General features: G+C 47.6%; 3 protein-coding genes and 1 long non-coding RNA gene across 27 annotated transcripts in view; 3 read left to right on the forward strand and 1 right to left on the reverse strand.

The window, feature by feature from the left end:
• Positions 1–30254: 30254 nt before the first annotated feature.
• On the forward strand, positions 30255–40184 carry GLOD5 (glyoxalase domain containing 5). The gene is given in 6 exon segments (XM_032619155.1): positions 30255–30317; positions 35050–35187; positions 38418–38431; positions 38433–38534; positions 38536–38566; positions 39848–40184. Coding segments are annotated over 6 exon segments (477 nt in total). The 3' UTR covers positions 39977–40184.
• LOC116747308 lies at positions 38947–47078 on the reverse strand. The gene is made up of 3 exons (XR_004347983.1): positions 47002–47078; positions 40688–40785; positions 38947–39004 (listed from the first exon to the last, which is right to left on the reverse strand). It is a non-coding gene; the product is annotated as an uncharacterized LOC116747308 (long non-coding RNA).
• On the forward strand, positions 45647–52569 carry GATA1 (GATA binding protein 1). Of its 2 annotated transcripts, none has more exons than XM_032619153.1 (6): positions 45647–45766; positions 49558–49796; positions 50294–50671; positions 50779–50924; positions 51458–51583; positions 52018–52536. In XM_032619153.1, exons 2-6 carry the CDS (start codon positions 49577–49579, stop codon positions 52387–52389), a joined length of 1242 nt encoding a protein of 413 aa, XP_032475044.1. In that variant the 5' UTR covers positions 45647–45766; positions 49558–49576; the 3' UTR covers positions 52390–52536. The 2 variants fall into 2 exon arrangements, with proteins under 2 accessions (XP_032475044.1, XP_032475043.1); XM_032619152.1 differs by lacking the exon at positions 45647–45766 and adding an exon at positions 48928–48977 and having other exon boundaries at positions 52018–52569.
• A 6193-nt stretch (positions 52570–58762) lies between these two features.
• The window catches only part of HDAC6 (histone deacetylase 6), a 19730-nt gene continuing 7411 nt past the window's right edge, over positions 58763–71081 (forward strand). Inside the window, exons 1-17 of one of the 23 annotated variants that reach the window (XM_032619760.1) lie at positions 59449–59605; positions 60620–60766; positions 60869–60997; positions 61133–61221; positions 63357–63441; positions 63530–63570; positions 64530–64626; positions 64773–65466; positions 65592–65626; positions 65862–65966; positions 66091–66159; positions 69714–69840; positions 69937–70002; positions 70094–70153; positions 70232–70321; positions 70840–70946; positions 71036–71081. The exon at positions 71036–71081 is cut by the window's right edge and continues 22 nt beyond it. In XM_032619760.1, the coding sequence (XP_032475651.1) occupies positions 65893–65966; positions 66091–66159; positions 69714–69840; positions 69937–70002; positions 70094–70153; positions 70232–70321; positions 70840–70946; positions 71036–71081 (639 nt within the window). In that variant the 5' untranslated portion in view covers positions 59449–59605; positions 60620–60766; positions 60869–60997; ... (5 more) ...; positions 65592–65626; positions 65862–65892. Of the gene's footprint in view, positions 59606–60131; positions 60253–60307; positions 60785–60868; positions 60998–61132; positions 61222–63356; positions 63442–63529; positions 64255–64529; positions 64627–64772; positions 65967–66090; positions 66160–69713; positions 69841–69936; positions 70003–70093; positions 70154–70231; positions 70322–70839; positions 70947–71035 lie in introns of those variants that run through there. The other 22 variants (XR_004348064.1, XM_032619746.1, XM_032619740.1 and 19 more) reach the window with 22 other exon arrangements.

Consider the following 71081-nt stretch of genomic DNA (forward strand, 5'->3'; position numbering starts at 1 on the left):
AGAAACCCACACACCACAACGAAGAGTAGCCCCTGCTCACCGCAACTAGAGAAAGCCCACGTGCAGCAACGAAGACCCAATGCAGCCAAAAATAATAAATAAATAAATAAATAAGAAATCACAGACCTCAAATCCTGCAACGTAAGCCTAAAAACAGTTCAGAGACCTCACGTGCAGGGTAGTACACCCAGAAATAGATTAGTGTTCTCACACCAGCACATATACTAACAAACATGTGAGAGTCCTCAAAGCCTGGTACATACACTCATAAAGAGTTCAGATATATCACTTGCTGGAATTCACTTCTAAACAGATCAGAAACTTCACAATATATACCCACAAATCCATCATGGCCCTCCCTCCCCGGGACATACACACACAAAGAGCTCAGACACCTCACTCTGGGACATTCACCACCAAGCAGATGAGAGACTTCAAATCCTGGAATATAAAACAAACAGACCAGAACATCCACAACCCCGAAAAAATTCGTGAGCAGACATCACATACTGGAACATAGGAATGAACAGAGAAGGGACTTCATACCATGAAACACAACCACAGAGAGGTCACAAACCTTACACTCTCTGGACATACACACCCTAAGAGATCTAAGACTTCATATGCTATGGTATGTACCCCAAAACAAATCAGAAATCTCAAATCTTGGGAAATAATCCTCCTAGCAGATCAGAGAACTCACAGCGTGAGATGTACACCCATTAAAAAGTAGAGAGGGCTTCCCTGGTGGCGCAGTGGTTGAGAGTCCCCCTGCCAATGCAGGGGACACGGGTTCGTGCCCCGGTCCGGGAAGATCCCACATGCCGCGGAGCGGCTGGGCCCGTGAGCCATTGACGCTGAGCCTGCGCGTCCGGAGCCTGTGCTCCGCAACAGGAGAGGCCACAACAGTGAGAGGCCCGCGTACCGCAAAAAAAAAAAAAAAAAAAAAAAAGTAAAGAAACACACAAATGATCAGAGACCTTAAATCCTGGGAATTAGGCCCACAATGAGATCTGAGACCTTACATCCTGGGATATGTACCCTAAAACAGATTAGAAATCTCACCCCTGGACAAACATACCCAAACAGATCAGAGACCTCACATCCTGGGACAAATGCCTACAAACAGCTGGGGTTCTTACATCCTGGGACATAAATGCACAATCAGATCAGGCCTTACACCCTTGATAAACACACACAAACAATCAGAGACCCCCATTCTGTGATGTACACCCACAAAGAGATTAGGAACCTCACAACCTGGGACATACATACATAATATACCAGAGAACTCAAATCCTGCAGTATCCACCAAAAACAGATCAGAGACCCCACATACTGGGGAAAACATTCAGAAATGAAGCAGAGTCCTCTCAAATTGGAATATATCACTCAAAAGAGAGGAGACAGCTCATATCCTGGGAATACACCTACAAATAAATTAGGGGCCTCACATCACAGGACATACACCCTTACACAGGTGAGAGACCTTACCTCTCTCATTGGGGAAATACATTGAGGAATAGATGACAGCCTCACGTCAAGGGATATACACCCCTGAAAAGATAAGAGACATCACATGATGGGACATATACTTGCGAACAAGTTGGCAGTGTCAAACTCTAGGAATTAAACCCATAAATCAGCAACCTTACACCCAAGGACTCACAACCACAAATAGGTCAAAGACAACATTTTTTTACACACACCCATGTAAGAGACCTCACATATAGGAACATACAATGACCAACAGTCACAGACCTCACATCCTGGAACATACAATGACAAAAAAGGTCATAACCATCAAAAGGTCATAAACCAGTAAATAATCCCCCAAACTGATCAGAGACCTCACACCATGGGACCTATACCCAAAAAGACCTCATAAGCCTCACACACTGAGACATAACCCACAAGAAAAAGAAACCTTACAACCAGGTTCATTCAACCCACAAACATATCAGAGGACTTACATTTTTGACATACACCCATGAACAATACCTCACATACTGGTAATTATAGTGACAAGAAGATCACAGATCTCAGATCCCGGGACCTATATGCACAAACAAATCAGTGACCTCTCACTCTGCGACAGACATCCACAAACATATCAGAGCTCTCCCATTCTGGTGAATATACCCACAAATAGATCAAGACCTCACAACTGAGACCTACACACACAAAGAGATTGGAGACCTCACATCCTGGGATATTGCAGAAACAACACAGATACCTAAAATTCCAAGACATAAAGCCACAAACACAACACAGACATCACACCTCGGAATTATAACCATAAGAGATGAAAGACTTCAAACTCTTGATACGGCTATGAAAAGATCAGAGACCTTACATACAGAGACTTATATGGACAAACAGATCAGGGGCTTTCTTACTGTGGGACATACACCCAGAAACAGATCAGAGTCCTCATGCTCTGGGAAATACACCCACCAACAGACCTTGACATACACCAAGGAAGACAGACTTACATAGTAGTGTACAGCAACAAAACAGATCAGAGACCTTACATTCTAGGAAATATACCACCCAACAGACCAGAGACCTCACACCTTGGGATATATACCAACAAGGAGCTCAGAGACTTTTCACCATGGGACACACATGCCCAAAGAGGTCAGACACCTACATCATAGGTCATACAGCCACAAACATACTTGAGAACTCCCCAAAAAAAAACACAGGTCAGAGACCTCATTCCCTGGGACATATGAACACAAAAGTATCAGAGAGCTCATATCCTTGACATATACCCATGAAGAGAGACCTCACATACTGAGACATATACAGGGACAGAGAGATCTGAGACCTCATTCTGGGACATATACCCAGAAATAGATGACAGATTTCACATTGTGGGACATACACCCACAAAGAGTTCAAGGAACTTACATACGGGGAACTATACCCACAAACACTTTAGAGACCTCACACCCACACCCACAAACACAGCAGAGACCTCACACTCTGGGACATACACCCTCAGATAGAATAGTCCTCATATCCTGCAACACACACTTAACCAACAGATCAGAGTACTTATACCCCCAGAAAACCACAACTAAAAAAGCTCAGAAATATAACAACCAGGGAAATATATCCACAAAGAGCTCAGAGACCTCATATCTTGGGACATATACCACAAACAGATCAGAGAGCTCACACACAGGCACATATACCCACAAAGAGATCAGAGCTCTAACATCCAAGGGCATAAACCCCAAAAACAGATCAGAGACTTTATACATTTGACATACACCCAAGAAGAGAGATCTCACATCCTGTGACATACAATGACAAACAGATCAGAGGTCTCATACCCTGAGATATATACCCTCAAGCAGATCAGAAACCTTATACCATTGGACATACACCCACAACAGAGCAAAAACCTCATGCCCTGGACATATACATCCAAATAGATCAGAGAACTCACATCCTGGAATATACACCCACAACCAAATCAGAAATCTCTCATCCTGGGAAACAAACACCCAAACAGATCAGAGAGACATCATAACCTGAGACACACACTCAAAGAGCTCAGATACCTCACACCCTGGTATATATGCCCGTGAACAGAGACGTCATATACTGCAACATTCAGTCACAGTCATGTCCGGGATCCCACACATTTGGGACGTACATCCACAAACAGCATAGGAACCTTATAACACCCATAAACCGTTTAGAGAGCTGAAGCCCTAGGACACAGATTCCCCCTGCCCTCAAAATCAGTAATATCAATATCTGGACACAGACCCTCAAACACCACAGAAACTTCATATCCAGGAACTCAGTGGCCCAAACAGCTCTGACACCCAGTGCCCTGGATGCAGCCTCTAGTCACCTTGGTGATATCGCTTTCTAGGACATAAAAATCCATATAACTCAAAGAAGAAACAAAACCTGTACACAGTCCTTCAAAGAGTTCAAGGCTGTGAAACCTGAGACACAGACTCCCAAACACCTCAGTGCCCTCATATCCAGAACAGACTGCTAGAGGGCTCAGAGACTTCAAATCCTGGACCCAAGTACAAAGTATTTTAGAGACGTCATACCCTGGGATTAAGGATCCCAAATAGTTATGATCACATTCTAGACATGAACAGAAAAACAGCCCAGAACTCCCTTAATTTTGGACGTAGATCCTCAAATAGTTCAGAGATCTAAAACACAGGGAGAGAACCCAAAGAGATCAGAGACCTAAAAATGTGAAACACAGAATGCTTAAAACATGCAGATATGGATACAGGTTACAAAAAACTCAGGAAACTGGAACCCTGAACAGAGACTCTCAAAGAGCTCAGAAACACCACAAATTACCCCAAAATTTAGCAGCTTAAAACAATGGTAAACATTAATTATCTCACACAGTTTTGGGGAGTCAGGAACTCAGAGCAGCTTAGCTGCATCATTCTGGCTTTGGTCTCTTGGGCTACAGTCATCTGAAGGCTGGAGTGGGGCCAGAAGCTCCACTTCCATGTTGGATCACTCACATGGCTGGTGAGTTAGTGCTGGCTTTTGGCTGAGGTGCTTCAGTTCTGTGGTACAGGTGTCTCCCCAAGGGGCTGCTTGAGTGTCCTCACAACATGGTGGCTGGCTTCCACTAGAGCAAGAGATCCAAGAAAGAGCAAGGCAGAAGCCAAAATGCCTTTTAAACTTCCCTCTAAGTAAACACTGCTTTGCTGCATCCACAAATTGGTAAATTTTATTATCATTTTCATTTCATTCAAACTATTTTTAAAATTTCTCTTCAGGCTTCTTTGACTCACTGAGCCTCTGCACCCTCCCCCTCAGCCCCTGCCTCTTGAATAAATGCACAAACCTGTCTCTCTTATAACCAGACTTACAGTTTTCACAAAAGGAACAATGTTTTTTCCTCACTGTGTACCCTTGCCTCATGGTATACAGCCTATTATGTCTGTTCTCAAGAGAACAGCTGAAGTAAAATTGTGGATTTCGTAGAGATGGAGACACAATTCTGGAGAGTGTCTACTCTTTCTTGAACCCAACATACATTTATAGTAAATGATATGTGCACGTTACTCCTACGTTCCAACTGAGACAATCTCAGACCCACACTGCCCCTGGCCAGAGATGGCACTTACCTGGATTGCATCCCTCCCCTGACCCCTGAATTCTGCTTTCAGAAGTCAGGGGACTGTAGGTGCGTGGATTGTACATTGTCCTATTGACTCAGAGAAGTCTTGTAAAACTTCAGCAAATTAAGGTTTAGAAAGATGATCAAAAAATTAGACTCTCCTACCATCCAACCAGGACTTGGGGGTTCCAGACTCTGAAATAAGGTCTACCAGGCTCCAAAACCTATGTGTACTGGGTGTGAACTGGTAGTACTAGGTGTGAACAAGGCCTGAGGGGAGATGGACCCCAACATCCATATGAGCAATGTCCATCCTGAGAGACAGGGGTCTCCACTCTGGGGCTGATGTCAGGAGACACAACAAATACCTCCCTATAATACGATCTCCACAAAGAGTGTCAAAGGAGACCCTGTGACCTCCAGAACAAAGGGCAAGACAGGTTCTGAAGGAAGCCGACCACCTATACTTCATGATCCAGACGAGGAAGCTGGGCTTGCTATGAATCCATGTGAAGGAGTTCACAACCAATCACGTGACCCCCACCTCTCACTGCCTTTATGAAATGGCCAGGGATGGTGGGGGTGCCACAAACACCTCATGTCTGGATTTTGGTACATGATGAGGTCACTCATTCCTGACACAGCACCCCAAAAAGCTCACAGCTTTCAAACATTGGGGCAGAGACCCTGAGACAGACCAGAGACTTCCCATCCTGAGACACAGATCCAAACATCTCTCAGAGAACACAAACCTCAGAAAAAGACCCCTAACTGCTCAAACACGTCACACCCTAGTCCCCAGGGAATATGTGGCAATATCTAGGCACAGTTTTGGTTGTCAAGGCTGGGGGGGCAGAGGTGCTATTGGCATCTAGTGAGTGGAGATCAGGGGTGATGCTTGTCAGTGCTCTTTAGCCAAAGACCCCCACCACCAGGAACATACCTGTAGTTAAACAAGTTGGGCTTATTACTCATTGCAGTGAAGAAGAACGTGGGGAACCATGGGACATCTTGGTAAGAGGGTGTTCAAAAGAACGGATCACAGAATCTGGGCTTCAGTTGAGTGGTTTGGGGGAGGGTCTAAGGAAGTGGGGGCTCACTCTAGATTGGAGGCTGTCAGAAAGTGAGGGAAATTTTGATTGGGTATCTCAGTAAACCTTTAAATCTATGGGGAGGGAAGACTAGAGTAAGGATAAAGCTGAAACTGATAGAGGAGTAGCAGTCACTCATTTTAAACAAAAGAGGGGAATATTTGGTATCTTGTGGGTGGCAGAGCGAACTTGTTTTTGTCTGTGCTTAGATAACATTATAAAGTGGCTTTGCTTTGTCTCATTTTAGCATGGTCTCAGAATAACCTTGTCTGAGGTTAGTATTCTGTGAGATTGTTTATGTCTAAGAAGAGAATAACATAGCTGTGAGTGCCAGGATAACTTCTGAATGTTGGGGGCTGCTCCCTCTCTCTCTCCCTCCTTTCCTTTCTTTCTCATGCTAAACATCTGTTATGGGTTGAATTTTGTCCCCTCAAAATTCACATGTCGAAGTCCTAATCCCTAGGACCTCAGAACGTGATCTTATTTGGAAATAGGGTCATTGCAGATGTAAGACGAGGTCATACCGGAGTGGGGTGAGCCCCTAATGCAGTATGACTGGTGTCTTTATAAAAAGGGAAATTTGGGCACAGAGACACACACAGGGAGAACACCATGTGAAGATTAAGGCAGAGATCAGAGTGATGCAGCAAAAGCCAAGGAATATCAGACTGCCAGCAAACCACCAGAAGCTAGGAGAAAGGCATGGAACAGATTCTCAGCCCTCAGAAGGAACCAACGCGACTGACGCCTTGATCTCGGACTTCCAGCCTTCAGAACTGTGAGAAAATAAATTTCTGTTGTTTGAGATACCTAGTTTGCGGTACTATTTTTTACAGCAGCCCTAGCAAATGAATACAACATCCTACAATGCCCTCCGTAAAGAATTTTCCAATTCAAAATGTCAGTAGTGCGTGGTGATCATTTTGTAATGTATAGAAATATCAAATCATTGTGCTGTACACCTGGAACTAACATAGTGTTGTAGGTCAATTATACTTCAATTTAAAAATGTATTATTTAACCGCTTATTCTTTTTTTTTAGTGTATTCGTCTTTTTTTGTTGTTTTTAAGTTTAACGGTTGTTTTAATTCTGCTTTTAATAACAGAAATCTATTCACACTGGCTTAAAACACAGAGGTTTTTTCTTATTCTTTCACACATTTTAGTTAGTTTTTTAATTTAATTTTTTATTTTATATTGGAGTACAGTTGATTTACAATGTTGTGTTAGTTTCAGGTGTACAGCAAAGTGATTCAGTTATACATATACATATAACCATTCTTTTTCAGATTCTTTTCCCATATAGGTTATTACAGAATACTGAGAAGAGTTCCCTGTGCTATACATATCCACTTATTCTTGATTTGGGGAAAATTCATCTAGAATACCATAATCCAAACATTCATGGTCTGAGTTTTCACTTACATAATAAATTTCAGCAATATCCAAAAAAGAAAAACGCAAAATTGTCAATAGTGCAGAGGTTGAGAAACCCTGCCTTAGATACAGAACCTGAAAGTACTTACTAACCTCAGAATCTCTGATAAAGACCAATAAAAAGTAACTGAGAGTACACACAGCTTTGGACATAGACCCCCAAAGTGCTCAAAGACTTCACACCCTGAATACAGAAGCCTAAACAGCTCAGAGAAGACATGCCCTCAAGAGACCCCTAACAAGTCAAAGACAACATTCTCTGAGGCAGAAACCACCAAGAAGATGAAAAACCTAGCATCTAGAAGCAGACACCAAATGCTCAGAGATATCATAGCATGGGACACAGATCCCAAGAGAGCTCTGGGTCTAAAGAGCTCAGATAGTTCACACCTTGGACACACACCAAATAGGTGAACAACACCTCATGAACAATAGTATCATTCATTTCCTGCTTTTAAAATTGTATTATGGTTATGTAAGTTCTTTACATTAGGGGAAGCTGGGCAAAGGGTATACAAGAACTCTGCACTATTTTTGCAATTTTTCTCTAAGTCTAAAATGATTTTAAAATAAATTTTTAAAGAAAAAAAATCAAAGAACATAAAAGGGAATTTATAAAACTTAAATACATCGTTCCACAAGCTCAGAAAACAATATTAAGCCCCTTTAGTAGTCAGAGAAATGCCAAAAACAAAAATGAAATTCAACTTTAAGGAAAAAAAAAAACCCGGCATACCCAAGGACAAAGACCCTCAAAGAGCTTAGAGACTTCACACCCTGGGACAGAGATCCACAAACGTCTGGAAGACCTAAACCCCTGTGACACAGACCCCCAAAACAGCTGAGAGAAATTTCGCAGTCTGCTCATAGATGTCATGCCCTGAACTGAGATTCCAAAAAATGAGATTTCACATTCTGGACACGGTCCTCCAAACTGTATACAGCATATAATAACCACCTTATGAGTTGACTGAATTGAGAACCACTCTCCTCCTATTCACACTCAGCCAAACACCTCCCCTGCCTGATGCTTAAAATCCCATCATTAAAAAGTTTACTCCTTTGACTTAAGACTTGCCTCCCTTCAAAATTCTCCTTTAACTGCCACCCACCCCTCTATCCTAGAGCATGAAATCATGCATTGCTCTCTAGTCATTTATGGCCCAACCCCTCACCCTACTCCTACACACACACCACCATCACACACCCCCAGTCAGGCCTGGTCCAGAGGGGGCAGGAAACCTCCAAGTCATCCTCTCTGCGGGGAGGAGGGGATGGCTTGAAGAAGGATCATGAGATCGCCTTGAACCTTCGCTGAAGGGCTCAGACCTACAGAGGCAGCCTGATACAACGATGTCATGAACCCTGGAGAAGAATTTTTCTCAGTGCTGTTGTGAATGGTGAATGGATCCTCTAATCAATATAATGGGACGTAATAAGCATTGTTTTAAAAAGAGAAAGAACAGGTAGAAGAGAATAGAAAAGATTACCCGACACATTCTGTGCCAGCCAATAATGCCAGCTTCTTTTACAGGTGCGCAAACTGAAGTTCCTAGATAGGATTCGAACCTATAGTCTCCAGTAGCCAAAGCCCTGCCTCAGCAACCCCGAACTCCAACCCGGGAACCATAGCGCCTGCGCCGAACCAGCAGCCAATGGCAGCCCGGAGCCGGAGGACCCAGCTCGCAGCCTATACGTGATTCCGGAAAACCTCGGTACCCTGGAAGAGCTTGGGTAAGCAATCTAGCGGCGGCCAGTCAGAGCCTCAGAGCAGGATTTGATCCCGCCCTACTCATCCAGGAGCCAATCACCGCTCCGCACCCTTCCACCCACTCCACACCCCCGCTGTTGATTAGAATCGGTAGAGCCAACGCAGGCGGGACCAGACGGCGGCTTCCAGATAGGTGGGGGCTCTATGCTGAGGGTGGGGTTAACCCCACCCTGGCCCCCGGGGCCAAGGCCAGTCAGGGCCTCGCCATTCTCTCCGTCTTGGGTAAGGGCCGATCCACGCGTGGGGTCTTTCGTGTCCCCAAACATACAGTGGTTCCTTCCAAAATACACGACCCCTCACCCCCGTGGTACCTCCCAGAGCAGACTGTTCCATCTTCGCATCACGCAATAGTGTGTTCCGGAGCTGCAAAGTGTCATCCTTAACTTTTCATTCCCAACCCTCATGCTCTTCGTGTATGCGCTCTAAGAAGGGCTGTTTCATGTCAATGTCCTGAGGGTCATTCAAACTTCGGTTCATGCCAAAACAACTAGACTCTCTCTCTTTTTCATATCTTCCTCCCCCGGCCCATGTTCCATCCCCGTCTCCCTCTTACATATCCCTCGATAGACTGTTCCAGCCCCATAATCTGATGATCTTGTTGAGAGCCATGCCAAGGGATCCGACCCCTTACTGCAGAGCAGTGGCCTGTAAGAAGGCATTCGTTCCCCTGATGCCACTGATGGAAGTGTGAATTTGTGTGCCAGTATCTATCAAAATAAAAAAATGACACCCCCTTCCCACTAGAATGGCAGTACCAGCAGGGTGTATATGGATTTCTAGTTCCCCTGTGTCTCCGCAGCACCTAAAACTGTGCCCTGTACACAGTAGGTGCTCAAAGGGGGGGGGGTTGTTGAATAAGTGACTCCTTTGACCCGGCAGTTCCACTTCTAAATATGTGTTCTAAGGAAATACACATGCACAGGTCTGTGTGCACAAGAATGGGAGGAGCACACAACTGGCGGGGAAGGGTGATTCATCTTATACCATGGGGTATGGGCTGGCTGTGAGACAGAATAAGACCCCAACACTGGAAACATACCCCAAATCGCTCAGGGTTGTCACATCTTAGAACACAGAGCACAGAAGAGCTTGGAGAACTCACACGATGAGGCATAGATAACCAGTTAGTTCATAGATCTTATCCTCCAGTCACAGACTCCTACAAACATCTCAGAGACTTCACTCCCTGGGACACCAAAACACCTCAGGGACCCTCCACACCGGGACGTAACCCCAAATAGTTCACATACCTCATACCACGGACACAGGCCCCAAAACAGCTCAGACACCTTGCCACCTGAGATTTACATTAAAAATCTGGACAGGACTTCCCTGGTGGCACAGTGGTTTAAGAATCCGTCTGCCAATGCAGGGGACACGGGTTCGATCCCTGGTCTGCGAAGATCCCACATGCTGCGGAGCAACTAAGCCCACAAGCCACAACTACTGAGCCTGCGTGCCACAACTACTGAAGCCCGCGTGCCTAGAGCCCGTGCTCCACAACAATAGAAGCCACTGCAATAAGAAGCCTGCACACTGCAACGAAGAGTAGCCCCACTCGCTGCAACTAGAGAAAGCCCGAGTGCAGCAGTAAAGACCCAACACAGCCAAAAATAAATAAATAATAAATAAATAAATTCTTTTTAAGAATCTGGACAAAGACCTCACGCTCTTGACATACACCACAAAACAATGCAGAGGCCTGGACACAAACAGAATGAGGGTGCCACACATGTACCTGCAGGAAGGACTGTCTAAAGGACATAATGTTAATGGGCGAGCAAGTGGGAAAAAAACGCTCAAAGATATAAGATGAGCACGGCCCTGCAAAGTGCTCTGAGACCTCACACCCAAACAGCTCAGAGAGCCGTGACACAAACTTTGTGCCCCAAGTCATAATCACTTCAGTGATCCCACTTGCTGTGATATTGACCCCAAACATCTCAGAAAGGTGACATCCTGCACATAAGTTCCTAAGCAACTCAGGAACCTCACACCCTGGGACAAGACACAGAACCAAAAATAGTACAGCAACCTGAGACTCTGGAAACAGAGCTCTAAACAGCTAATGAGACTTTATACTCAGGAACACAGACATCCAAACACTCAGAGACCCCACACCCTGGAAGAAAGTTTCCAAAACAGTGCAGAGACTTAATACCCTCTAACAAAGGCCCCTAAACATCTCAGATACTCCAAAACCCTGAGACACAAAGTTTACAACAATGTAAAGACCTCATACCTTGGACGCAGACCTGGAAACATTTCAGAGACCTTACAACTTGGCACACAAGTTAGATAAATAAATAGATCAAAGATTTCAGACCCTAGAAACAAACCCCAAATAGCCTATGAGACTTTATACTTAAGAACTCAGACACTCAAAAAACACAGACACCTCACACCTGGGAAAAGGGACACTGATACAACTCAGTGACCTCACTGCCTGGACACAGACCCTAATAGATCAGACATATCACTCTCTGCAACCGAGACCACCAAAAAGTTCAGAAACCTCATGCCTGGAAACAAAACCCAAATTACTCAAAAACGCGACGTCATGGAACTCAGGATGCACATGAGCTTGGAAAACTTGCACACGAAGACCAAGAATCCCAAACCACTCACAGATCTCCAGACACAGGTGCCCAGAACCTGATAGACTTTATACACTAGACACAGGCCTCTAAAACATTTCCGAGATCACACACTCTGGGAAAAAGACCTGCTGAGAGGATAGAGATGTCCTACCTAGCATGACACATCCCCATAAATAATTTTGGAAACTAACCCCAAATAGGACAGGGACATCACAATCAAGAAAGTAATCCCTACCCTCCTACACTGTTGGTGGGAATGCAAATTGGTGCAGCCACCATGGAAAACAGTATGGAGGTTCCTCCAAAAACTAAAAGTAGAGTTGCCATATGATCCAGCAATCCCATTCCTGGGCATATATCTGGATAAAACTCTAATTCGAAAAGATACATACACTGTGTGTTCATAGCAGCACTATTTACAATAGCCGAGACATAGAAACAACCTAAATGTCCACTGACACGTGAATGGATAAAGAAGATGTGGAGGGAGACGCAAGAGGGAGGAGATATGAGGATATATGTATATGTATAGCTGATTCACTTTGTTATAAAGCAGAAACTAACACACCATTGTAAAGCAATTATACTCCAATAAAGATGTTAAAAAAAAAAAGATGTGGTATATATATACAATGGAATATTACTCAGCCATAAAAAAGAATGAAATAATGCCATTTGCAGCAACATAGATGGACCTAGAGATTATCATACTAAGTGAAGTAAGTCAGAAAGAGAAAGACAAATACCATATGATATCACTTATATGTGGAATCTAAAACTTATCTGCGAAACAGAAACAGACTCACAGACACAGAGAAGAGATTTGTGGTTACCAAGGTGGGGGTGGGAGAGGGGTGGATTGGGAGTTTGGGATTAGCAGATGCAAACTATTATATAGAGAATGGATAAACAAGGTCCTACTGTATAGCACAGAGAAATATATTCAATATCCTTAATAAACCATAGTAGAAAAGAATATGAAAAAGAATATATATATATATATATAACTGAAACTGAATCACTTTGCTGTAAAGCAGAAATTAACACTGAATAAACTATACTTTAATAAAATAAATTATTTTTTTAAAAAAGGAAGTAATCCCTAATAGGACAGAGAAACCACACCCTGAGACTGACATCTCTGAAAGGAAAAGAAATTTCACATCCCAAACGAGCTCAGAATCCAAAGACCTTGGACGCCTCACACCCTGGAACACAAAGGCTGAAACAGCTCTGGGGACTCACACATTGAACACAGACCCCAAACAGCTCAGAGACCTCACACATCAGGACACAGACCCTGAAACACCTTAAAGGCATCACACCATGGCATGACACACTCAACAAAAATACCTCAGAAACCCCAGGCTCTGGAAATATACCAGAAATAAATACAAGACCTCATTCTTGTAATTGAGACCCACACAAACATCAAAGACCTCACACGTGGAAACATCTGCCAAATGGCTCAAAGATTTCACATGATGGGATTTAGATCCATAAGAGTTATGAGGTCTCATATCCTTGACAGAGACTTCCACAAAGTTCAGAAACCTTAAACTCTGAACCCACATCCACTCAAAACCCAAATCCTCACATGCATGGGGAAAAATACATCCCAACAGCTCATAAAACTTACACTGAGACAAAAAGAAATACAAACACCTCAGCAATCTCATTCTGTGGTACTAGACTCCCAGACCACAAAGAACTCACACACTTGGACACAGAACATAAAACAATTCCAAGTCCTTGTACACTGATTCCCAAGAAGCTCAGAGATTTCATAGGCTGGGACAATGACTCAGAAACACTGCAGGGAACTCACACCCTGAGACACAGTGTCCCAAAAAGCGCAGAGATCTCACACTCTGGGCATAGCAGAAAACATTTCTGAGGCCTTAAGCTTTGGACCTGGACTCTCTCCACCCCCTACTCCCACCCAACTTCACAGACCTCGCGAGTTCACAGAAAATCCAGAACAGAGATCTCACATCTTGTCACACAGAATACTAATACCTCAGAGACCTTCAGACCTGAACACATACCCCAAAAAGGTTTGACTACTCTTACCCTAGGATACACAACCCCCCAAGGGCTCAAACAATTCACTCTGGGGCATAGATGGAAAGTACCTCAGTGATCTCATCTCCTTGAGATTCAGCTAACCCAAACAGCTCAGAGGACATGACACAAAACCCCAAATAGCTCAGAGATCTCATGCTCTGGAACCCCAATCCATGAACAGACAGTGATCCCACACAGTCACACAGATGGCTAAATAGACCCCATCCCTTGGAAACAGAATAGAGGTCAGAGACATCACACCCTTGACAGTGACTGTCAATAGGAACAGACTCTTCACACCTGAAAACATCCCAAATGGCTCAGAATTCCCATCATGTGACACAGAACCCCAAAGAACACAGAGACTTCATAGCCTGAACTCAGATCCCCAAATATTAGAAAGTTCACATCCTGGGACCCAGACCCCAAACAGCTCAGAGAACTCACACCCTTGGACACAGGCCACAAAACAATTCAGAGACCTCAGGCCATGAATACAGATGCCCATGAGTTCACAGACCTCATGTGTTGGGACCAGGATCCAAAATTTCCCAGAGATTTCACACTATGGGGTACATGCCCCCTAGAGAGTCCCTGCAGCCTAGACATAGTCACCAGTCACCCAAAGTGTTCAGACATCTCACACCTTGGACACAGACCACAAAAAAACCCACAACAAACAAACAAACCTATTCAGAAACCTCCTACCTTGGTACCAGATTTCAAACAGGCTCCTAAATAGCTCACAAACTTCATGGAAACCAATTGGCAAAGAAATCTCCAACTTGAGACATAAACCTGATCAAATTCTAACAGACCACTTAGTAGTCAGAGGCATCACACCCTTACACAGAAACCACCAAAAATGTGAGAGACCTCACACTTTGGAACATACCCCAAGTGACACAGGGATTTCATGGCACAGTACACAGACCCAAAGGAACTCAGACACCTCATACCCTTCAGACAGTTCAGATCCCCAAACAGCTAAAAGACCTCATTTCTTGGACCCTGACTAAAAAATAATTCATAATCATCATACCATTAACAAACAACCCAGAGAAACTCAGAGACCTCATGTGTTGGGACACAGATACGGAACCACTTCCAAGACAGCACACTGTGGAACACACCCAGGGACGCAGTAATTCAAACAGCTCAGAGAGCTCATATCTTGGGACAGAGTCCCTCAACCCCAACGACTCAGTGGCCTCATGCTATTGGACAAAATCCTACACATGCTGTAGTTCAGAGACCTCAAACTCTTAAGAAAAAAATGCATAAAATTTCAGATATCTCATACTCTGGACACACATTCCAAAAGAGTTCAGATACAACATACCATAAGGCACAGAGCATCAGCCTTGGAATTAAGATTTTCCAAAAGGAACAGAAACATCATGCCTAAAAGCATACCCCAAATGGTTCAGGAAGCTCACACTATGCAAGACAGATGCCAAAGGAGTTCTGAGAATTTACATTCTAAGATCTGGACACCAAAATAGCTCAAAGACCTCACACCCAAGTATACAAATTACAAACACCTTAGAGCTGTCATTCCTTGGGATTCTGGCTCATAAATGGCTTAGAGATTTCAGTCACTAGAAACAGTATTTTAGTAACATCACACCCTGGGACTGATACCCCGAAATGGAAAAGAAACTTAACACCTGGAAATATACCCCAAACAACTTAGGGAACTCATGTCATGGGACACAGAAACCAAAGGTTCTCAGAGACCTCACCCACTGGACAGACACACACACATAGTTCAGAGTTCTCAAATTCTTTGCCACAGGTGCCCAAATAGTTGAAATAAATCCTAATTCAGATAGAAACCCCAAAAGAGTTGAGAGATCACATATTCTGGAAAATGATCTTCAGACAGTACAAGGATCTTCCACCTAGAACCATGATACCCAGAACCACAATACCCAACTATAATCTGAAGAGTGTGGGGAGGAGTTGGGGTGGGAATCTCTGGGGACTTGTTTTTCTTTTTTCTCTCCTGGCTTTCCCCCAGTGGTGGCCCCAGTCCAGAACCATATGGCAGTAGTGTAGGCAGCTAAATCTCCAAGAGAAATGACATCATTCTGGCCAGAGGACCAGGAAAACAGGCCCCTGAAAGCTGGAGAATGTGGAGGGCAATGCCATAGAAGAGAGAGCTGGAGAAAGGAATCCCCTAATTCTGTGCATAAACTTACACAAGTCTCAAGCTTGCTCCTGAGCTGTACATGCACGAGCAGACCCAAACAGGATAGCAAAGCTTTGAAAATGGAACTGACATCAGAACTACTGTCCACAAAAGGCGAGACAAAACTTGTGGTTTGAACCCAAACAAGGGGATTGTCTGGTAAAAGAAATAAATCATGACTTTAAGGAACTTAAGAAGACCTAGGGACTACCCTCATGGTCCAGTGGTTAAAAATCCACCTTCCAATGCAGGGGACACGGGTTCAATCCCTGGTCTGGGAACTAAGATCCCACATGCAGCGGGGCAACTAAGCCCACGTGCCGCCACTACTAAGACAGCACGCCACGACTAAGACCCAATGCAGCCAAATAAATAAATTTTTTTAAGTGACTTCCCTGGTGGCACAGTGGTTAAGAATCCACCTGCCAAGGTAGGGGTCATGGGTTCGATCCCTGGTCTGGGAAGATCCCACATGCCACGGAGCAACTAAGCCCGTGCACCACAACTACTGAGCCTGCACTCTAGAGCCCGCGAGCCACAACTACTGAGTCCGCGCACCTAGAGCCCGTGCTCCACAACAAGAGAAACCACCGCAGTGAGAAGATAGAAGAGTAGCCCCCACTCGCCGCAACTAGAGAAAGCCCGCGCACAGCAACAAAGACCCAGTGCAGGCAAAAATAAATAATAAAATAATAATAATAAAAAAAAATTAAATTTTTGAAAAAGATTATGAAAAACCTTTATCAGATAAGATGTTTTTATCTGCAAGTAACAGAAACCAACTTGAACCAGCTTGACCAATAAGAGTCAATAAGATCAGCTCACAAAAGAGCAAGTGGGCTTTGGGCTCACTTAATGCTGACCTAGAGGCCCCAGATTCCTCTTACCTCTCTCCGCTGAAATATCCCGAGGCTAACAAGACTTCTTGGCGTCCATAATTACTAACATTTGCAAAGTACCTACTACCTTGAGTGCAGGAAAGGGAGAAGGGGACTCCAGAGTGGCTAAGCAAATTGCCCAAGGTCATCCTGCCAGGGTGTGGCAGAGCTGCGATCCCAGCCCAGGCCATCCAACGTTAGAAGCCAAGCTCTTAACCACTGTCAGTCCACACTGACCTGTGCTGGTGGGGGCACCCCCGTCCAGAGACCTGCCTTCCTGAGTGAGTGAGTGGGGGCTGGCGGTCCAAGTTTCCCGGTCTGGTGAGGGGCTGCGTCTCTCAGGCACAAGCCAGCCTTCAGCCTGTCCATCACACACGACTTTGGAGCTGCACTGGGATATTGTCAGGCTGCCCATTTCCTTATCTTGCCTCTGCCTGGCTGGGCTAATCTGAGCCTCTGCAACCCGCCTATTGCTCTACGGTCCAGTCTGCTACCCTCAACTCCTTGGTTTTCCCACGTTAAAATTTTTCATTCTCATCTCCAAGAGCTTTACACGTGCCACCGGCACATTCTGTCTCCCGGTCTTCTGTTCGGTTAACTCCTTATCCTTCAGATTTCGACTGAGATGTCACCTACCCAAGGACTCCTTCCTGGCGTCCCCAACTATAGGAGGTTAACTAATAGCCCTACAAAGTTATCCACCTCCTAATCCCTGGAACCTGTGAATGTTCACTTATACGGCAAAAAAAAAAAAAAAAAAAAAAAGACTTTCAGATGTGATTATGTGAGGGATCTGGACACAGGGAGATTATCTTGATTATCTGGTGGGCTCTAAATGTAACCACAAGTGTCCTTAGAAGAGGGAGGCTGAGGGAGATTTGACATAGACAGAAGAGGAGAAGATGCACACACAGAGGAGGTGGCAGTGTGACCATGGAGGCAGAGATTGGAGTGATGGGGCCACAAGCCAAGGAATGCCAGCAGCCACCGAAAGCTAAAAGAAGCAACAAATAGATTCTCCCCTAGAGCCTCTGGAGGGAGTGCAGCCCTGCCCATACCTTGACTTAGGACTTCTGGCCTCCAGAGCTATGAGTGAATAAATTTTTATGTTTAAGCCACCATGTTTGTGGTACCTTGTTAAAACATCCCTTGAACACCAGTATACCCTCTTTGGCTCTGTTGGTTGCCCCCCTTTAGAACATTCCTGATGAGGAATATTAATGCTTAGCTGCAGACTCATCCAGCAGATTCTGAGCTCCAGGAGAACAGAAGCGGGTCTGCCAACTTCCCTGTTGTATCCCCAGCACCCGGCACCAGTGCACCCAATAAATGATAAAAAGGGAAGAAAGGAAGGAAGGGGGGCAGGCCATCCACAAAAGTTCTGGTTTTACTGAGAGGGAAGCTGTTGGGACAAAACCTCAAGACCAGAAGAACAGCTTTGACTGAGCCCTGCTCTCAGGTGGCAGTGAAACAGTGGACAGAGGGAGGCTGGAAGGGGCACCAGAGAATCTGCCCTTCCCGCAAGGACTCTGAGGCAGGAGTAGGGACACTGAGTGGGCATCAGCTTCAAAGCTTCCGCTGCAATCACTGGAAGTTCCTAACTCCCCCATCCCTGCCTCCAAGGGCCTCCCAAGGTCCCAGGAATGCAGACCTCATCTTTCTCTTCTGTCTTTCTTGAACCCACTTAGCCTCAGCAGTTTAGGGCTGTAAAGTCCAGCAGAGGCCATCCTATCTAAACTCCTCGCTGAAAAAATGGGGAAAATGAGGGACAGAGAGGGCCAGGGACCTTTCAAGGTCACCTAGTGTGACATCAGTAACAGAACTGAAGCTGGAAGCTGAAAACTGGACCCAGATGTGAGCCCCTGCTCTGCCCCAGGAGTCCCTTGTACACACTCAGAATGACCTCTTCAAGGACAACCAAAATGACCTTGATCCCAGAAGGACAAGAGATCCTTGCCCCTGCCAGGTGGAAGGAGACAAGAGCCAAGTAGCTTCTGGACCTTCCCCAATGAAGGAGTCAGTGGACCTTCGCTGTCATGTAGTGAATTCCAGAGCCCAGCCCCCATGTCCAGGTCAAGTCTACAGGGCGATCAACACATGGTGTGCCCTTTGAAACCTTTGACCTCAACTCCCTCTGGTACAGAAGAGAAACCAAGGCCCAGAGATCGCAAGGGACAAAACAAGCCACACAGCAACTCCAGTGCAGAACTAGGGCTAGGACTCGACTCACCTTGCCTCCCACCCTGTGGTTCTATGGTAGATGCTTCCCACTGCCTCCCCTACTGTCCTTACCCCATTCCCTCCCTCTCTACTACCTCGTTCCCACTCTTTTCAGATGGTAGATGGAGATCCCCAGTCCTTAAAGAGGATAAGTTCCTCCCCCAGACCAAGTGAATAGATTATGATTGATCTAAATCAGTCATAGTTATTTTGCCTCCTTTGGAGAGTTATAAACTGGGGGACGGGGACATTTGATGCTGTTTTGGCCAATGAGATATGAAGGATAATCTATAGGGAGGGTTGTCCATCTCAAATAAAAAGACAATGCATCATTAAGAGAAAGCCTTTGTCCAGATCCCTTTTTCCTGCATTGGATACAGATGTCAGGGCTGGAAGTGCAGCAGCCATCTTGGGACCACAAGGCAATAAGCATGAAGACAAAAGTCAGCATGCTTAAAGATGGTCAAGATGAAAGAGGGAAGGAAAAATTTGACCCTGCTTACAATATCATTGAGCCTGGGACTGCCCACCTCAAATTTTCTGGTAATGGGAGGACAAAAAGCCCCTCTCACTTGAAGGCACTCTAATAGGGCTTTCTGTTACTTGCAGGGAGAATAATGCTTTACTGAGAAAGACCCTTTTCACATAATCTCTTTTTTTTTAACATCTTTATTGGAGTATAATTGCTTTACAATGGTGTGTTAGTTTCTGCTTTATAACAAAGTGAATCAGTTATACATATACATATGTTCCCATATCTCTTCCCTCTTGCGTCTCCCTCCCTCCCACCTTCCCTATCCCACCCCTCTAGGTGGTCACAGACCACCTAGCTGATCTCCCTGTGCTATGCGGCTGCTTCCCACTAGCTATCTATTTTACGTTTGGTAGTGTATATATGTCCATGCTACTCTCTCACCTTGTCACAGCTTACCCTTCCCCCTCCCCATATGCTCAAGTCCATGCTCTAGTAGGTCTGTGTCTTTATTCCCGTCTTACCCCTAGGTTCTTCATGACTTTTTTCTTAGATTCCATATATATGTGTTAGCATACAGTATTTGTTTTTCTCCTTCTGACTTACTTCACTCTGTATGACAGACTCTAAGTCTATCCACCTCACTACAAATAACTCAATTTCGTTTCTTTTTATGGCTGAGTAATATTCCATCGTATATATGTGCCACATCTTCTTTATCCATTCTTCTGTTGATGGACACTTAGGCTGCTTCCATGTCCTGGCTATTGTAAATAGAGCTTCAATGAACATTTTGGTACATCATTCTTTTTGAATTATGGTTTTCTCAGGGTATATGCCCAGTAGTGGGATTGCTGGGTCATATGGTAGTTCTATTTGTAGTTTTTTAAGGAACCTGCATACTGTTCTCCATAGTGGCTGCATCAATTTACATTCCCACCAACAGTGCAAGAGTGTTCCCTTTTCTCCACACCCTCTCCAGCATTTATTGTTTCTAGATTTTTTGATGATGGCCATTCTGACTGGTGTGAGATGATATCTCATTGTAGTTTTGATTTGCATTTCTCTAATGATTAATGATGTTGAGCATTCTTTCATGTGTTTGTTGGCAATCTGTATATCTTCTTTGGACAAATGTCTATTTAGGTCTTCTGCCCATTTTTGGATTGGGTTGTTTGGTTTTTTGTTAGTGAGCTGCATGAGCTGCTTATAAATTTTGGAGACTAATCCTTTGTCAGTTGCTTCATTTGAAAATATTTTCTCCCATTCTGAGGGTCGTTTTTTGGTCTTGCTTATGGTTTCCTATGCTGTGCAAAAGCTTATAAGTTTAATTAGGTCCCATTTGTTTATTTTTGTTTTTATTTCCATTTCTCTAGGAGGTGGGTCAAAGAGGATCTTGCTGTGATTTATGTCATAGAGCGTTCTGCCTATGTTTTCCTCTAAGAGTTTGATAGTGTCTGGCCTTACATTTAGGTCTTTAATCCATTTGGAGTTTATTTTTGTGTATGGTGTTAGGGAGTGTTCTAATTTCATACTGTTACACATACCTGTCCAGTTTTCCAAGCACCACTTATTGAAGAGACTGTCTTTTCTCCATCGTGTATTCTTGCCTCCTTTATCAAAGATAAGGTGACCATATGTGCATGGGTTTATCTCTGGTCTTCCTATCCTGTTCCATTGATCTATATTTCTGTTTTTGTGTCAGGACCATACTGTCTTGATTACTGTAGCTTTGTAGTATAGTCTGAAGTCAGGGAGCCTGCTTCCTCCAGCTCCATTTTTCGTTCTCAAGATTGCTTTGGCTATTCGGGGTCCTTTGTGTTTCCATGCAAATTGTGAAATTTTTTGTTCTAGTTCTGTGAAAAATGCCAGTGGTAGTTTGACAGTGATTGCATTGAATCTGCAGATTGCTTTGGGTAGTAGAGTCATTTTCTCAATGCTGATTCTTCCAATCTAAGAACATGGTATATCTCTCCATCTATTTGTATCATCTTTAATTTCTTTCATCAGTGTCTTATAATTTTCTACATACAGGTCTTTTGTCTCCTTAGGTAGGTTTATTCCTAGATATTTTATTCTTTTTGTTGCAATGGTAAATGGGAGTGTTTTCTTAATTTCACTTTCAGATTTTTCATCATTAGTGTATAAGAATGCCAGGGATTTCTGTGCATTAATTTGGTATCCTGCTACTTTACCAAATTAATTGATTAGCTCTAGTAGTTTTCTGGTAGCATCTTTAGGATTCTCTACGTATAGTATCATGTCATCTGCAAACACCCCACTTTCACCAATGGACAGATCATCCAAAAAGAAAATAAATAAGGAAACACAAGCTTTAAATAATACATTAAACAAGATGGACCTAATTGATATTTACAGGACATTCCATCCCAAAACAACAGAATACACATTTTTCTTAAGTGCTCATGCAACATTCTCCAGGATAAATCATATCTTGGGTCACAAATCTAGTCTTGGTAAATTTAAGAAAATTGAAATCGTATCAAGTATCTTTTCTGACCACAACGTTATGAGACTAGATATCAATTACAGGAAAAGATCTGTAAAAAATACAAACACATGGAGGCTAAACAATACACTACTTAATAACGAAGTGATCACTGAAGAAATCAAAGAGGAAATCAGAAAATACCTAGAAACAAATGACAATGGAGACACGAAGACCCAAAACCTATGGGATGCAGCAAAAGCAGTTCTAAGAGGGAAGTTTACAGCAATACAATCCTACCTTAAGAAACAGGAAATATCTCAAATAAACAACTTAACCTTGCACCTAAAGCAATTAGAGAAAGGAGAACAAAAACCCCCAAATTTAGCAGAAGGAAAGAAATCATAAAGATCAGATCAGAAATAAATGAAAAAGAAATGAAGGAAACGATAGCAAAGATCAGTAAAACTAAAAGCTGGTTCTTTGAGAAGATAAACAAAATTGATAAACCATTAGCTGGACTCATCAAGAAAAAAAGGGAGAAGACTCAAATCAATAGAATTAGAAATGAAAAAGGAGAAGTAACAACTGACACTGCAGAAATACAAAAGATCATGAGAGATTACTACAAGCAACTCTGTGCCAATAAAATTGACAACCTGGAAAAATGGACGAATTCTTAGAAATGCACAACCTGCTGAGACTGAACCAGGAAGAAATAGAAAATATGAACAGACCAATCACAAGCACTGAAATTGAAACTGTGATTAAAAATCTTCCAACAAATAAAAGCCCAGGACCAGATGGCTTCACAGGCGAATTCTCTCAAACATTTAGAGAAGAGCTAATACCTATCCTTCTCAAACTCTTCCAAAATATAGCAGAGGGAGGAACACTCCCAAACTCATTCTACGAGGCCACCATCACGCTGATACCAAAACCAGACAAAGATGTCGCAAAGAAAGAAAACTACAGGCCAATATCACTGATGAACATAGATGCAAAAATCCTCAACAAAATACTAGGAAACAGAATCCAACAGCACATTAAAAGGAGCATACACCATGATCAAGTGTGGTTTATCCCAGGAATGCAAGGATCCTTCAATATACGCAAATCAATCAACGTGATACACCATATCAACAAATTGAAGGAGAAAAACCATATGATCTTCTCAATAGATGCAGAGAAAGCTTTCGACAAAATTCAACACCCCTTTATGATAAAAACCCTGCAGAAAGTAGGCATAGAGGGAACTTTCCTCAACATAATAAAGGCCATATATGACAAACCCACAGCCAACATCATCCTCAATGGTGAAAAACTGAAACCATTTCCACTAAGATGAGGAACAAGACAAGGTTGCCCACTCTCACCACTCTTATTCAACATAGTTTTGGAAGTTCTAGCCATAGCAATCAGAGAGGAAAAAGAAATAAAAGGAATCCAAATCACATAATCTCTTAACTACCCTTTGAGATGGGCAGGCTAGGTTCTAGCATGTCCTTTTTATGGACAAGGAAACTGAGCTACAGAGCCTATGTGGTTTAAATGTCTGGATCTGGTGGAAAGGCAGGCATTTTCTTTTTTCTTTTCTTTTTTTGTCCGTGCCACACTGCTTGCAGGGTCTTATTTCCCCAACCAGGGGCTGAACCCGTGCCCTTGGCAGTGAAAGCGCAGAGCCCTAACCACTGGACAGCTGGGGAATTCAGGCAGGCATTTTCTTTGGGGTAGAAATAACATTCCTTAAACAAGCACTGTCCCAGCACACTGTGTGGGCCTGTGTCACAGGAACATCAAATGGTCCTGAAGGTTGCATGGTTTGGGAAACCCTGGCTGCTGCCCCACTAGCCCCAGGGCCTTTGTCCAAGAAGAAGCACTGGGGCCAGCACTGGGGGGGCAGAGCATGCTAGGTCTCGGTTACAACAGCAGAAAGTGCCTTCATTCTAAGGAGAAGAAGAAATCCACTGTTGGAGACATTTAGTGAAATCAAAGCTGCCTTTAATCCATCTATAGAAAGTTGTGGCTGAATTCTACCAACTCTAGATGTACCCTGAAGCCCGTTATTAAAGCCAAACCAAGCTTCAGAGCACCAGCACTTCATTCACCTCTGGGTCTCTGAAGAACAGGGTCCCATGTCCAGGGTCCCCCCAACCCCGGCATGGGAGCCAGTGTCCAGCTTGGAGGTTCAAATGTCCTCCCAGCCCCTCACCCTGGCCAGAGTTCTGCCTGCTGTAAAGGAAGGACAAGCAGCTCCTAGAAGCCAGTAGGACAGAGGAAGCCTCTCCTGTCCATGGGCTCCTCAGCTTGCAGAGCCCATTTCCACAGAGGATTCGATCCACACAACACTGTGTATGTGTTCAGGAATTAATTCTCTTGCAGTAACAAACCAACATCACAATGTCAATGGTTTCACACAATAATAAACATCACAGACTACTGTGAGTGTTCCTGGTTGATAGGTGGACTTCCATGTGGTGGCTGAGAACCCCGGGGTCCTTGTACACTGTGGCTTCACTCTCTGCTGGGGCTCTAGACCTCCAAAAGATGGACAAATGCAAATGGAGAAAACACCACTGTTTGTTAAGGACACATGTCATTTTAGCTCAAGTTCCATTCAGCAGGACTGGTCATATGACCCCATCCAGGTGCAAGTGGGGGTGGGAAATGTAATTTCTGGCTGGGCAGCTGCTTTGCAACAGCTCAACATTAGGGAAGATGAAGTATGACTTTTGGGGACAGCCAACTGTCACTGTGATACCCTGTCAGATGGGTATTATCCCCAGGAATCTCAGGCTGGTGCAAGCAAGTGACTTGTTCAAGGTCACACAGTTAGATCCGTGATTACAAACTTGGTGTCCACTCTCCCAGCTCCTTGCCCCATGCCACTGGACCAGCGAGTTCACTGCTTTGAATTTTAGGAAAAGTCTTAGGCCTGGTGCTCTATTTTACAAAGCAGTTTTAACTTGAGGACTTCACTTCACCCTCAAAATGTCTTGGCAAAGGAGGTGGGAAATAAGTGATCCCCATTTCACAGATAAAGAAACAGTAAGATAGGGGACTTCCCTAGTGGCACAGTGGTTAAGAATCTGCCTGCTAATGCAGGGGACACGGGTTCGAGCCCTGGTCCGGGAAGATCCCACATGCTGCAGAGCCACTAAGCCCATGCGCCACAACTACTGAGGCTGTGCTCCAGACCCCGTGAGCCACAACTACTGAAGCCCACGTGCCACAACTACTGAAGCCCACGTGCTCTATAGCCCGTGCTCCGCAACGAGAGAAGCCACCGCAATGAGAAGCCCACGCACCACAACGAAGAGTAGTCCCAGCTCGCTGCAACTAGAGAAAGCCCGCGCGCAGCAACAAAGACCCAACACAGCACCGCCCCCCAAAAAAGTATATGTTACATTCAAAAGTCCTAAATACAGTAGATTTCAGTGTCCTTGCTCTCCTAATCTCAGTGGTGGTGTAAGACTGTACAATGAAATAAAAACATAAAAAAAAAGAAACAGTAAGATAAACTCTGAAGATTAGTGAGAAGCCCCAGGTCACAGGCACTACAGACCTTCCAAGCCATAGATTATAGATGTTTCCCTTCCTCAGGCATCACCAATATGGACCAAAAGAGGCAGTCTGTGGGTCTTACGTGGTGATTAAAAGTGAAGCACACATTCTAGAGCCTGTCATGTGTGTGGCTTACGTGTGTTAAAAGATAAACTGAGGCACATTTAAATTTTCAGTTTATTTGAGCAAACATTGGAACTGGGCAGTGCTTGGAAGTGGTTAGGAGTGCTCCACGACAGGAGCTCCAGGCAAGGCTTTTTTTTTTTTTTTTTGGGGTACACGGGCCTCTCACTGTTGTGGCCTCTCCCATTGCGGAGCACAGGCTCCGGACGTGTAGGCTCAGCGGCCATGGCTCACGGGCCCAGTCGCTCCGCCGCATGTGGGATCTTCCCGGACCGGGGCACGAACCCGTGTCCCCTGCATCGGCAGGCGGACTCTCAACCACTGCACCACCAGGGAAGCCCCAGGCAAGGCTTTTATGGGGCAGATGTAGAAGCAAAGTGAGATTATTTGATTGGCTAGAGCTGAAGAGGGTGTTTATTTGGGAAAACTCAGTTGGCTGTTTGTGATTGGTTTTTCTTAAATTTCGATTTCTCGGATACAAGTGCATTGACTCTGGCTCATGTTGGCTGCAAGGCATCAGAGCCGCCTCAATCTAACGGGCTCCTTGTTTAACTACTTGAGCAGGTGGTATTTGAACTTTCCCTTCTTCATCAGTGGTCCCCGAATGCACACCTTCAGCATCATTCTCTCCCCAGCCTGGACCCCAGGAGAGTCCTCTCCCTATTCTGTGACACCATGAGTGTGCACACTACTGTGTGTGAGGCCAGAGGTGTCCCCACCCCAGTGTGTGACCCCAGGGTTATCCAAATGCCAATCTGTGTGACCACAGTTGTGTCCAAATATCATTATGTGTGACCCCAGGATTGCCCACCCCCCAAGCTGTGTCACACTAGCAGTATCCACACCCCAGTCCCAGTGATCATGAGTGTTCAAACCCCCTTATGAGTGACCCCGGGAGTGTTGACTCCCCAATGTGTGTAACTCCACGAATGTCCATTCTCCAATATGTGTGACCCCCATGAGAGTCCAAATACCCATGTGTGTGACCCCAGAGCCACCCACACCACAGCCTGTCACCTCAGCAGTGTCTGCTCCCCAGTCTATACCGAGGAGTGTCCATCAACTACTCTGTGTGACCGCAGGAGTGTCCACACCTCAGTCTCTAGCCCCAGGGGTGCCGACTCATCACTTCTTTGACCACAAGAATATCCACATCCCTTTCACTGAGATTATAGTGGTGTCTACAACACAGCCTATGTGACTGTAGGACTGTCCCCGCGTCAGTCACTATGACCCCAGGAGTGTCCCGTCCTCTGTGGAACACCATGGATATTCATACCCCAGTCTGTGCAACACAAGGAGTGTCCAGTCCACAACATGTGTGATTTCAGGAGTGTCCATTTCCCAGTGTGTTTAACTTCCAGAGTGTCCCAAACTCCCTCTGTGTGACCCTGGGAATGTTTACTCTCCAGCACGTGTGACCCTTGGAGTGTTCACACCTCTGAGTGACCTCACATCTGTCTACACTCCAACCTGAGTGACTCCAGGAGTGTCCAAACCCCCATCTTTGTAGCCCCACATCTGTCCACTCCCACTCTATGTGACCTCACTGCTGCCCACACCTCAGGCTGTCTGACCCCAGAAGCACACATCCCAGTCTGAGTGACTCAAGAGGTTCTACTCTACAATCTGTGTCCGTGCCCCAGGCTAACTGAGCCCTGGGGTGTCCACACCCCAGTATGTGTGACCCTACGAATATCCACTAACCACTCTGGGTGACTCAGGAGTATCCACTCCCTAGTGTGTGTGAGCCCAGAAGTGTCCACATACAGATGTTTGACCCCAGGACCATCCACACCCTAGTTTGTTTGATTGTAACAGTGTTGACAACACTAACCAATCTGACCCCGGAAGCATCTACACTCCACTCTGTGTGATCCCAAGAGTGTGCCGTGTCCAGTGTGTGTGACTCCAGGAGTGTTCACGCCCCAATGTGTGTGACTTCTGGAAAACCTGACCCCCATTGTCCACTGTGTATTCTGCCTCATGTGGACGTCACACTCCTGTCTATGTGGCCCCAGGAGTGTTCACACCCCACCCTGTGTGACTCCAGGATTATCCACACCCCTGTCTCTGTGACCCCAAGGGTGTCCACAAACCAGTCTGTGTGGCCCTAGGATTGTCCACACAGCAACCACCCAATGGTATGTTCTGAGACGGTACTAGATTCCTCAGCGCTGCCATTCCTGCACACCCTGTGGGTGTGACCTGGGGGGTTGCTGCTCAGGCCTGATTCAGGAGATCACTCTGTCCCTAGCTCCCTCCAACACCATAAAGTGGTCTCTTCTATCCCTATTTCCCCTCACGCTCTCCAGGGGACCATTCGGTTTCCATATCCCCCTCCCCAGCCACACGCACACGTGCACACCCACATCCCCAAATAGACAGTCCCAGCCTCAGCCCCTGCAGGTCTTGTAGAGAGCAAAGGCCAAAGCAGCCAGCCTCCTGCTGCAGACCCTGCCCCACGGAAAGCAGTGGAGAAGAAGCCAGTAAAGGCACCACTGATGAGAGTGAAACCTTCCAGGACCTTGTGAAACATCTAAAATTGGACACCCTCCTCCACAACTAGAATGTAAGCTCCACATGGGCAGGGACATTTGTCTGTCTTGTTCTCTGATGTCTCCCCAGCACCTAGAACAGTGCTTGGTACACAGACCTCGCTCATTAGGTGTCTGTTGAACGAATGAACCCTTTGACCCAGCAACCCCACTTCTAACTCGAAAATGTACACACATTCACAGAACTGTGTGGGCAAGGCTGGTAGGAGCAAACAACTGGGAGAACCTTGTAAATGTCCATTTCTAGCCAATGACTGTTGCAGAGCGAAATGAATGGTGGGGGTTTATGATGTACCACAGAGCCCTGCCCGATGTGCCGCAGAATGAGTGGGACCTGTGTGTGCCTCTGGGGTGGGGGTGCCTTCCACAGGACATGCTGTTGACAAGGAAAAGTAGTGGGTGGGAGATGGTTATGGTGACACTTCATGCGCGCGTGTGTGTCTGTGTGTGTGTGCATGTGTGCGGGCCTGTGTTTGGAAGGAAACACCAGAAACTGACAGCAGTGGTCATTTTTGGAGAGTGGAGTGGGGATCACCTGTGTAGTCCATATACTTGATGTGTTGTTGGAACCTTTTATACAAACCTCTATTCACATATTATTTGTGTAACTCTTCATAAAGGAACATCTTATGCAAAACACAATATGCATAGCACAGAGCATTTGTGTGTCTGTCTGAGTGAGTATCTGAGGTGTGTCTAGGTACAAGAATCTGAAACTCACATGCCCCAGGGGCTGGACAGGTCATCCTCAAAAGAGAGGGCGCTCAGCTCAAGGTAAGGCGAACAGCAACGGGGCTGATGAATGTTCCCTCTTAGCAGTGAAGGGTGAGGGTGGGGTTGAGAGAGGGGTGGGGACGGGGAGGACTCCAGGGCTCACACCCCAAAAGGATTCAGAAACATTGCACCCTGGGACAGAGAACACTTAATAGCTTCACAATCTTGGCTTGGAAACAGACCGATTATAAGTCAGAGTGGTTATACTCTAACTTGGACTGTTCCTAACTTCATACCCTGGACACAGACTCCCAAACAGATCAAAGATCTCACATTCTGCAGACACAATCTAAATAGATCAGAGGCCTCACACCCTAGAATAAAGGTCCCCCACAAAACTTTGGGATGGGTGGTTTTTCTATGTTATTACAAAGTAATCCCTTATTATGGATTGAATGTTTGCGCCCTGCCCCCCAAATCCACGCCTTGAAGACCTAACCCCCAATGTGACGATACTAGGGGCCTTTGGGAGATAATTAGGGTTAGATGAGGTCATGAGAGTGAAGTCCTGGTGATGGCATTAGTGCTCTTATAAGAAGACACCAGAAAGTTTCTTCTTTTTCTCTGCCATGTGAGGACATGGCAAGAAGGTGGCCATCTGCAAGCCAGGAAGAGAGATGTCACCAGAACCCAACCATGCTGGCACTCTGATCTTGGACTTCTGGCCTCCAGAATGGTAAGAAAATAAATTTCTGTTGTTTTGGCCACCCTGTCTATAGTGCTACATTTTGGTGGCCTGAGCTGGCTAAGACACACCTTAAGCTTTTACTTTCGAGGCGCTGTGTTTTATGTCAGAGTCCTTATACTTGCCCCATCTACCTCGGTCACCACCAGCAGTCCCCAGTCCGTGGCCCTCCCATTCCTGCCCCTTGATCTCCAGGCACTGAGCCAAAGGGTTGTCCAGAGGCCGGGGGCAAGGAAGCCTACCATGCTGCGCCATCTGCCCTCCAGGCTGCCAGCCAGGATGTGGAGCAGGATTTCGGAGAAGCAGGTGAACAGCGTGGCCCATGGGGGTCTGGGGCACTGGTATTGGCACCAAGGCTGGGCGTTCCCAGCCGGGCCTGGTAACCTGCTTCCCTTTCATGCAGGCTATCCCAGTGTGCTTTCATCCATTTTCCCGTCCTCTCTTCCTTCCTCTTTCAAAGACAAGCAGAGGGCAGCAGAGGGACACGGAAAGTCCCTGTTCTAACACATAGTCTGCCGTCAGCTCGTCTGCCAGGAGTGGGCTGCTGCTTCACTCGGCTCCTGGCTCCCTCGGGGCGGTTCCGGGGAGCCAGTTCAGCCAGGGCCATCTGGATGGGGTGGGGTGAGGCGGGGAGGGGCCAGGAAACAGCGCTGACTTCTTGCTAGAAGAATTCCAGGGGTCCCTGGCACCCTGAAGGAGACTTTGAAGAGGACTTTGTTGAAAGATAGAAGCCTTCCCTGTGGAGGAGGCAGGAGGGAGAGAATCATATTTTGGATACTCTAGTTTATATATATTTACATATATAACATACGTATATACATATACGGTTGTTGTGAGGAATAAAGTGGATTATATTTTGTGTAGTGCTTAGAACAAGGTTTGGTACACTGTAAGCTTAAGTGATTACTATGTCTTGCTGTGGAAAGGGAAAGATGCCTGCCATTCCAGTAAACAATGAATGTTGCCTGCCCTCAAGCCATCAGCCACTGTACCCGCAGCGGTGCGCCCTGGAGGAATTTAGGACAGAGAAAAACAGGATACTGGCCCTAGATAGTTAACATGCATATCTGAGAAATGATTTCAATGAGCCAAGACTCTTGCATCTTCTCATACATAAAGCACTAAAATCATTAACTTGGAATGTCTGCTTTTTGTGATTAGCAGTAATCTTTTGATGTTTGACTACATGGTTGTTTTGGGGGGTTTTTTCAGCAAAAACTCTTATATATCCAGGCTCCTCCCTTACCTCTTTGGGGCAGTTCCTGAGAGCTATCTGCGAGGCTGTCTCCTGGGCTACAGTCCTCAGTCCTCAGTAAGGTCCTGAGATAAAGCATAACTCGCAACTTTTAGGCTGTGCATTTTTCTTCAGTCATCTTTTTCAAAACCAGCCTCCCTAACCTCGCCTTGAAAACCTTGCATGATCTGGCCCTGCCTTCCCCTTCTCCTCCTGTCTCACTCTTGGATTCTAAGCCACATGGGCCTTCTTCCAGTTCCTTAAGAGAGCCAGCTTTGCTTACCCTTGAACTTGCAAGGATGGAGCTCTGCATCTGCAAAGCAGAATCTGGGGAGTGAATGTGAGCTAGCAGGGCATTGAATAATGGGAGGAGTAGGTTGAGCTGATTTCCAAAAACTGATCAAAGTTGGGGGATGTGGCTAAAGCAGTGCTTAGGGGAAATCTGTAGCTCTAAATGCCTATAGATCAGAAAAGTTGAAAATCAAGTACCTAAGATTTCATATCAGGAGTCTGGAAAAGTAACAGCAAATTGAACCTGAGAAAGTGGAAGGAAGGAAATTATAAAGATAAGAGCAGAAACTGGTAAATTGGAAAACAAACATACAGCAGAGAAAATCAATAAAGTCAAAAATTGGTTCCTTGAACAGATTAATAACCTATTAGTAATTTCTGTTTTTTCCTCTTAATAAATTAAGAGAAAAAGTATAGACTACCAATATCAGGACTGAAAAGGGAGTGCTATTACGAATCCTACAGACATTAAAAGGTTAATAAGACTTTTTTAAACATATGACTTTATTTTCAATGAAGCCCAAACATCAGTCATTTTCTCATTCTACTGCTTCTGTGTTCATATGGATCCTCTATATCCATGAGGACAGCAGAACTCAGGAATTTTGCTAATGCCTCCTTCACTCATGAAAATAGAAAAGCACAGTACTTTTTTAAAGCTGGGGCTCAAGTGAAATCAATTGTTTAAAATGTAATGGTTTGAAATGGAATTGAACACAGTAGAATAGAACAGGATAAAATAGCATAGGGTGGAATGGTATAGCATGGTGGAATGGAATAGAATAGAATAGAAAGAATAGAATAGAAGTCAGATTTGTGCCAGGCACTGGGCCTAATTATTGTAGTAGATATTCATTAACTGAACAAATATTATTGAACATCTGCTAGTTGTTTGGGATTCAGTGGGGAACAAAACAGAAATCTCTGCTCTTACGAAGCTGATATTCTAATCAGGGAGACAGATATTAGCATGCGCAAAAGGCTTTGAGGCCCACACTGGTCAGAATGGCCATCATCAAAAAATCCACAAACAATAAATGACGGAGAGGATGTGGAGAAAAGGGAACCCTCCTACACTGTTGGTGGGAATGTAAATTGGTACAGCTACTATGGAGAACAGTATGAAGGTTCCTTAAAAAACTAAAGATAGAGCTACCATATGACCTAGCAATCCCACTCTTGGACATATTCCTGGAGAAAACCATAATTCAAAAAGATACATTCACCCCAATGTTCATTGCAGCACTATTTACAACAGCCAGGACACGGAAGCAACCTAAATGTCCATCAACAGATGAATGGATAAAGAAGTGTGGTACAGGTATACAATGGAATATTACTCAGCCATAAAATGGAACGAAATTGTGCCATTTGCAGAGACATGGATGAACCTAGAGACTGTTATACAGAGTGAAGTAAGTCACAAAGAGAAAAACAAATATCATATAATATTGTTTATATGTGGGGTCTAGGAAAATGGTACAGATGAACTTACTTGCAAAGCAGAAATAGAGACACAGATGTAGAGAACAAGCGTATGGATACCAAGGGGGAAAGGGAGGGTGGAATGAACTGGGAGATTGGGATTGACATATATACACTACTATGTATAAAATAGATAACTAATGGGAGCCTACTGTATAGCACAGGGAACTCTATTCAGTGCTCTGTGGTGACCTAAATGGGAAGGAAATCCAAAAAAGAAGGGATATATGTGTACATATAGCTGATTAACTTTGCTGTACAGCAGAAACTAACACAACATTGTAAAGCAACTATACTCCAATAAAAATTAATTTAAAAATAAGGGCCTGGGGGCTTCCCTCGTGGCGCAGTGGTTGAGAGTCCGCCTGCCGATGCAGGGGACATGGGTTTGTGTCCCGGTCCGGGAAGATGCCGCGGAGCGGCTGGGCCCATGAGCCATGGCCGCTGAGCCTGCGCGTCCGGAGCCTGTGCTCCGCAACAGGAGAGGCCACAACAGTGAGAGGCCCGCGTACCGCAAAAAAATAAAAATAAAAATAAAATAAGGGCCTGGGACTTCCCTGGTGGCGCAGTGGTTAAGAATCCACTTGCCAATGCAGGGGACATGGGTTCGAGGCCTGGTCTGGGAAGATCCCACATGCCGCGGAGGAACTAAGCCCGTGCACCACAACTACTGAGCCTGCGCTCTAGAGCCCGCGTGCCACAACTACTGAAGCCTGCGTGCCTAGAGCCTGTGCTCTGCAACAAGAGAAGCCACCACAATGAGAAGGCCGTGCACCGCGACGAAGAGTAGCCCCCGCTCACCGCAACTAGAGAAAGCCCGCGCACAGCAACGAAGACCCAACGCAGCCAAAAATAAATAAATAAAATAAATAAAAAATAAGGGCCTGAGGGCTAAAGGTACAAGGATGGCCTTTATGAGGAACAGGCAAAAGGACAATGTGGCTTGGAGTTCAAGAGCAATGGATGAGGCCGTAGAGATTGGGGGTCATGGTAGAGAGTCTGGAATTTTAACAAGATGACCATGACATCATCATCATCATTGTTAACTCTTACAGCACTTGCTATGTCAGGCATTGTCCTAAGCACCCCCCCTTTTTTTTGGTCACCACCCCTCACACACACACACACCCACCAGCCTGTGGGATCTTAGTTCCCCGACCAGGGATCGAACCTGGGTCCCTGGCAGTGAGAGCGCTGAATCCTAACCACTGGACCACCAGGGAATTCCCCCCAACTCGTTTTTTTAAAATTGTTCACAGCAGTCCTATAAAACACATATAAAATCATGCCCACTTTCCAGAAGGGGAAACCAAGGCACAGAGAGTAAAATGTCAGTCTGGCTCCAGAATCTGTTATTTTAACCACTATACTCTGCAACTTATAGTGCACAGGCATCTTATAATCCTGTAGCAGATGAAATGTAAATATACAAATTACTAAAGAATGCGAATCAAGAGAAAGATCTGATGGGAGGTGTGCTGAAGGCAGGAAGTGAGGGGTGGGGCGGTGTGCCCTCCCACTGGGTGTCAAGGTTGATCTGTAGGCACACATGCCCGGAAACATTTATTGCATCTGAGATGCTCCCTTCTTGTCCTGTCCTCTGTTATCGTAACTGTAGAGTGAGAAAGGAGGGGACTGGGTTAAATTGGCCAATAAAGGGCTTGTACTCATGGGGTTGGGCCTCCTCTGTGTCTTATCATTTCTTACAAAAGAGATTAATTCCAGCTCAGGGAAAACAAGGGAGAGTTTGGTTTTGGTCTCCACTCCCCTATCTTCACCTCTATCCCTCTGGAAGGAGGAAAAGAACAAGAAAACAGTGGAGAGTGGTCATGGCAGACACATGGACTCTTATGAATCTACACATGAGCAATAAGTACTGAAGATTCCTCCCAGGACTTTCCCCTTGAAACGGGGGTAGAAGGAAGTATAGTCACCGAGGAGGTGAGAGGAGGTGGGGAGAAGGAAACACAGGAAACATGGGTGTGACTAGTGGCAGTGTGGTCTCTTCTCTTTTTTCTCTTTTTTTAGTCATGGAGGGACAACAGTCAGACCCCTTCCCTGTGTCTTATCCACAAACTTGACCACATTGTGATGACAGTAAAGAGCATCAAAGACACCTCTATGTTTTATTCTAAGAACCTGGGCATGGAGGTCATGACTTTCAAGGTAATCACTTCCCCAAATGCCAAATTGCAGGTGGAGTAAAACTTGATTATACTATTTAAAAAAGTAACTTAAAACTCCAAAGCGCACACACACACACACACACACACACACACACACACACACACACACACACGAGAATCTGTGAGAAAAATTTAAAGGATCAATGGAGGAGATTCCAAACTCTGAATAGTAGGACTTCCAGAGAGAGAATGGAGAAAAAAGGAAGGGAAGAAATTACCATAGAATAATGCAAGAAAACTTTCCAGTCTTTATATGGAAAGGGTTAACTGAGTATCTGGCACACTGACACCTAGGTATGTTCCTATGAAATTACAGAACATCAAAATAAAAACAAATCTCCTAGAAGCTTTCAGAGAGGTTAAAAAGAAAAGTAGTTCAACTACAGAGGAAAAGGAAATATGCAGATTTCAGATTTCCCAAGAGTCAGAGACCAGAAGACAATTGAAGAACAACTTCAAGATTCTGAGGGAAAACATTTCAACCTAGAATTCTATGACCAAGCTATTAATCAAGGTGAGTATAGAATGAAACATTCTTAGACATAAAAAGATGCAGAAACTTTGTCTACTTGCTTTGAAAATTACTTGAGAATATGCTATATCAAAATGAGTGCTTAATCCAGGAAAAAGAAAGACATAAAAGTCAGGACACCGTGGATCCCAAGAGGAAGATCCAGAAAGATACCTAGAAAACAATCAGTCCAGTTTGGATCAGAAGGAAAGGTCTCAAGAAAAAGAGCTTCAAGGTAAAAAGGAGGTTTCCAGAGATTGACTACAATCCTTGAGAATTTGGAACTTCAAAAGTGGGAGATGCACAGACACTGAATGTGTCTTAAACTGAAGGGGCCCATGGAATGGCAAACAGGGTAAAAAATGTAAAACTAACACAGAATGCTATGCATAAAAATAGAATTATGCAGTATCAGACTGGATATATACATAGCAAGACAGACAGCTCTTAAAAGATCATGCTGAATGAAAAACGAAGAAGCCAAATCAGGTCTATAGCATGGTACCATTTATAACATACACACATAAAAAAATACACTTTTTACAATAACTTATGAAAAACCAAAGGATGAACATCAAACACATTAAAATCATTGCCCAGGGTGGGGACAGGAATGAAGAATGGAGATAAAAAGATTAAACATACAAATAAAACTAGAGAAGGGTCTTGCGTGGCCCAACAATGATAGGCATATGAAGCCTCAACCCCCGTTATTTGGACACACTTGAGTGAAATTTCAGTACATCTAGGATCAAGAAAAGTCCTAAGAGCTGCAGTAGTGGAGGGTGGGTGCATCATCTATAAAAAGAATGAAAAACAGATTAACATCAGACTTCTTATCAGCAATACCAGATTCAGGAAGACAACGAAGCCACATATTTAAAAGGCTGTGAGGGGACTTCCCTGGTGGTCCAGCAGTTAAGACTCTGCACTCCCAATGCAGAGGGCCTGGGTTTGATCCCTGGTCAGGGAACTAGATCTCACATGCATGCCGCAACTAAGAGCCTGCATGCCACAACTGAAAAAAAAGATCCTGCACGCTGCAGCTAAGACCTGGCACAGCCAAATAAATAAATATTTTTTTAAAAAATAAAAAAGGGGCTTCCCTGGTGGCGCAGTGGTTGGGAGTCCGCCTGCCGATGCAGGGGACACGGGTTCGTGCCCCGGTCTGGGAGGATCCCACATGCCGCGGAGCGGCTGGGCCCATGAGCCATGGCCGCTGAGCCTGCGCGTCCGGAGCCTGTCCTCCGCAGCGGGAGAGGCCACGGCAGTGAGAGGCCCGCGTAACGCATAAAAAAAAAAAAAAAAAAATAAAAAAAAATAAAAAAATAGGGACTTCCCTGGTGGCGCAGTGGTTAAGAATCCATCTGCCAATGAAGGCAACATGGGTTCGATCCCTGGTCCAGGAAGATCCCACGTGCCGCGGAGCAACTAAGCCCGTGCACCACAACTACTGAGCTTGCGCTCTAGAGCCCGTGAGCCACAACTACTGAGCCCGAGTGCTGCAACTACTGAAGCCTGCGTGCTGCAACTACTGCGCGTGCCTAGAGCCTGCGCACTGCATAGAAGAGTAGACCCCACTCACCACAACTAGAGAAAGCCCCAACACAGCAATGAAGACCCAAAATAAATAAATAAAATACATTTATTTTAAAAAGTAAAATATTAAAATTTTTAAAATAAAAAATAAAAGGCTGCAGGAAAATAACCTATAACCTCAAATTCTATACTCAGCCGAACTATCATTCAAGTGAAATAAAGTTATTTTCTGATAGAATGGATGTAGTATCCATCATGGTGAGATGAAAGGGACATAAAATGATTTTTTTTAAAATGGCAGAAGTTAAGAGGCACAGGAGAGGGAGGCAGGATGAAGAGGATAGTCGGGCCAATGAGATACTATGTTCGTCCATCAAAACATAAAGATGAAAGTGGGTTATTTTAAAATTGTAAAGGAACCAAAAGAGGAGCTAAAACCGATGACAGAATTTCGTTGGGAGGGGTAGTAATGTGGATGAGCTAAATTCTCATTTATCTTAACAGGGAAAGGATAGAAAATGTCTGAAGTTGCTAAATCAAGACATAGTGGCACATCAGTTAGGGATTGTTTGGAGGCATGTGGGAGAAAATTTAACTACCAGCGGGTTAAATAAAATAGAGTTTTCTTTTTCTCTCATTCAACAATCAGTCCAGAGGTAGGCAGGAAGGGCTCAGGCAGTGGCTGGAAGGAGGAAGTGAGTGGGCAAAAAGTATCAGCTTAGTGGGGTGGGGAGGTTCCCAGATGCACTGCTCACAGCCTCTGCGGACATCTCATCGTCTCGTCTTACACGGTCACCCAGCAAGGAATGCTGGGAAATGCAGGTTTTAAAGCTGGGTGTACAATAAACCCCACTGAAACTTGGGTTGTGTTTAAAAGAAAAGGGGAGAAATGTATATTAAGTAGACAGATTGCAGTCTCTGCCATGGGTAGTATAAACATATTATTTGGAGGTATGGAAATAATTTCCAGAAGAAACATATACACACGTTGAAAGCAGTTTGCCTCTAGGGAATGAGACAAGCGTGGGGCAACGGGCTGCTGCTTTTCATCAAAAACCTTGTTCTACTTTTTATTTTTTAACCTTGTTGGGGTAGGTAGGGGGCTTTGCCTCACACTCATCTTGGAGGTTTAGTTCCAGGTTGTCTTCTCCCCCAAATAGGGAGACCGGAAAGCATTGTTTGGGAGACCAGAAATTTAACCTCCATGAGGTGGGAAAGGAATTTGAACCCAAAGCCGCTCACCCAGTCCCTGGCTCCCTGGATATATGCTTGATCACAGCCTTTGAAGGAAATGGTCCAGCACCTCGCGGTGAGTCAGACTTCCATCCTCTTTTGAGAAAGCTGCTGCAGATGCAGTGAAAACAGAAGCATGACTCAAACTTCAGACATAACAGGTTTCATCACATCCAGATAAGATCTATGCACAATTGTTTATTCACTATTTTTATTGACATCATTTTTCCCTGTAAGCAAATGTATTTTTTTTTAATAAACTTATTTTATTTATTTTTGGCTGTGTTGGGTCTTCGTTGCAGCACGCGGGCTTCTCATTGTGGTGGCTTCTCTTGTTGCAGAGCACGAGCTCTAGGCATGCAGGCTTCAGTAGTTGCAGCACGCGGGCTCAGTAGTTGTGGCTCGCGGACTCTAGAGCACGGGCTCAGTAGTTGTGGAGCACAGGCTTAGGAGGATCTTCCCAGACCAGAGATCGAACCCATGTCCCCTGCATTGGCAGGCGGATTCTCAACCACTGCGACACCAGGGAAGCCCACAAATGTATTTTAAAAGAAAACTTTACATCACCCTTGTGAAAAAAAATTATACCTAAACTCTATTTATATAAATACATTTATGTAAAAAGAAAATGTTCAACCAAGTAAATGAAAACCCATTATATCTTGGCATAAAGGGGAGGTAACTGTAAAAACAAACAGCTATAAAAGCATCACAATGCCATTAGATTATAGCCACTTCCATTGCCCCACTCTCTGGGCCTGACAAATTTAGATTTGGCAAGTAGTTAAGGACTTCGCATCCACCGGAGACTTTCTTCTTTGTATAATCAGAGGACTGAAAGAGGATTGAAGAGGGAATAATTTCTGACTCACTGTTATTTAATTTAGTGTCCTTGTAATACTTAAAATGATTTCATTTGAAGGGGTCATTTGTTCTCCTTTTGGGGACCACAGATTGAGGTATTAAATACACTTCATGCAAATTGACCTGGACTGCTTTGAAAAATATCAGTGAAAAAGTCTGGTTTGGAAGGAAAGTGGGTAAAGCATCGGGATTGAGGGTATGGACTTTGGCCCAGACTTGCCTGGGTTTGAATTCTGACTCTGCCACTTACTAGATAACACTAGGTACATTATCATCCCCATTGGACAGATGAGGAAACTGAGGTACACAGCAGTTAGGTACTCTTCTTGAGGTCATAAAGCTAGTAAGTAGCTGGAGCAGGGTGAGGGAGGGGAGAATGGTAGGAGATGAAGTGAGAAAGATAGAGGGGTCTTCTAGACCACTGTAAAGAATGAAATTTTGGTCCCACACATGGACTATGATGAATGACTTTTGTTCTCTCCTCCCATTTCAGGCTTGTGATGTCCCCATTGAGGAGGGTCCAGTCCCCAGAATGGGGGAAAAAGGGGGCAAAAGTATGTCCATCTACTTCCAAGACCCTGACAGAAACCTCACTGAGGTGTCCAACTACATCTCCTTGTGATGGAGGCTAGCTCCCCGCCATCTTGTCCCCTGCTATGTCGCCCTTTCCCTTCCTTCCTGCAAACCCTCGCCCAGGCCCAGAAACCTCTAAGAACTGAGGACTTAGGCACTTCACACATCCTGCTGGAAGATCTGAGGCAGGTTTGGGACCAACATGTCTGAGTGTCCTCCATCCAAGCTGCCCCAATAAATTAATAACTTTCAATTAATATGAGCTCTTCATTAATTACTGTTTCAGCTTTATGTATGGGTGTTTGTCCAGGACGTGAGGTCTCTGAGCTGTTTGGGGGTCAGTGACCAGGGTATGACATCACTGAGGACCAAATTTAGGGTCATCGCCTTCGGATTCAAGGCCCCTGACAGATTTCTCCTTGTCAGTGAGCCCATCCTTTTTCACCCTTTTTGATTCACCTCACTCCTTCCAAGTGCTGCCTGCTGTTTCCTCCACCACATTGGCTTGACTGAACCCCAAGATCTCTGTGATTCCCATGGGGCCTTCACAGCCCAGATGATACTACCTCGTCCTGGAACGCCTTAGCTGGTCTCATCCCCGGGGAATGTGGCACTTTCTGCCTTTGGATCTGGTACATTCAGACTCATCTCAACTGAGGCTCAGCTCTTGACAGAGTAGACAGATGGGACAAGAACAAATTTCCTCTGTTTCTGTCCCCTTCCCCCACCATTTACTCAGTCAACCAACCAATAAACATACATTGAGCACCTACTGCATGCTTGGCCCCTGTTCCAGGCATTGGAGACACAGTGTTGAACAGAAGAGATAAGCACATCTATGTTTGTGGAGCTGCCATTCTAGTGGGAGAGACAGAAAAGAAATAATATTAAGTAAGGAAAATATCAAGGGTGTTAGAGGATTAAGTGCTTTGGAGAAAAAGAAAATATGGAAAAGTGGTGACACAGATAAAAATCACTGGGGCAGTTTCCAATGTGTAATGGGATGGTCAGGGGAAACCTCACTAAGGAGACATTTGAGCACAGACCTGAAGACATGAGGGAGGGAGCCGCGCTAATAGCTGGAGGAAGAGCATACCAGGCAGAGAGTACAGCCAGTACAAAGGCCCTGAGGCATGAAGGGGCCATGGCTAGTATGTGTGAGGAACAGCGAGGAGGAGGCCTTGCAGCGGAGCAGAGTGAGTGAGGGGGAGCGGCAGGAGGTGAGGTGGGAGAAGTGGAGGCACAGATCACGTGGGGCCTCACGGGCCATGGAGAGGACTCTGGCTTTTACTCTGAACGACAGGGGAGCCGCAGGAGGGTCTTGAGCAGAGGAGGGCCATGATCTGACTTAGGATTTAACAGGCTTCCTCTGGCTGCTGTGAGGAAAATAGACTGCAGGGTTGAGGGTGGAAGCTGGGGGACCCTGAGGAGGAGGCCACTGCAGTGGTCCAGGTGAGCGATGCTGGTGCTGGCAGGGGAGGTGATAAAAAAAAATGGTTAGATTCTGGAGATACTCTGAAGACGGAGACTGGATGAGTTCACCAAGAGAGAAAATGTCAACTAGAGAAGAGGCCCAGGGACATTTAGAGTTCTGAAACAAGAGGAGGAAACAGCAAATGAGGCCGGAAAAGAGGAAAGGGGAGAGTACGGTCCCTGAGCAAATAAGAGATGGATATGAAGGAGTACATATGAGGATCTCCTGGAGGTGAGGGAGCCCCTAGTTCTGTGGACTCTGGTCTCTAAACAGTCTCCAGGTGGTAGTTCAGTCATGCCCTATGAGTAAACTCCCAGGGAGCCCCCAAAATGTTGGGAATAGAGGATGGTTAAGGATGTGAGTTTCAGCACACGAAAGGCTTTGCCAAAGGCTGTAGCAGGTTTCCTGCCTATTTTTACAAAACAGCTTGTCTTGGACCCAGATGTTATATGCCTAGAGATAGATGATTTATGGAAGGAAGGAAGGAAAGAATGGAAGGGAGGAAAGAAGGAAGGGCAGCAAATGGGTGGATAAATGAATGGGTAGGTGGATGGGTGGATGGATAGATGGTTGGGTAGGTGGATGGATGGATAGACTGGTATCCCCTGCCCCAGCAAAAAACTCTTCCACGTGTGTGTGCACAGAGAAAGACATATGAGTTTGTAAGTTACAGGTTTGCTGTAATAAGAAAAAGACTGAAAACAACCCAGATGTCCATCAGCAGACGAATGGTTAACCAAACTATAGTATATCGATTCCATGGACTATTACTTGGCAATAAAAGGGAATGAACTTATGAGGCCATCATTACTTCATACCAAAACCAAAGACATAATTAGAAAAGACAACTATAGACCAGTATCTCTTTTGAATACAGATACAAAAATCTTCAACAAAATACTAGTAAATAGAATTCAGTAACATATAAAAGGATTATACACCATGACCAAGTAGGATTTAGACAAGAATAATCCAAATGCCATGGGCTTGGACCAAGCTCTGGAGCCCCAGAAGATGCCAGGAGGGAGGGAACAAGTCAGGGAAGGCTTCCGGGAAGAGAGGGGAAGAAAGGCCGTTGGGGCTGAGTCTCAAATGGAGGCCTGATGGAAAGGATGCTTGGCCCAAACACCCACACCCACCCCTGCCCCCACCCTCGTCGGTCTCCCCCAAAGCCTGGCCTGGCCCTGCCGATTCCCTTATCTGCCCACTCCCAGCTGCCTCCCTGCTGGCTGAACTGCCGCCACAGGCTTCTGGGCCTATGCCCCCTCCACAGGGATGGGGGAGGGAATGGGGTGAGGCCTGGCCTCAGAGCCACAGGGTTTTGGCCCTTGATGGAGGCAGAGCCCTGAGGCCCCCACTCCCCACCCTTTACTTCCCTTCCTGAGCCCTTTCTCTGCTCCAGTTATGAAGAAATGGACTGTAGGTCCAGCAGCCAAACCCTTGTCTGAGACATGCCTCCAGCCTGCCCTTCCCAAGGGGGGGCAGCTTTCCCTACCTCATCCCAACATTGCAACCGCTATTTCTAGTAATAGTAACAATGAGGAGAGTTACCACTACAGAGCTCACCATTTATGGCGTGCAGGCAGGCCCTGTGTTGAGTGGCCTTTCAACAACATTTGAGGTGGATTCTATGATTATACCCATTTTCCAGGCAAAGAAACTAAGGCTCAGAGGGTGGCCTCCCCAGGAATCATGCAGCAAATCAGTCAGAGCTGAGACAAGAACCCAGGGCCTTAGACGAACATCATTTCTCTGCACCTACTCCCAGTCTAGAAGATGGGGGCAATTATATGCACTTATACCACAAGGACCTGGTGAGAATAGGATAAAATTATGCATGAAGAACATTTAGCACAGTGTCTGGGGTGGCAGGGCAAAATAATGCTGCTGTTGTTATTATATTAATGCTAGGAAAAGTATTAGTATCAGAATTATTATTATTATTACCATTAGCGTTGTTGATAGAATTAAAATGAATATTAGTTCTAGAATTAATATTCATAAAGTACTTGTGTTAGATTACAGTTAGTATTATTATTACTGTCACAATGAGAACTAGCATTAGTGCTCATATCAATATTAGAATAGTAGTAATTAGAATTAGGACTGGTATTGGTGTCAGCATATTATTAGCATTAGTACTAGAATTAGTAGTAGTGCTGATAAAAAAGGGCCAAATACTATCCTTCGTATACAGTAGGTACTCAATGAATAAATAAGAATACTTAATATTTACTGAGATTTCAGAATCAAATGAGTTAAAATCACTTAATGGATTAAATCTCATTTAGTCACCCTAATCACCCTATGGAGTAGCCGCTATTATTACCCCATCTCTTCAGATGAGGAACTGAGGTCCAGAGGGGACAGTAACTCACCCAAGGCCACACGCCAGTCGGTGATAAGGGCAGCCTATATATGAGGGTGGACTGGCTCCAGAGTGGATGTCCTGAAACCATCACCACTTGAGTCAGAGGAGTCTTTGTCCTTGTTCTTACTGACGAGGGCTTGGCACAGACTGGGGCACAGAGCAGGAGCTCAATAAATGGCCTTGCTCTCTTTCCTCCTCAAATCTCCCATTTTGCATATGAGGACACTGAGGCCCAGAGAGGTAAGATGAGGATGGTAAACTCCCTCTGGGGTGGGCCAGTGACTGAGCAGACCCTACTGACCCAGGGCTCCATCCTTGCCCTCCGCCCTTGGTGGGTCTCAGTCTCCTCATCTACAGAATGGGTGGTCAGGGGAGCTCCCTGTCCCATGGAGTCCCAGGGCCATTGACTGGTTAGTCTTACCCACTACAGGGACCCAAGTTGGACACCTACTGCATACATGTGTGGTCAATGATTTTACATGGGGAAAGTGCCCAGAACAGGCCAGGCACAGGTCTGTGTCAGCAATGAGACACTGGTCCTTGTCACCGTTGTTACTATTTGGGGGAGGTAGGACAGGGCAACAAGGTGGGGACTGAGGTGCAGGGGCCCAGTGACTCTCTGGAGGTCCCTCTCAGCAAGTTGAGGGCAGAGCCACAGGCCACATGGGTCCACATCAATCCACACCCCCCCCACCCCACCCTGGCACCACCTGCCCAGGGCATACCCCAGGCTGCTACCTGGGGTCTCATGGACTTCCTCTCAGACTCTCTGTTTCTGAATCTCTGTCTCTGTCCCCCTCTCTACATCATCTTTTTCTCCCTTCTCAGTTTCTCCACCTGTATCCTTGGCCTCTGTCACTTTCAGGCTTTATCTTTCCCCTTCTGTCCATCTCTACCTGCCTCCCGCTCTCTTTGCCCCTCTTTCTATCTGTCCGTAACTGTCTCCGGCTCTCTCTGTGCATCTCTCACCCCTCTGTCTCTCATTCCTTTCTGTGCCCTCTGTCTCCTCCCAGCTCTAGGTCTCTTTCTCTCTGTTTATCTGCATCTCCCCATTCCCATCTCTCTGTCTCTCTGCCTCTCTCCCTTCTCTATCCCTTCAATCCTCCTTCCCTTCCCCCACCCTATCCTACTCAAGGGCCCACAGAGGAACCAGCCCCAAGTCCCACCTGTTTCCCGCCTCCAACGCCGCATGGCGGGCAAGAAGTTGAGGCCGCTGTCCCTGGGTGTCCCCCACCGAGCCCCGCCCCCCATCCCAAGACAGCCTGTTACCACCGCGGAGCCAACAGCCACACTGGCCTCCATCTGATAAGACTTATCTGCTGCCCCAGGGTAGGCCGGAGCTGGCGTAAGCCCCAAGTGGGGCGCTGAGTGAATGTGCCTCTGCCTCCCGCCAGTCCTGGCCTGGTCCCCAGGGTGGGCCTGGGTCCTGAAGATGTCCCACGGACAACTTGATTCAAATTCCCACCAAACCTCTTTGAGCCTCATTCTTGTCACCTGCAAAATGGGTACAGTCACATACCTCCTCTCCCTTTGGCCAGGAAGACACATACATAAGGGCCCAGCCCACACTTGGCTAAGCACACAGTAGGGGCTTTACAAACATTCACTGAAAAACCCAGAGAGGTCATGAAACCACATCTGCTACTTTCATTTTATCTTGGCTTCAGCCCATTTTGTTTGGCTGGACACTGAAATCCACAGAAGCCCAAGTCAAACAGGGTCCAAGAATCCATGAGGTGGGCAGGTGGGGTGGAGGAAGGCCCCCACTGCCCAAGAGGTGCCCCACCAGGAGGGGGGCCCGCCCCCTCCCCTGGCCCGCCCCACCCACTGGGGCACCAGCCACTCCCTGGGGAGGAGGGAGGAGGGAGAGGGGAGGGAGGGAGGGAAGGAGGAAGGGAGCCTCAAAGGCCAAGGCCAGCCAGGACACCCCCTGGGATCACACTGAGCTCGCCACATCCCCAAAGCAGCTGAACCCTCCGCACCAACCAGCCCAGGTCAGTCTCAGCCCTTCAAGAGCCCCCAGCAAGGCAAAGCCTGGGCCTGCTGCCCCTTACTTCAAGGCTATTCCCCCAGCTTGCTCTAGGCTCCCCAACCCACCACTGGTCCCCAAAGTGTCTACCACCCCTGAATCCCCTGACAGCTCCTCCAGACCACCTCTGTCTTTCCAATCCCCATCTCTACCCCAAATCTACTCCCCAAACCCCACCTCTCTCTGCCCTGCCTCCCATCTACTCCTTCCAAGATATCTATGCTCCCCCGATCCCTTAACTCTGCCCACCATACCCCACCTCTGCCCCCTGAAACATGCTTTCATCCTGCCAAATCCTACCTCTGCCCCAAATCTGACTTTCACTCGCCCAAACTTGTCTCTGTCTCTGAATTCTTCACAAAGGCTCACTCTTGTCCCCCCATACCTATTTCTGCTCCCCAAGCCCTTGTCTACTCCACAACATCCTTGTCTCTGCCCCCAATCCTCTCTCTGACCCCCCAAACCTGTCTCTGGCCTGCCAAACCCTAGCTCCACACTCTTACCCCCATCTCCACCTCTCAAACCCCATATTTGTTCCCTGTGACTTCTCTCTGATCCCCTAAAACCATCTCTGCCCCAACCCTTTGTCACTCCAAACACCAAGTCTACCCCCCCAAAATCTGTTCTGTCACATGAATCCTCATGTCTGCCTTCCCTAAACCCCATCTTAGCCCCCAAATATTTTTGTGTCCCCCCCAGGTGTCCTCTCTGGCCCCAACTCTTTCTGTACTCCAATTTTATCTCTGTTCTCAAACTCCTCCTGTGCTCCCATAAGCCATCTCTAATCATCAGACACATTTCTGCCTGCCTGTCCAAATTCCACCTCCGCTCCCCTCAGACTTGGACCCTCAGACTTTTCCATGACTCTTGGAATCCACCCAGACCCCTAAACTACACCTCCAGCTTCTCAACTTTCTCTCTCTCAAACTTTGGCTCTGATCCCCAACCCTGTCTCTGCTTTCCCAACTTATTTCTGATCCCCAAATGGGACCTTTCAAGCAGACCCTTCTCTGCTCCTCAAACCCATATCTGCTTACCCCAAACTCCACAGCTGTTCTCCAAACCTCTGACTCCTCACCCCCATACCTAATCCTCAAACTCCACCTCAAACTCTCCCAAGAGTTATCTGCCCCCATATCCCAGCTCTGCTCCCTTCAGTCCCGAGGGACCCTCCCTTGAGGGCTGGGATAGGGACGTTACCTGGGGTGAGGGGCTGGGCGGAAGGAGTTGAGGGTGCCGGCCTGCTGCCTGCTGCCCGTTGGGGCAGCACTTACTCTAGTGGGGCAGCTGATAAGGAGCTTTCATATCCCCCAGCCTCGAGATAAACTTTATCTCTGTCTGGAGAGTGATAACTGGGGGTGGCGGGGCTGGGCCCCTGCCATGGGAGGGGTGGGCAGTCCTGGACCCACCAAGGTACAAGATGCAGGGACGGGGGTCAGTGGGGCTGGAGGGAGATTGGGGGTGGTGGTGAGGTGAGAATGAGGGTATAAAGGAAGAATGGTGATAGAGACAAAAAGAGCAAGAGACAAACAGAGACAGAGAGAAGGGAGGAAAGAACAAAGAGAGATGGAGAGAGAAAAGAAGCAAAAGACAGAGACATGAAGAGAAAGAAGAAAAACAGAGACTCAAAGAAAGAGTAAGAGAGAGAGAGAGACAAGAAAGAGGGGGAGACCCAGGAACAGAAAAGGAGAGCGAGACAGGAACTCAGAGAGAGATACAGATAGAATCATGGCGAGACAGAGAGGAAAGAGATGGATGAGATGAGGAGGCAAGACACTCTCCCTAGGGAGAGACAGCAGGTGCCCTGGACCCTAGAGGAGGTTGGTGGTGGGCACACTGACAGATCCATCTCTAGCCCAGCACAACCCCTAACCCCGGGCCCAACTCTTAGCCTGTCTATACAATGGGTCACGTAAGCGGGGGAAGATGGTCTTCTCTATATTTGTCACTCCACCCTACAGACAGGGAGACCAAGGCCTTCAGATTCATTGGGCAAGTCAGGGGCAGGGGTAGGTTTCTTGCCTCTTCATCTGGGGCTGTGTGCAGGAGGGTGTGTTCATGGGTACGTGAGTAGTCAGACAGACATGGAAATAAGGCCAGAGGACCCAGAGAGAGAGAGACTAAGGAAGAGACAAACAAGCAGAAAGAAACAGAGTGGGAGAGATGTACAGACACTCAGAGAGATGAATGGAGAGGGAAAAAGAGAAACAGAAAAAGATACAGAGAGCAAAGAAGGAGATAGAGAAACAAAGAGATAAAAAGAGATAAAGAAGGAGAGAGATAATCAGACAGAGACATGGGAGGACAGAGAAAGGGAGGAGGAAAAACATTAAACATTTATAAAAGCACAGAAAGAGAGAGCAAGATGTATCATGGTAGCATAGAAAAATGGAAGGGAAATACAGAGAGCCAGACTTGAGAAGAAACAGGGTCAGGAAAAAAGAGACACAGGGAGACAGAGATACACACAGGGAAGGACAGAGGCAAACGGGCAGAGAGACCAAGCTGCCTTCTCCTAAGTCTTAGCTCGAGCCCTGTCACCACCTCCTATCCGGCAGATAGGGAAACTGAGGCCTGAGGATGGTGGAGACTGAAGGAACTTGAAAGCAGAACTATGGCAGACCTCCCCAGGGGACAGGGTATGGGTAGAGGGAACACCTCCCACCTGTCCCCCTCCTCAGAGGAAGCCAGTGGCCTTGGGGTGATTTCAAAAGTTGGGCGGGGATGGCAGAGATAAGCAGTGGGGGTACTGACCCCCCCCATGGAGCAGGGAGGAACTGAGGGGCCCTCCGTCTGCAGACCCAACGGAGGTGGGGGAGGGGAGAGTCAAGCCGGAAACCATGGGGTTTCTGAGAAAGTCAGAAGGCAAGATGCAACAGATAGGGATGAAGTTGGGGAGCACAGGAGGGTGAACCCCAAGGTCCAGGGGGGTGACCAAGGAGTTCAAGGGACTCTGGCTCCACACCCCAGCCCACCCCACCTCGATTCTTTTAGAGGCGGAGGGGAGAAAGTGTGGGGGCAGAGGGAGAAGAGGAAGCGGAGGAGGAGGAGGAGGAGGAGGAGGAGGAGGAGGAGGAGGAGGAGGAGGAGGAGGAGGAGAGGAGAAAATGAGGAAAGGGAGAAAGAGATGAGCAGAAGGGGAGGGAGAGGAGAAGGATGAAGACAAAAGACGGGAGGTGAGGAAAAGGGAGGAGAAGGAGAGAGGAGTGGAGCAGATATAGAAAGGGGAAGGGGGGAGGTGGCTGAGCAAAGGGGAGGTGGAGGAGGAAGAGATGGAGGGAGAGAAGGGGGACCAGGGAGAAGAGGAGGAGGGGGAGAGGAAGAAGGGAAGAAGAGAGAAGAGGGAGGGAGGCAGGAGTAGAAAGAGAAGGAAGAAGGGGAAGAGGAGGAGAAAGAAGAGCAGCTGAGAGGAGGGAGGAGGAAGAGACAGGGGAGGGAGGAGGGCGAGGAGAAGAAAGGGAAGAGGAGGAAGAGGAGGGTACAGAAGAGGGAGAGGAGGAGAGGAAAGATAAATGAGGAAGAAGGGGAAAGAAGCAGGATGGGGAGTGAGAGGATGGAGTGGAAGATAAGGGAGAGATGAGGGAGGGGAGAGAGGAAGAGGAGGGGGAGAGGCGGCAAGAGGAGGGTACTAGGGAGATGGAAAGGGGGGATAAGAGGATTGAGGGGATGGAGTGGGAAGAGGGAGAAAGGAGGGAAGAAGGGGTGGAGAGGGGAGAGGAGGGCTTCTGTGTCTGAGGACCCCTCCTGTTCTCACAGGTCAAACCCCAGAGGCCCCATGGAGTTCCCTGGCCTTGGCGCCCTGGGGACCTCCGAGCCCCTGCCCCAGTTTATGGACCCTGCCTTGGTGTCCTCACCACCAGAATCGGGGGTCTTCTTCCCCTCTGGGCCTGAGGGCTTGGATACAGCAGCCTCCTCCACCGCCCCCAGCACCGCCACGGCTGCAGCTGCTGCACTGGCCTACTACAGGGATGCTGAGGCCTACAGACACTCCCCAGGTAACTTCTTTGGGTAGCTGTCCTGGCACTGGCTCTGTGTTATTGGGGTTGCCATGGAGACCCTTAGCTAAGGCAGAATCCTACTAAGAAGTCATCCTGAAAATGGCCGGAAGCCTTTTAAGGACCCCTAGTTAAGTCCAGACCTGGGAATGCCAATGCTCCCCAGCCTGCCATCTTGGGATAGCCATACTGGGAAGCAATGTTGGAAGTAGGTGGTGGCCCGAGTTGCCAACTGATCTATGGGCTCCAAATCCCAACAAGTAATCCTCAAAGCCCACTTGGAAATGGCTGGAGGTTATTTCAGTTGCCAGAGTGACCAGTGGGGCTCAGGACCCAGGAGTCACCCAATGGCCAGTAGCTATTCTGGTCACCTGTAGAAAGGCTGGAAACTTGGCCACCATGTTGGGGCTCTTGGGCATCATTAGACCCTGAAAGCAAGATGACTTTCGACTGATTGCTCTTCTTCTTTCCTCCTCCTTTTCCATACCCCCCAATAGTCTTTCAGGTGTACCCACTGCTCAACTGTATGGAAGGCATCCCAGGGAGCTCACCATATGCTGGCTGGGCCTATGGCAAGACCGGGCTCTACTCTGCCTCGACTGCATGCCCCACCCGCGAGGACTCCCCTCCCCAGGCCCCAGAAGATCTGGATGGGAAAGGCGGCGGCAGTTTCCTGGAGACCTTAAAGACAGAGCGGCTGAGTCCAGACCTCTTGACACTGGGGCCTGCACTGCCTTCATCAATTCCGGTCCCCAGCAGTGCCTATGGGGGCCCTGACTTTTCCAGTACCTTCTTTTCTCCCACTGGGAGCCCCCTCAATCCAGCAGCCTATTCCTCCCCCAAGCTTCGTGGAACTCTGCCCCTAACCCCCTGTGGTGAGGTTCTCTAAAAGGGACTGGGAGGTGGAGGTTGGTGGGGGGGGTGGTCTAGGGCGAAGCCGGACTGAGCCTGGCTCCCTCTTCCCCTCTGTCCACCCCACCAGAGGCCAGAGAGTGTGTGAACTGCGGAGCAACGGCCACCCCACTGTGGCGGCGGGACAGGACGGGTCATTACCTGTGCAACGCCTGTGGCCTCTATCACAAGATGAACGGGCAGAACAGGCCCCTCATCCGGCCCAAGAAGCGCCTGGTAAGACCCAGGCCTGCCTCCACCGCTGTGCTCACCCTGTGCAGGGACTCCAGTCCTCACGCTCTACAAGAACCCACATCCCCCACCCCTTCCCCATCCACAAAGGAAGCCAGCTTTGTATGGGACCGCCTATCCTCAACCTATCCTCACAGTCTGCAAGCAGGAACCCCATCCTCTCCCTGCACTGCAGTTTTCATCCTCGGCTTCACACTGGGATCACCTTGGGGCACTTCGAAACCACTAGGGCCTGGGGCCCTCCCCACATGTATTGGTTTAATTGGTCTGGGATGCCGTCTGGGCATCAGGACTGTTTCTAACTCCCCAAGTGATTTCAGTGGATGGCCAAAGTTGGGTACTACTGGTGTATTCCCCCATATAATACCCAAAACCCCTATCCCGGCCAGGAAGTCCTGTCCTCACCCACACAGAACCCCCAGCCCTCGCCCTGTCAGAAACCCTGCCTTAACCTGACCCTCACCTCTTTTAGTCCTCCACCCACCAGTGTGCTCATCCTCACATTCTCTCTCCCCCAGATTGTCAGCAAACGGGCAGGTACCCAGTGCACCAACTGCCAGACAACCACCACCACACTGTGGCGGAGAAACGCCAGTGGCGACCCTGTGTGCAATGCCTGCGGCCTCTACTACAAGCTACACCAGGTGCCCCGGGGCCCCTCGGAGCCTCCCTCCTCTCCTCCCGCTTCCCTTCCTTCTGCTCCTCCCTTCTCCGTTTGTTATTCTCCTCCCTCTTCCTCCATCCCCCCTCCACCTTCCCCACCCCTCTCTCCTCCACTCCTTCACCTCCTTTCTTCCTCCTGCTCCCTCCTCCCTCCTCCTCCCTTGGCCATCAGCTAACTTCCACTCCCCCGTCCTAGGCCAGGGGCAGCTCCCATTAGCTTGAAAGGCTTTGCCAAGCTCAGGGCCTCACAACCTCGGGAGTCCTGAGGACGATACCTGTGCCACACCAGGGGCGCACTCCCTAGTCCTTGAACCAATTCCCTATTCTTAAGAAGTGGGGTGGAGAGAGCATCCCTGGAGGAGACATAGAGGCAAGATGTGGAGTTGGGAAACACCCATGGCCTCCCTCTTGGCAGGTGAACCGACCACTGACCATGCGGAAGGATGGTATCCAGACTCGAAACCGCAAGGCATCTGGAAAAGGAAAAAAGAAACGGGGATCGAGTCTAGGAGGTACAGGAGCAGCTGAAGGGCCAGCTGGCAGCTTCATGGTGGTGGCTGGGGGCAGCAGTAGTGGGAATTGTGGGGAGGTGGCCTCAGGCTTGACATTGGGCCCACCTGGCACTGCCCACCTCTACCAAGGCCTGGGCCCCGTGGTGCTGTCAGGGCCTGTTAGCCACCTCATGCCTTTCCCAGGGCCTCTGTTGGGCTCACCCACAGGCTCCTTCCCCACAGGCCCCATGCCTCCCACCACCACCACCACTGTGGTGGCCCCACTCAGCTCATGAGGGCACAGAGCATGGCCTCAGGGAAGGGGTTGGTGTCCCTCCCCTCTTGTAGCCAGATGTCTGTCCAACCCAACCCTCTGGGCCCCAGACAAGCCTTGGCGTGGACATTCAAAGCTTTTGTAAAATAAAACCACCAGAGTCCTGAAACTGAATGTGTGAGTCTGTGTGGGACTAAATAAAGAACAGTGGTGGGGGGTTGTGTATCAGTGTCCGTGATTCTTTGATGACAGTGTGTGGCTGCCGTGTATGACCATGTGAGATGGCACGCAACACTTCACGACTGTAACAGAATATGTGACACCGCGTGTGACGGTGTCCAGGCTGTATGAGACAGCACATGCAGCCACACGTTGTGGTGAGAGCTGGTGTGCAGCGGGCAGTAGGGATGAGGCTGTATGAGACGATGTGTGTGACTCCAGATGCCTGCAAGAGGCCAGGCACGGGTGACTGTGTGAGCAGACGTGGAGGTGTGCCCGTGACAGCGTGTGCTGAGGAAACACATGGGGTTGTGCACCACTCGGGGTGACCTCTGAGACAGCACGACAGCATATGCACTGGGCACAGAAGTGGATCCATACACATTTTGGAAAGTTGAACAAGAACTACTGTGTGACAGTGTGTGAGGCATAACAGTGTGACCGTGAGGGTCTGCGTGTCAGGACGTCTCTGTGGGTCTGGTGATGACAGTATTTCTGTGCAAGTCTGTGTGTGTGTGTGAGTGTATTGTGTGGTGTGGGCCATGTCAGTGTCTCTAAGTGGCTGACAATGGGAGCAGCCCTGTGTACACATATTTATGGAAGTGTTAACATGTATAGTTTCAGTCGGTGTAAGCTAGGGACCCTCTTCCAAGGGACATTAGACATGCTGAGGACAGGAAAGGGAGGAAGGGGTGGGGCAGGAATGGTAGCTGTCAAGAAGGTCAGAAGGCCAGTATGGGACCATGAGGTTGTCCATGGGCCTTCCTGTCACTCATCTCTTATCTCTTTCAGCCCAGCTCAGCCTGCAGCCCTGTGGGAAATGGTAGAGAACGAGAGGGATAGATTAGGAGGACAAAATAGCCTCTGGGGGTGATATTTAGACCCTGGAGGTCGGGGAGCTCCCCACAGTACCATCTCCCTCCCCAACGCACCTACTCACCTGGGTAAACTGCTCCCCCCACAGTGGCATCTGTACTTCCATTTAACAAACGCTTCCACAGGAACAGTCACCCAGTCAGGTGACATCCTAAGCCAGACAGGTTAAGTGGCTCACCCGAGGCCACACAGCTGATGGCACAGGGTTAGCCAGGCTCCATGGCTCAGGCTTCCCAACGGCTCCTAACAGCAAGCAGCGCCTTTAACTGAGTGCTCACTGTGGGTCGGCAATGGCTGAGAGGTTTCAGTTGCTTTAGTTCATGAATACCTGAAAAAAGGAAAAGACTAAGGAAAGTACACTCATGCTCCTTTTACTAATGAAAAACTGAGGCTCAGAACTTGCCCTGACCACGCTGAGTTTAAGAAGTGGATTTTAGATGGGCGACCCTCCCCTACCAAAGTGAGCCTTGCTCACACTTAACTGGGCTGCTTCTCTTTACAGCTTCTCCCCCCTGAAGCCCCAGAGGTGGGGACTGTGGGCCCACACATCCTGAACACAGTATGCGTGAGCAGCTGTCCTCAACAGAACAGCACCCCTTCAGCAAGTCACCACACTAGCCCGCTCGAGAATCACAGTAGTCCACACTCCTTACAGGAGCGCGCCCTGGCCCTGTAAAAGCCTCCTGCCTGGCTGCCCCATGGAATCCCAGCCCTCTTACCCTGGAGGAGCCCCTGTCTTCGTCTTGAACAGAAACCCCTCTCAGGGCACTTCCCTGGTGGTCCAGTGGCTAAGACTTCACGCTATCAATGCAGGGGGCCCGGGTTCGATCCCTGGTCAGGGAACTAGATCCCACATGCATGCTGCAACTAAGAGTTCGCATGCCACAACTAAAGAGCCTGCACGCCGCAACTAAGGAGCCCACCTGCCGCAACTAAGACCTGGTGCAACCAAATATAATAAATAAATATTTTTAAAAAAGAAACCCCTCTCAGAACCTGTGTGGAAATGTGCCTGGCCCCTCCTTGTTCAGGAACCCCAGTCCTCACTCCCTATAAGAACGGGTGCCCTAGCCTGGTACAGGAATCTGGTTCTGGAACTCTAAGGGAAACCTTTCTCTAATTATCAACAGGAAACCCATCCTGAGTCCGGACAGGAACACCAGCCCTCACCTTGCACAGGAGTAACCCCAGTCCTCCCATATGGCACAGGAACCTCTGCCTTACTCTGGTTAGGAATCTCTGAGCTCACACTGTAAGGAAGTCCCTGTACCACCCCTAACAGAAATGCCTGTCTTGACCCTTTCCCCAAGCCTCAATCTCTTTATAGGAATCCTGTCTTGACCTTGGACAGGACACCTCGTCCTCACACTGTACTGGAGCCGTGCCCTCCAGGTAGCATTTTTAAAATACTTCGCTCACAAGAAAATCTAGTGAGTGCAGAAAATCTAGACTGAGTGTAGAAGCCCTTGCCTCCACGGTTGACGACTCCCGACGATGTCACTCTGCACAACAGTCCTGATCTCGTGACCCACCCCGTAGAGTACGAAGGAACCCATGGACTAACTCTCAACATGAACCTCAGTCTTGAACTTACACAGAAAACCCTTTCCTGACCCTGTGTCAGGGACGCCTGTCCTGACCCTCTACTTTAAGCCCATATCTCATCCGATACAGGCACCTATGGCCTGACCTGGCACAGGACTTCCTTCCCAGACACTGTACAGGGCTTCTCATCCTCATCCTGTGTTAGCTCCATGGCCCTGACCCTCTACAAGAAGCCTTGAATACAACTGTACTGGAACTTCTGACCAGACTCTCTGCAGAAAACCTTTTCCTGACTCTCAACAGAAATCCTTAACTTGACTCATTTATAGGAAACTCTTACCTGATCCTTTACAGGAACTCCTAACCTTCCCCTCTGGAAATACTCTCCTGACCCTGCACAGGAAGCCCTGTGACTCTCTATGACAGCCCCTGCCCTGGGCTTGTCCCAGAAGCCCCACACTCGCCCTGCATAGGAGCTACTGTCCTGAGCCAACAGTAGAAACACTAACCTGAATCTCTGAAGGTGACAGTGTCCTACCTCTGCACAGGATCTCTGTCCTGACCCTGCGTGGGACCGCCCTCTGAGCCCCAGCAGGAACTTGTGTCCTGAGCTGGTACAGAAAACCCCGCTCTCACCCTCCACAGGAACCTCTGACCTGAGAGACATCCAAGAAATGAACCAGTATAAAAACACCTGGAGCTTCCCTGGTGGCGCAGTGGTTGAGAGTCCACCTGCCAATGCAGGGGACACAGGGTCGTGCCCCGGTCCAGGAAGATCCCACATGCCGCGGAGTGGCTAGGCCCGTGAGCCATGGCCGCTGAGCCTGCGCGTCCGGAGCCTGTGCTCCACAACGGGAGAGGCCACAACAGTGAGAGGCCTGCATACCGCAAAAAAAAAAAAAAAAAAAAAAATTAAAAACACCTGTACTGCATAGAAACCTCTGCTCGGACCTTGTTAAACAATCCAGAATCTGAATCACAATGATCACCTGTCCGGAGCCTGTATAAGAACCCCAGGCCTAACCCCTAATAGGATCACCTGATCTGCGTCTCTGGGAACCTAGCTCTGATCCCATGCAGAAATACCTGGCCTGAGTATGTTGTGATCCTCTGGCCTGACCCTCTACAGAAAACCACCCTTCTGGCCTCTAAAGGAACAGCTAATCTTAATCTGCACGAGAAAAAAATGCGTTCACATTCTTCCCTCTCACTCTATACAATGTCTCCAACCTTCATATTTTTCTACAAACCTGCCTTACCAGATAATAGAATCATTCTCCTGACCCCAGACAAGAGACACTAACTTGACCCTATAGAGAAACCCCTACACCTACACAAAAACCCCTGTGCTGATACTTTAAAGAGAATTCTCTATAGCAGCGCTGTCCTAAAGAAATACAATTTGAGTCACATGTGTAATTTTAAATTTTCATGTAGCTGCATTAAAAAAGCAAAAAAAAAACAGGTGAAGTTAATTTTAATGATATATTTTACTTTACCCACTACAGTTAAATACAGTTGACCCTTTAACAATGAGAGGGTGGTTAGGGGTGCTGACACCCCTAGGCAGTAGAAAAATCCGTGTATAACTTTATAGTCATCCTTCCATATCCTCGGTTCCTCCATATCTGCAGTTTCACATCTGTGGATTCAACCAACCTCAGGTCATGTAGTACTGTAGTATTTATTGAAAAAAAGCTGCATATAAGTGGACCCACTCAATTCAAACCCGTGTTGTTCAAGGATCAATGGTATTTCATTTCACTATGCAATCAATATAAAAGTTATTGACATATTTAATTTTTATACTAATGTTTTTGGAAATCCAGTGTGTATTCTACACTTACAGCACACCTCAAGTTGGACTAGTCACATTTCAAGAGCTCAGCAGCCCCATGTGGCTAGTGGCTACCACATAGGACAGCATAGCTCTGTGAAGTCTATAGAATCCTGTAGCAGGCACTGCTATAGGCTCTTCAAACCTGTCCCTTTTCTTCCTAAGCTCACACACTTTTCCAACTTCCCTTACAGTTAGATGTGGACATGTGACAGAGCTCTGACCCATGGAGTGTGGGAGTGACATATCACACTTCCAGGCCTGGCGCCTAGAAGTCTCTCACACAGTCCCCCACTTTCTCTTTCCCCATCTACCTGCTGAATAGTGAGAACTCCAAGGGCTCAGAGGAGAGCAGAACTGCAAAATGGAAGTTGCCTGGGTCCATGAATGACCAGTAATATTCACAGTGGATTCTGTACGAGTAAGAAACATGTATTGGGGCTTCCCTGGTGGCGCAGTGGTTAAGAATCCGCCTGCCAATGCAGGGGACATGGGTTCGAGCCCTGGTCTGGGAAGATCCCACATGCCGCAGAGCAACTAAGTCCATGTGCCACAACTACTGAGCCTGTGCTCTAGAGCCTGTGAACCACAACTACTGAGCCTGAGTGTCACAACTACTGAAGCCCACGTGCCTAGAGCCCGTGCTCCACAACAAGAGAAACCACTGCAATGAGAAGCCCGCGCACCACAATGAAGAGTAGCCCCCACTCGACACAACTAGAGAAAGCCTGTGCACAGCAATGAAAACCCAATGCAGCCAAAAATAAATAAATTTATATAAAAAAAAGAAACATGTATTTGTGAAGCCCGAGATTTTGGGTTTTACAGCAGCTAACATAATTTAGCCCAATTAATAACAACCTCTTGACTGAACTGGATATGAACACCTAATCCTAATATCTATATGAACACAGATCTGAACCTGTACAGAAACACCTGTGCTGACCCTGAATTGGGCTGCCTAATTCTTCATAGGAATCTGTCATGATGCAGTCTAAGGAGCCCCATCCTGAATTTGTATGGGAACCCCTAGTCTGGAGCTCCCTAGAAACAACTGGTCTGCCCTGTATAGAAACCCCTGCTTAGTTCAGTAGAGGAACAACACTATAGAAACTATAGGAATCCCTATCTTCACTCTGTCCAGGAACGTTTGCTTGACCCAGTACAAGAACACCAGAAATGACCTGACCCTGTCCATGAACCCCTGTCCTCACACCTCACACAAAAGGAGGAACCCCTGTCCTCACACCTCACACCTCTCCTCAGGAAACATGTAACCTCTGCACTCAACCTGTAAAAGAATCCCAGCCAGAAAAAGGAAACCAAAGACTGACACCCTACAGCAGGGATCATCAAACTATGGCCTTCAGGCCAAAGCTAGACTACAGCCTGTTTTTACATTTTTTAAGGGAAAGAAAGAAAATAAAGGAGACAAAGGGGAAGGAAAGGGAGGGGAGGGAAGGGGAGGGAGAGAAGAAGGAAAAGAAAGAAAGGAAAGCAAAGAAAGAAAGGGAGGGAGGAGGGGAGGGGAGGAAGAAAGAAAATGTCACAGCAGCAGTACGTGGCTTGCAAAGCCTAAAATATTTACTATCTGGCCCTTTATAGAAAAAGTTTGCCAACCTCGGCTCTACAGGAACCTCTCTTCTGACTATACAGAAAAAATAGGCCTTGGCCTTTACAAGACTTCCTACTCTTTTACTTTGCAGGCATCACAACCTCAGAATGTTCCTCAGTGTGTATCATTGTATATATGTTTTCTTTGGTGTATCTGGAGGTTTAAAAGTCTTAGGGCTGTGACCCTCTTCCACTGGGACAAAAAGACACGTTCAGGTAGAAAAAGAGTGGAAGGGAAGAGAAGGCTGGAACTGGGGTTTGCAAGAGGGTAAGAGGGCCCGGCTACTGGGCGGCGGGGCTGTCAATCTGTTAGTCAGCGATGCTGAACCCCAGACCGCTTATCTCTCCCGCCCCAGCCTACAGCCCGGTAGGAAATGGTGAAGAATGAGAGAGGGAGATTAGGAGGACAAACCGGCCTCCTACGGGTCTGACATTTAGGCATTTAGACACAGTGTGGGGGGTAGTTCGGGGGTGGTGCACAGTGGCAACTCCCCCTACCCCCTAGGCACACACTTTCTATTACAGCTTGGGAACAGAGGTGACCCAGTGGAGGGAGCCGACAGGGAGAGCCGCCGCCCAAAGAAAAACTCCCCTCCTGAGGTCCATTCTGGCTCCGGCACTATAATTACCACAATTTTCCAGATGAGGAAACTGAAGCCCAGAGATGCTCAGTAACTTGCTCAAGGTCACATGGCTAAGTCGCATAACCTCAGTTTCCTTATCTTCAAAGCAGCCTTAAGGAACTACCTCATAGAATTGTGGCCTGCGACAATGCCTGTCACATATTACTTGCTATCATCACAGTTATTTGCCTCTACTAAGACTCCTTCCGCTCCACCATTCATTTTCCCGGCAGAATATTAATAGCTAACATTTGGTGATTGCTTCCTGTGTACCACCTTAGCGAATATGAACTCAGAAAATCCTCACATTTATTAACATCACCACTCCCATTTTGGCCGCCACCAGCCTTGTCCACTTCCCACCGCGCTCCAGGCCCACCAGCCCGCCCTCACTACGTCATCACGGCGCGTCCCGCGGGAAGCCACTGGGAGAAGAGAAGACGCCCCTTTCTAACGGCCTTGCTTGCTTGCACTCTTGAGTTAATCGCACGGTACAGTTGGCGCCGGTCCGGAGGGCTCCTAAGGTAACTGGACAGGGACGGAGGGACGGCGGCCATGGCCGCCAGGACGACAGCGGCGGTTGGGGGAGGGGTGAGGTTGACCCCGAGCGCATCGTCCAGCCGCTGGCGCGCGCTTCATACAGACGCAGCACGGCCTGCGACGCCAGCTCTCGCGCAGACCCGCAGTTTGTGAGTTCGTGGGAGGTGTGGCCCGCACGAGGGGCGCGGCCTTGCGGCAAGACCCCCAGTGTGGGAGGGATTGGGGCGGGCTGTAGAGAGCCCCGGCCCAACGGAAAAGAGGGTGCTCAGGGAATTTTGAGGCGTAAGCCAAAGGCGGAGTTTGAGAAAGGGGCTGCGCCCGCGTCGACGGCGGGGGCGGGAAGGGGGAGGGGCTAGCGGGAGGTGGCTCGGAACTGGCTGAAGGGACTTGGTGAGGCGTTAGGGATTGGGCCTGGGTAGGGGGTGGGGCCTGGTGGAAGGAAAGGGGCAGTCCCCTGAGGAGCTGGGCTTGTTGAAACGTTAGGGGCGGGATCTAGCCAAGTGGAAGGTGCCGGTCGGGCCGAAAAGGGGTGGAGTTAAGTGGATCGTTAAGGGTGGAGTCGGGGCCCTGGCTGGGTCTGGCTGAGTGAAAGAGTGGGTGATTATCCTGGGAGATTGGCTGGAATGGGCAGGTTTGAGAAGGGGTGGGGTCTGGGCGAGGCTTTGAGGAATGAAAGGGTCTGGGAATGGGGCTTGATAGAGCGGAAAGGGCGGTGATTAGCTGGAAAGGGAAGGCTCTAGAACGGACTGAGCCAGGGGGTTAATTGCTCTGTGAAAGGGCAAGACTTTGAAAGGAGAAAGAATAGTGTTAAAGGGGTGGAGGCTAGTGGAATGGGCGGGACCAGGTAGAATGAACACCCTGCTGGAGAGAGAGAGCCTTCAGAGACACAGTCTAGAAGGTGGTTTGGAATAGATAGCAAAAGGGATAGAGACTAGCGTAGGGGGCGGGGCCTGGGAAGGGCTGGGATGTAGGGTTTTCAGGGCGTTGGGCCCTTTCAGAGTCACCTCCACCCCACCCCCAAGAAACGCGTGAGGGGTGAAGTCTCCCCAGCCATGACCTCCACCGGCCAGGATTCCACCACAACCAGACAGCGAAGGAGTAGGCACAATCCCCATCCCCCCGCCCACGACTCCAGCGTCACCTCGGTGAGGCCCCAGACCTCGGTGAGGCCCCAGACCTGCCCTGATGAGGGGGAGGGGGAGCAGCGGGCCGTGCGTTGGACTCTGACCCTTCTCTCTGTTTGGCAGAAGCGAGGTGTTAAAAAGGGTGCCGTACTCCGCTCCAGCCCCAATCTAGCGGAGGTAAAGAAGAAAGGCAGAATGAAGAAGCTTAGTCAAGCAGCCGAGCAAGACCTAGTCGTGGGGCTGCAAGGGCTGGTGAGAGGGGCCTGGCCGCAATTTAACCTCCTGTGACAATCAAAACCCTGAGCTTCTCCATCCTGGACAGTGTCGGATGCTCCCTCTGACTCAGGCCCTCAGTGCATCAGTCTCTCCCATTTTTTTTCCTTGCAGGATCTGAACCGGGAGGCCAGGACACTGTCTGGCACTGGCTTGGTGTTCGATGAGCAGCTAAATGAATTCCACTGCCTCTGGGATGACAGGTGAGGCTGGCTCCTCCAGGCCATACCCAAGCCATACAAAGACAAACACTTAAAGCCCATTAGAAGAACGAATCCTGTCTTAATCTAGCCTAGAGAATGGAAGCAGATGATTTAGGGAGATGGGGCTCAGGCTTGAATGGGTTGTTTTCATTTAGCCAACAAACATTTATTGAGTGCCTTCTGTGTGCCGGAGATGGTGATACAAATGTGTCAGACAAGACCTACAGGGAGCTGACAGATGAGTAGGAGAGCAGGTCACTAAACCACCATCAGCAGTGTGAGGTGTTTAATGAAGGAGGACCTAAGACCAGAGCTTTCAAGAGTGTTTAATAGAGGACCCTAGACTAGCATCCAGGGTTCCCAGAAGGATTCCTTGAAGAACGGATGTTTGTGCTGAAATGGAAGAATTACACTTCCCATTCAGTCACACATTACAATCCATCAGCAAATTCTTTTGGCTCTATGTTTGAAATGTATTCAGTATCTGACCTTTCCTCACCACCTCTACTGCCACCACCATCATCACTCACCTAGACTTGCAGAGGCCTCCCTGTTTCCACCCTCACCGCTGCTGCCTGTTCTTCACACAACAACCTAAAAAAATATGTACAAGATGATATTCTCTCTCTTAAAGTCCTTCAAGGGCAGGGTGTTGCCCTGAAGGTAAAGTTCAAATTCTTCAACCTGGCCTCTAAGGTTCCATGTGATCTGGCTCCATATCACCACGGTGACCTCGTCAGCCAATCCTCCCCCTCATTCGCTTTGCTTCACTTCACACACACTGATCCCCTTGCTGTTCTTCCAACATGCCAGGCACTCTCTCATCTCAGGCCTTTACCCTGGCCAATCCCTTTTCCAGAGATTCATTTCCACCTACTTGTCTCCTAGTTAACATTCACATCTCAAGGAGACCCTCCGAGAGGGCTTTGCCTAGCCACTCCCCTTCCCCCACACCCGAGCATCAAGATATTCCTAGCCCATGCCGTTGTTTGTCCATTATTATACTTATGTGTTTACTAGTTTAGTATCTATCCCCCCTATCCCAGTGGAAGACTCAGGATGGCAAAAGACTTCATTATTGAATACATATCTACCGTCTCCTGAGGCGCCAGGGACAGGCAGTACACAAAACAAACAAAACTCCTGCGTTTGTGGAGATTACATTTTAGAGGAGGGAGACAGATAGTAAACAAGGAAAAAGCAAGTGATAAAGTGTGTTAGAAAGAGAAGTGCTGTGGAGAAACACTGAAGCGGGAGGGAGAGTAGCAGAAAGTGCAGTGGAGGGGACTCTTCAGTTTTAAATACGATGATCAAGGAAGGCCTTACTATCTGAGCAGGGATCTGAAGGAGGTGAGGGAGTGAGCTATGGAGACATCTGGGAGAAGATTGTCCTGGGCAGGAAGAAGAGCTAGTGGAAACGTACTTGGTTTGACTGAGGAACAGGGAGGAGCCCAGTGTAGGAGAAGCAGTGAGTGATGGGGAGAGCAGTAGGAGATAGGGGTCAAAGAGGGGATGGGCAGGTCGTCAAGGGCCTTCTGGGGCATGGGGAGGACATTGGCTTTTACCCTGAGTGAGCTGGGAGCCAGGAGAATTTTTTTTTTTTGCGATACGTGGGCCTCTCACTGTTGTGGCCTCTCCCGCTGCGGAGCACAGGCTCTGGACGCGCAGGCTCAGCGGCCATGGCTCAGGGGCCCAGCCACTCTGCGGCATGTGGGATCTTCCCGGACCGGGGTACGAACCCCTGTCCCCTGCATCGGCAGGCAGACTCTCAACCACTGCGCCAGCAGGGAAGCCCCAGAAGTTTTTGAGTAGAGGAGGGACGTGACCTGATTTGAGTTTTAACCAGTGTCTGGGCTGCTGTGCAGAGAAAGGACTGTTGGGGGAGCAAGGGCAGAAGCTGGGAGGCCAGCTGAGTGCAATAGCCCAGGTGAGAGGTTATGGTAGCAGCAGTGGGGGTGATAGGAGAGGGCCGGGCTCTGCATATATCATGAGAACGGAGACCGACAGATGCCAGGGATGACTCCAAAGTTTCATGCGTCAGCAGCTGTGGAAGGGCAGATGGGGAAGATGTGCAGAAACAGATGTGGTGCTCACCAGTGTCATATATATCTGTATTTCTATCTCTGTCAACCCAGCTTCCCTGAAGGCCCTGAGCGGCTCCATGCCATCAAGGAGCATCTGATCCAGGAGGGCCTCCTGGATCGCTGTGTGTCCTTTCAGGTGAGTCCCCCAGCCGACATCCTGGGCAGAGGGCAGCAGCTGGTGGGACAGCCTGAGCCTTAGCCCTTTATTCCTCATGTCTCCCCAGGCCCGATTTGCCGAAAAGGAGGAGCTGATGTTGGTTCACAGGTGAAGGCTTAGGGGCCTTGTAGGGATGGGGAGGAGGCTGCCCTGGGCCAACCAGGGCAGGCCAGATGCTTTGGGAAGGAATGTCATGGGCTCTGTGGTCTTGGGCAAGTCACTGAGCCTTTCTGAATCTCAGTGTCATCACCTGTAACTTGGAGGCTAGTAAACATGAGCTCCTCAGGAGGGCTTGATATGTGTCGGGTGCTTAGAATGGTGCCTGACATATCATCAGTCCCTGATGAGCTCTTTTTGTTATTATAATCTGATGTGTAAACAGATGATGGATATGTGGACAGAGTGATCAGGGGGTTCCCCCAGGGGGCTGAAGGAACCCAGAGTAAGAGTCCTGATGTGGTATGGCTCAAGGAGAGTTAGTGTGGCAGAGGGGGTATCTGAGCTGAGCTTTAAGAGGAGAAAAAGAATGAGTCCCATGAAACAGAAGGCTGAGGAAAGGGAGATGCAGACAGCTGGAACTGTCTGGTCAAAGACCTGGAGGTACTGGGCTTCCCTGGTGGCGCAGTGGTTGAGAATCCGCCTGCCGATGCAGGGGACACGGGTTCGTGCCCCAATACGGGAAGATCCCACATGCCGCAGAGCGGCTGGGCCCGTGAGCCATGGCCGCTGAGCCTGTGCGTCCGGAGCCTGTGCTCCGCAACGGGAGAGGCCACAACAGTGAGAGGCCCGCATACCGCAAAAAAAAAAAAAAAAAAAAAAGACCTGGAGGTAGGATTTGATGTGGCCAGAGTAGAGGGCAAGGGTTGTTACTGGAAATGAGGCAGGCTGGGGAAGAAGCAGGGAAGGTATCCTACATCCCAGCTATTCCCTGGATTGACAGTTGAGGAGGCCTGACTTGTCCAGGGGTTTGATGCATGGAGGGCTCAGCTGGGAAGGGGATAGGGCCCTGGTTCAGGGCCAGGGAGGGAGGCGGGCCCCTGAATCCCATCCCCCATCTATGTACCCAGTCTAGAATACATTGATCTGATGGAGACGACCCAGTACATGAATGAGGGGGAACTCCGTGTCCTAGCAGATACCTATGACTCAGTTTATCTGCATCCGGTATGGATGAGAACTGTGAGGGCAGAGGGTGGTGGCAATCCCGGGGTCCCCCATCCCCACATCCACCCCACCTTGGAGCGGGGCAGCTGAGTGGACAGGGCTGCTATCTCCCTTACTCCCTCTCTGGCTCCCCGCTGTCTCTCCAGAACTCATACACCTGCGCCTGCCTGGCCTCAGGCTCCGTCCTCAGGCTAGTGGATGCAGTCCTGAGGGCTGAGATCCGGAATGGCATGGCGATCATCAGGTAGGACCCACTAGCATAAGGCTTTTTTACTTTACAAAAAATTCCTTTCTCAAATGTAAAAGGTAATGGTATGGGAAGTATATTCACATGGTTCAAGAATCGAATGTTAAAAAAAGGTTGGGGATCCGGTACAAGTAAAAGTCCTCCCCACCCCCGTCTCCAGACACCTGCTTCCTCTCCTGGAGGCAGTCGCTGTCACCAACGACTCTTGTGTCCTCCCAGAAATAGTCTGTGCCATTCATGGAATAAATACCATATTTTGTTGATTCTAAGGTGTATATTTTTTTCATATTTGAAACATCTTGAAATCCAGATGCATCTTATAAACAACGGTGTCTCAGAATTCCTTTGGCAGCATTTTCTGCTTTGTTATTGGCTTGTAAAATCACAGTACATCTTCTCATCATTGGCATCTCAGAAGTGATGAAATGCAGAAGACGTACCTTTTCTCCTACCTCCCCTTTTTTAGCCACAAATTATGGTAGCACTTGACACACTCCCTGTATCATGCGTTTTTCACTTATATATCTTGGAAAGCTTTTCTCTTAACAGTGTATAGCCTAGACCCATGTAGAACGCCATTATACAAATGCACAGTAAGTTAACCTGCCTGCTACCACTGGGCATTTTGGTTCTCTCCAATCATTTGCTGTTTCCAAAAAATGCTGCACCAAATATCATCCATTTATAAACATGTTATTTCACCCTTTTTGTTATATAGGTTGTGGACTAAGTCCCCAGGAGCAGAAGGACTTGGTATGAGGGTGTATGCATTGATAATTTTAATGAGCATTATCAACTTTCCTTCAGAGAGAGAAGAGTAGACTGGGGGTGAGGGTCTGAGGGACCCAATTACTCAGTTCCTGGCAGATGTGCAGGCATCGGCACTGGGGGAGTTGGTGGTCCAGGATTAGAGAGCAGGGAAGAGTCCATCTCTGAAGAGGAGGACCCCTCACCACCATCAATCTGTGGCCTTCCCTGCCCTTCCCAGGCCTCCTGGACACCATGCCCAGCACAGTCTCATGGACGGGTATTGCATGTTCAACCACGTGGCTGTGGCTGCCCGCTATGCTCAACAGAAGCATGACATTCAGAGGTCAGCAGCAAGCAGCAGGGCGGGTGTAATGAGGGTGGCGCAGGGTTGGGTATCTTGGTCTAGGCACTTCCCCCAGATGCTCCTTGATCTTCTTACATAGTGCCCCCCTCTCTCCCACTTACAGGGTCCTTATCGTGGATTGGGATGTGCACCACGGTCAAGGAACACAGTTCACCTTTGACCAAGACCCCAGGTATGCCCGGAGTACCACCCTAGATGCTAGACTCCCAGCCACCCGCCACCTTTACAGGCGCAGCCAGAAGGGGCCCAGGAGGGAAGGGGAAGCATTCACATTTGTTGGGCCTGCCCTGGCAACAGGCTTGGTACTGCCCTCTGCGTGTCTGCTGTTTCTTAATTTCACTCTGAGGCAGGGACTGTTGGGTTCCCCATTTTACAGATCAGGGAACTGAGGCTTACAGGTTAAGAGGTCATAGAGAGAAGAAGTTGAAGAGACGAGATTTGAGCCCACAAATGCTTGGAGATCTCGTTCACCAATTTATCCTGGAGCTGGAGTGAACCTCAAATTACTACTTTATGTTTTCCGATTATGACAATACTGCAAATTTTATTTCTTTAAAAAAGATGTGTCCTGGTGTCCTAGTGGTTAGGATTCCGGGCTTTAACTGCCTCTGCTGGGGTTCAACCCCTGGTCGGGGAACTGCGATCCCATAAGCCACATGGCATGGCCATAAATCAAACAAAAAAATTAAATATCGAAACGTCTAAAGCAGTGAGTCTCCTGTAATTCTTATCATGTCAAAAGTAACTGTTGATAGTTACAGAATTTTTCCTGTAGATGTATGAATATTCATCATTATCATTATTATTATTAACATACTACCACTACATTTTCTTCCACAACTTGCTTTTTGCATTTAACAGCATGGTTTGGACACCTCTCCATGTTAGTTCCTCTGAAAAGCATCTCGTTCTTTGTAAGAGCTGTACAGTGTTCCATTGTATGGCTATACCTTTGGCCATTTAACCCCAGGATGTTTATAGGTCTTCCTAGTCTTTGCTCTACAGATAATTCTACAGTGAATAGTCTGGTAAATATATAATTTTATACTCCTCTGAGTATATCTGTAGGATGAATTTCCAATTCGTCAGAGGGTCACTGTGCTTGAAAGTCTAGAATCTAGTGCCAGACTTCCCTCCAGAAAGAGAACCACCTTACCCTTCCTGCAGAAAGTGATTGAGCCCATCCTTGTCAGTAGGGGACACTACTAAATAGTTGCTGTTTTATCCAGCCTTTTATTGAATTGAATGCATAAATTCCACTTATTCCCATGGTTCCTGAGCTCCTGTGGCCCATTATCTAATCTAGGTTGGTTGTTCTCCAGACATTGCTTTATTATTTTCCACCATTCAGTGTTGCTGACAGATGTCTAGATGTCAGTCTGATTTTCATTCCTTTCCGATATATTTTCCTCTCTGGGAGGTTTTAGGTTCTATTATCCCTGGTATTGTGAATTTTCACCCTGCCCCTCATTCTGCTTACAGGTGGTAGATATTTTACATCTGAAGACTCATGCCTTTCTTAAATCCTCAGAAGTTTTCTTCTATTAGATTGTTGATGATTTCTTCTACTGTGTCCTCTCTGGTCTCTCTGTTAGTCAGATGTTAGACTTCCTGGGTTGATCCTCTGTGTCTCTTATTTTTTATCTCATGTCTTCTGTCTCTTTTTTCCTTTTGCTCAGTGTCCTGGGAGATTTCCTCAACTTTACCTTCCATTCCTTCTTTTAAGCTTCAAGAGCACTTTCTTCCTCTCCGTGTTTATGCTCTACTAAGCTTTAGTTTAGTTGTTTTCCTTGTCTTCATAATAGTATTTTAAGGGCTATCCAGTTTGTCTCCAGCCAGGACCCTCCTGATGGAGTTAAGAGATTGAGAGATGGGGAGCTGGGAGATTGAAGGTCATGGATAGATTTTTTTCATTTATACATTCTTATTCATAAAGAAGAATGCATTGAATATATTCACAATTCTTCATATCTATGCATATAGTCATATATCCACAAAATAACACAGCTATTGCCTCCAATGCACTTTGAAAACAAAAAAGAATGATTAATGATATTAAGGAATCCTTGTTATTATGCCTAAGAAAATTAACAAGAATTCATTTAGTAAACTAAAGCTTAGTAGTTAAAAGAAACAAGTAAATTTAGTGAACTGGCTATTCAGAATTGATTTTGTGAGCATTGACCTGGATCTGTGCTTGACTTCTCCAGAAGGGAAACCTCAGATTGTCTTGGGTGACTTCCCAACCTGTTCAGCATGGGAGAGGGCCTGCTGTGGCCCCTGGAGCCTCAGACTACTTTCCAGAGATGTGTTGAAGTCTCTAATTGTCTGACATCCTTTCTCCCACTTTCTGTCTTCCTGGGTTGATACTTGTTTAAAATTCCTTTACTATCTCTTGACTAGGATTGTACGATAATGAGGAGGTATACCTGTGCTATCAGTCCACCATTCTTTTACTGGAAGTCAGTTGAACTTATTTTAAAATCTCCTTCTATTTGCTTTATAAACTTAATTTCCTTGGGTGTTAGTTCTTCTGTTTGTTGACTTTGGTGGCTCTCTTGTGGGGTGGACTTTCTTCAAATCTTTTCTTTATTCCTATCTTTCCCAATGATAATATTTATGTTCTACTGTATGTTTATCTGTTAGAGTCAAAAGTAAAACAGTCATCTCCCATCTCCTCAAGACCAGAGCTTTCACATGGTCTTTATCCCCCAATTCCAAAAATCCTTGTATACCAATTGCATTTAATTTCACAACTATATTATCAACATTTATTAAAATGTGACTGTTAAGTTTATCTAGATTTATTGCTTACCACTATTTCTTGCATTTCCCTAAAAAAGGAAAAAAATGCTGCCTTAAGTCCTTTCTGGAACAAGGCAGGGGGTGGATGAACATATGGATGGAAGGATGGATGAGAGATATTCATTTTGATCGCCTCAGTCAGAATCAAGCCCTCCTACTTGGCTTACTATCAGAACATATACCATTGTGTCTTTTCAGTATCTGTTCTGTGTCAGCCCCCCTCACTGCTCTGAGTGCTCAGTTTCTCACCTAGAAAATAGAAGAAATAGTAGAGGTAGCCTGTAAGGTATTGGAGACAAGGAATTGCCCCCTCACTGGCCTCATGGAGCCTCAGCCAGCATCCCCACTCCAGCTCCACGTGCAGAACCAAGTCCCACCCCTCCTAACCCCTAGGCCCTGAGTCTCCCCACTTCCTTCAGGGAAAATACTAAGCTCCCTAGCCTTGCCTGGCATTCTTTTCAGCCTTAGCTGGCTCCCGCCAACTAAGAGCCTCATGCCTCTGTGGGCCTCCAGTGTCACAGGGTTTGTCCTGCTGGTGGGTGGGCAAGCATGATCTAGAGTCCCCCACAGGGTCAGGAGCCCTAGGGGGTGGGATAGACTTGATAGCTCTCAGGATGTCAGAGCTAGAACTGTGTGGGCACTGAGAGGGGCAGCAGTGTTTGCTGAGGGAGCAATTTCAGTAAGAGAGCAAATGAATGAGTGAGTGAGGTAATGGATAAATAAATGGAAGAATTAATGCATGAGAGGATGAATAAGCTGGCAGCTGAATGGAAGAATGAATGAATGTATGAATTAAAGAATTCATGGGGAAATTAATGAGAGAATGAATGAATGGTTGAGTCAGCTGTGGTAGCTGTGGGTTGGGGGTTTCTGGGGGGACCGATTCCTCAACCCCCACCTCTTTTTTTTCTCTGCCTCTAGTGTCCTCTATTTCTCCATCCACCGCTACGAGCAGGGTCGGTTCTGGCCCCACCTTACAGCCTCCAACTGGTCCACCACAGGTTTTGGCGAAGGCCAGGGATACACCATCAATGTGCCTTGGAACCAGGTCAGTATCTGCCCACCCTTTGCCCCCAAAATGAGGCCCACCCCTGCCCTTCAGGGCAGATGGCAGGACGTCCCCATCATGCCTCCCTGTCTGCAGGTGGGGATGCGAGATGCCGACTACATCGCCGCTTTCCTGCACGTCCTGCTGCCAGTTTCCCTTGAGGTCCTGGGGGTCTGGGGTGTGTTGGGGCAGAGGCGATGTTGAGGGAAGGGCTGTGAGGGCAGGTGGCCTCATGTAGTTCCTTCCCTCTCAGTTCCAGCCCCAGCTGGTCCTGGTAGCTGCTGGATTTGATGCCCTCCAAGGGGACCCCAAGGTAAGGCAGGTGCACTGGGATGGCAGGAGGGCAGAAGGGGGCCGCACGGAGCAAGGCTGACCCTCCTCGTCCCTCCAGGGCGAGATGGCCGCCACTCCGGCAGGGTTCGCCCAGCTAACCCACCTGCTCATGGGTCTGGCAGGAGGCAAGCTGATCCTCTCACTGGAGGTGAGTGACTCACTTCGTCTCTCAGCCCGTGGATCCTGGAAGACGTAAGAACAACTTTCAGTCCTGTCCCAGCAATTCCACTTACTAGCTGGACAACCTCTCCTAAGTCACTCAGCTTCCCTGTGCCTCTGCTTTCCTATGTAAAATGGGCATTAGAATAGCAGTAATCATCCCATAATACTGTCCAGCACATGAAATGAAGTCAGCCTTCAAATGCCCTGTTGCTTGGGCTTCCCTGGTGGCGCAGTGGTTGAGAGTCCGCCTGCCGGTGCAGGAGACGTGGGTTCGTGCCCCGGTCCGGGAGGATCCCACATGCCGCGGAGCAGCTGGGCCCGTGAGCCATGGCTGCTGGGCCTGCGCGTCCGGAGCCTGTGCTCCGCGGCGGGAGAGGCCACAGCAGTGAGAGGCCCGTGTACAGCAAAAAAAAAAAAAATGCCCTGTTGCTTGACAACACCCTACTCTTCTCTGGTAACATCTGGTTCTTTCCTGCCCTCCCTCATGTGAACTCCTTCTCCCAGGGTGGCTACAACCTCCACTCCCTGGCTGAGGGCGTCAGCGCCTCGCTCCACACCCTTCTGGGAGACCCTTGCCCCGTGCTGGAGTTCCCTGGCGCCCCTTGCCCGAGGTGAGCCCAGGTGGAGGAGGGGAGAAGTAGGCCCCTCATTGCCCACTCAGGGGCCAGTTGGTCACATTTTCCTCTCCCTTGCCCTCCAGTGCCCAGGCGTCTATCTCCTGTGCTCTGGAAGCCCTTGAGCCCTTC

This window comes from Phocoena sinus, chromosome X (genome assembly GCF_008692025.1).
Source record: "Phocoena sinus isolate mPhoSin1 chromosome X, mPhoSin1.pri, whole genome shotgun sequence".
Lineage (NCBI taxonomy): Eukaryota > Metazoa > Chordata > Mammalia > Artiodactyla > Phocoenidae > Phocoena > Phocoena sinus.

Excerpts from the sequence above, each read along its gene's own strand:
- GATA1 (XM_032619152.1), top strand. The coding sequence starts at position 48,958 with ATGAAGACAAAAGACGGGAG. Across the intron at positions 50,925-51,457 it reads TCCGGCCCAAGAAGCGCCTG|ATTGTCAGCAAACGGGCAGG; the intron begins GTAAGACCCAGG and ends TCTCTCCCCCAG. Across the intron at positions 51,584-52,017 it reads TCTACTACAAGCTACACCAG|GTGAACCGACCACTGACCAT; the intron begins GTGCCCCGGGGC and ends CCCTCTTGGCAG.